Here is a 60,948-nt window from a genome sequence, read left to right as displayed (position 1 = left end):
TCTTCTGCTTTTTTCCCCCGTGGCACCTTATCCATTTCTTATTAAAACATCATTTCTCTTTTCAAATGCTTCAGGACCTGTTGCTCATTTCTGGGATATCGAGGTTTTATTTCAAATCTCCTGGGAACACTCTAACATACTGAATTCACATCATGGACTTTAGTGCATTCTCACATGGAAATAACCTTAAACTCTTTCTGTTTTATAAGAGAAAGTCTTATGTTTATACTATATTTTTCATGACCACAGGATTTCTCCAAGCATTTTGCAGTCATTGAGCGTGTCCTCAGGTTGCATTCCTGAAAGTCAAGACATTAAGTGAAAAGGCTTGAAGCAAAGCATGGTATCCCATAGGAGTCAAGGTTAAAGCCAGAGTTAAGTTCTGGAGGAAAATATTTGCTTGAATAAACCAATATGAAAGTTGAAATGATGTACTCTACATAAGTGAAACTGTGCAATCTCATCTGAAATAAAATTGCAAAACAAAAATAAAATTATTGAATATAACAGAAATATTGAATGAATTTAAATTTAACAACCTCACCAGTCTCTATTGGCAGTCCCTTTGACTCGAAGGATTGTTTGCCTCAGCTGATGGGTTCAGAGAAGGCTGATAAGTCCAATATCCAAGCTATAGAGGCTCAGCAGGTCTGGCAGCATCAGTGATGGAAAATAAAACAAAGTTAACGTTTCGGGTCCGGTGACCATTCCTCAGAACTGTTCAGTGTTAATGTCTTCACAAATTAACCTTTATCCATTCTGGTTGGTTACCATGAGTTGCTGGAGATGTTTGATTCTACAGAAACTCCCCAGGACATCCCTATAGCATCTCAGCAGAGGCGGCTTTGAATGACTTAGAGCCTTGATGTTGGGCTTTTTAACTTGAGAAAAGATTCTGCTGCTGCACCACCAGCTTGGCTCTAGATTTTGAGGACATTTTGAAATGAAGGTTTTGAATTAAAGGCAGAATGCAACAGTGAGGAACTGGTGGAGATAGCAAGGTGAATGAACAAGATCTCTAAAAGTCTTAGAAAATAAATCCAAGGACACTTAAACAGTTCTCTTTTGCTTTTCTCAATGCATCTCCTTGCAACAGTTAATAGCACTATTGATCCTTCTTTCTGCACTGACACTGTGCTCTCTCCGTGTTCATGTCATCCTCTTTGAGAGGTTTCATCGCCACCCGTGAGTTGGAAAACTCTGGCCAGTAGTTTCTTTGTTAAAGCCTGAGGGGATGGTTATGTCTCAGCACCAATTTCCTTTTCACCTCATTGCTTCTTGAGCTATATCAAACCTTTGTTGTGCAATTCATCTCGATGGGGATTCAAGCAATTTTACCACAGCAGCATCACCTACTTTATCAAAGCCACCCTACCTCACCAGAGTTAATATTTCACGCTGACTCTCAAGGACAATATCAAGAGATTCTTCTGGGCCCTTGATGCACTCAGTCCACAGTCTCCACCATTCAGACCCATCTGTGATTTTATGTCAGGTATCAGATACATTGGCAATGGCTTTGTGGGTGTTGTCGCCATGACAATATGCCCTGGCCAATAGCACATTCTCATTATCTGTTATTTTGATAAGTTGGGAGAATTCCTGGTGAATCATGACCAAGAATGTTACAATTGTTCCCTGATCCATGGGCTGCATCAATGAAGTTGTGTCAGCAGAAATAGCACCTCTATATTACCAATGGCTTCATCGAGTCTGATGGGATGTCCTGGGCAATTTTCCAACAGGAGCAATATTTTGAATATTTCTCGGGGGTATATGTTTTCCAAAAAGCCCAGTTTCAGTAACATTGAAAGCTTATTTTTATAACTAGTCGTCTTCTTTAATGAACCTCTTCAAATGGACAGGAAATTTATCACCTGGACCTATGTCACTAGTAGCTTCACTTTTCATCCAATCCATTCCTTTAACAAAACTGTAGTTACATCACATTAATCAGGTTACACATTTGGAATCAACATAGGAATTAAAGATCACTTAAATTTCAATTATTTCAAACTAACCTCATGTCAAGTTATTTGTTTGAACTCCACATTACAGATTCAACATATTCCACCAGCAAACTCTCCTCCCCCACAACTTATTTTTGCTTCTTTGTCTCAAGTCATTTGTGACTTAAGTACATCATTTCCCCCTTTCGCTATGTGTCATAGAGCTGACAGAAGCAGTAGGAGTGGCGTGGTAGGGGGTTTGGGTCGTGCACAATAGTTTTTAGCTCTCACCTTGCTTGTTCTGTAAGGTTCCAAACAGGCTTTGGCTTTTTCGTGGACTACTGTCAAATTTAAGAGGAACGTGCCGCCAGTTTGGTGTTCAATCTTGAAAGCCAAGAATATTTCCATGAACAACAAACACAGAGAGTGCTGGAGAAACTCAGCGGGTCTGGCAAACTGGAGAGAGAAAATATCGAGTTAACATTTTGAGTAAGGTATGAAGTCTCCTGTTCTGAAGAGCAGTTTCACCCACATTCTCTGTGTTTGTTTCAGATTTCTAGCATCCAAAGGATTTTGCATTCATTTGAATCTTTTTGTTTTCTCCATGGTGCTGCTCCTAGACACATCCCTCACTCAATCAATGGAGAGTGCAGGAGGCCATGCCGGCAGCAAAACCAGGCAAACCTAAAAATATGGTGTCAATCGGTGAAGCTACCAAACAGGGCCAAATAGCATTCCCAGCAAATGATAGGCAGACTTAAATGATCCCAAAACCAAGGGATCCTCTAAGTTCTGCAGTCCTGTAGCACCCAGTTGTGGATGGTGCTGGACAATTAAACAATGCTTTGGCTGTAAAACTATCCCCATACTCAAGGTTTGAAGAGCCCGGTGTATCAGTGCGAAAGATAAGGCTGAAGCATTCACAGCAATCTTCAGCCAGGAGTGTGTAGTGGATGATTCATGTTGCCTCCTCCATTGGTATCGAGAATCAGAGATACCAGTTCTCAGTCAATTCGATTCACTCCATCTGATATCAATAAGTGATTGGAGGCACTGGATACTACAAATGTTTTATACCCTGACAACCCTTCGAGTAATAGTACTGAAGGTTTGTGCTCCAGAACTTGTTGCTTCCCTAGCCAAGCTGTTTCAGTGCAGTTACATCACTGGCATTTATCCAATAATGTGTAAAATCGCCCAGGTATGTCCTGTACACAAAAAGCAGGAAAAATCCAACCTGGCTGATTACCACCCCACCAGCCCACCTCTGGTCATCAGTAAATTAATAGAAGGTGTCAGTAACTGTGCTATCAGGTTGCACCTGCTCAGCAATAACCTGCTCAGTGACGCCCAGTTTGGGTTCCGCGAGGGCCACTCAGCTCCTGACCTCATTACAGCCTTGGTTCAAACATGGACAAAACAGCTTAATTCCAGAGGTGAGGTGTGAGTGACAGGCCTTGACATCAAGGCTACATTCAACTGAACATGCCACCAATGAGCCCTAGCAAAACTAGACTTGATGGGTATAAAAGGCAAACTCTTTGCTGGTTGAAGTCATACCTAGCACCTAGGAAGAAAGTTGGGGTTGTTGGAGTTCAGTCATCTCAGCTCCTCACCTATATATAATAGAAACGTTTCATTAGCAAAACACTTCTTTATATTCTGTACTACACCTGTACAGCTTCTTTCTGTTGAAAACTCAATGTGATGCATGTACTACAGAAGAAGCAACTCAACAAGTCTTCAAATTCAAATTTTCAAACACAAATTTTCAAACTCAAATTCAAGTTATCAAATTTTCAGAGTCGAAATGACCTATGCACAATGTTCCCCAGATGTTGTCTTCCTTCAGTCCTATACAGCACTAGGTAGGTTTTTGCTGATGAAAATTATTATTTAGTACCTACGCTACAGAAGAACCAACTCAAGCAGTCTTTCTGTCTTTTTGGGGCTGTGGTCCTCCTGGAATGAGAGAGGGTTGGGTATTAAGAGAGACAAATGTGGTGGCACTTTTGTCAGTGTTGGCGTAGGTGGGAGATTTCCCCAGAGAGTACACAGGCAGCACAGAGGGCAGGGTGTTAGCGGTTATTGGAGTTTGTGATTAGGTGACAGTGAGTGAGGAAAGATGTTGCAGAAAATCGTGAGAGTGGTAGGGCATGAGCTCCATTGGAAGATGGGTGCAGTTGTAGAGATAGAGTGAGTGTGAGGCATTAGTGAAAAGATGGTGGCACTTACACTGGAAATCCTTCCACGTCGACGATATTGTGTTGGCGCAATGGCAACTGCACACCAGGCTGTCATGATCTGGTGCCATGGCTTCCTCTGCTGGCCTGGGATAGAGGAAATCCCACCAATACAGGACCCTGTTCACCAGAACCCTGCCCACACAGCAAGCACTGATTTCCCTCTGTCTACCATGACCAGAATAAATGCTGTGAACTGTGTGTACAGCTCGGGACTGACAGAACTTATTCGGGTCTACATGGGGCCTTTAAAGATGACGTGGGCACAAGGGATACAAGTGAATTCCAAGATATTTGCTGAGTGATGAGTTGTTCTGGGAACATTGCAAGGTATGATGGGCCTGGAATTGGATCTGAGAGACACCATGGGGACAAGATAGGTAGTTTGGTGGTGAGAAATCTCATTAAGCCTGAAGTGAGGAATCCCTCTAAAAACACTTGATGCAACTTACCCAAAAAGATATTTAAGATACAGCCCCCACTAAAGTAATAAGGAGGAGATTAAAGGAGCAGAAGTAAAGAGGTAAAGAATTTTATGGAGCAAATTGTGGAGTTTAGGGTTGGAGAGGCAATGCCTAATGGGATTATCACTTGACTATTAATCCAGAGACCCTAGTATAATTCTGGGGGCCTGGGTTCAATTCCTGCCACAGCATTTGTTGGAATTTGAGTTCATTAAATATCTGGAATTAAAGCTTTAATGATGTCCATTATTGATGGTCAGGGAAAAAAAAATCTGCCTGGCTCACTGATGTCCTTTAGGGAAGGAAACAGCTGTGCTTACCTGGTCAGGCTTACATAAGATTGCAGACCCATATCAATAGGATTAACACAAACCTGCCCTCTGGGCAATTAGGGAATGGTAATAAATACTAGCCTGGCCAGTGACACCCAAATCCCTGCAATGAATTTTGAAAAAGGCACATGAAAGCATGGTTGCCCACAGTTGAATGATGAAAACTGTGGATGAGCAAGGGATCAGAATTACAAAAATGGTAGAGATTTGGAAATGCTGTGGAGTCTGGAAAGGTTGCACTGATTGGGAGGGGTGATGGTAATGTAAGCATTTGAAAGTAGCACTGAGGATTTTAAAACAGAAGCATTGTTGGACTGGATCAGAATGTAAATCAATGAGCAAGGGGATAATGGTGCAAATTAGGAAAAGGGAGCAGAGTTTGGATTATTTTATGGAGGTAGAAAATATTTGGGTCTTTGGTACAAATCAACTCACTATAGCACTTAAACAAATCAGTCATTACACAATAACTACAATATAACCTCACTTACACCTGCTGCCTGACCTTCCTGCAAAAATGCCATCTCCCATTCCCAATTCCTTCGCCTCCACAGCATCAGGTCCCAGGATAAGGCATTCCACTTCCATACATCTCAGATGTCCTCGTTTTTCAAGGACTGCATTCTACGCTCCCCTCAGTGGTCGAGAACGCCCTCGACCGTGTCTCCCACATTTCCTGCAACTCATCCCTCACACCCCCTCCCTGCAATAACAGCCAAAAAAGAATCCCCCTCGTCCTCACATACCATCCCACCAAACTCCGGATCCAACGCATCATCCTCCGACACTTCCGCCATCTGCAGTCCGACCCCACCACCAAAGACATTTTTCTCCCCCCACCCTTATCTGTTTTCTGGAGAGACCACTCTCTCCAGGATTCCCTTGTCCGCCCCACACTCCCCTCCAGCCCCACCACACCCAGCACTTTTCCCTACAACCGCAGGAAGTGCTACACTTGCCCCCACACCTCCCACTCACCCCCAACGCAGGCCCCAAGAAGACTTTCCACATCGAGCAGATGTTCACCTGCACACCTGCTAATGTGGTATACTGCATCCGCTGTACCCGTTGTGGCCTCCTCTACATTGGGGAAACCAAGTGGAGGCTTGGGGACTGCTTTGCAGAACACCTACGCTCGGTTCGCACTAAATGACTGCACCCCCCAGTCGCGAACCATTTCAGCTCCCCCTTCCATTCCTCAGATGACATTTCCATCCTGGGCCTCCTGCAGTGCCACAACGATGCTGCCCGAAGGTTGCAGGAACAGCAACTCATATTCCACTTGGGAACCCTGCAGCCAAAGTATCAATGTGGACTTCACAAGCTTCAAAATCTCCCCTACCCCTACCACATCTGAAAAACCAGCCCAGCTCGTACCCGCCTCCCTAACCTGTCCTTCCTCCCACCTATCCCCTCCTCCCACCCCAAGCCATGCTTCCATTTCCTACCTAACCTCATCCCGCCCCCTTAACTTGTCCGTCCTCCCTGGACTGACCTATCTCCTCCCTACCGCCTCACCTACACTCGCCTTTACTGGCTCCATCCCGGCCTCTTTGATTGTCTGTCTCCTCTCCACCTATTTTCTTCTCTATCTGTCTTCTCTCCGCCTCCCCCCTCTCCCTATTTATTTCAGAACCCCCTTCCACTCCCCCATTTCTGAAGAAGGGTCTAGGCCCAAAACGTCAGTCTTCCTGCTCCTCTGATGCTGCTTGGCCTGCTGTGTTCATCCAGCTCTACACCTTGTTATCTCAGGATGTTGGGCAGTGCATTGAAAATGGCCATTTCACCAAAATCCAAGATTGTATGTATTAAACCAGCTACCTAGAGCCTGACATTACAGGATCAAAGTCCTGATGCCTCTAAAACTTTCATGTAGATTCCCGGAACCATTTAACCGAGGAAGGTTGCCACTGAGATGGCGATATTAAACTCATTGCTAAAAGATTGTGACTGACAGGTAGCAGCTTTATAATCTGTGTCATTACAACACCTTATTAAAGGGACCTGTATATTCAGTTCAGTGAGAAGGAAAATATAACAATAATGTGAGATTTTAACCTGAATATGGTTTGGGAGCAAAATAGCACGGCAAGTAAGAAAGCGATATACACACAGCAAGATCCAGCAAATATTGATGATACAATAGCCTTTCACCTTTAATTATGTTTGTTGAGGGATACACACTTATCGGGACCCCAGATACAACTAATTCGTGCTACCTTCAAAACCGTTAGTGTCCTTCCATCTATGTAAGATAACAAACATGCAGCAAATCCACTGGGGATAAGACAGTTTCATAGCTTCCTTGGATTAGTGTGTGGGATCTTTTGTGGGCATCTGAAAGAGTCTTGGCTAAATGACACATCTGAAAGGCATACTTCCCTCAGTACTGCTCTGAAAATGTCAGCCTGGACTGCCTCCTCAAGTCTCAGGAATGGGAGTTGCTGCTGTATTTTATGAACATGGTGGGCTGAAGTGAATCTTTCTGTGCTGTATAAACAATATTACTCTATGATTTTATTATACACAATGCTCCCCTTAAACATCTCCTCCTTTTCATCTCTCTCCTCAAATAAGTCACATGTTAAATCCTACCTGTCTGACAATGTCGTTGATCACATGGCCCTAAATCTCCTCTTGTGTCCTGATGTGAAAATTTGAATGATAACATGCCTATGAAGCACATTAGGCCATTCAATTACAATAAAGCTTCAACAGAAAAACAAGTTGTTGTTAGACAAAATCCCACCTCATTAACTTCAGAAGGGAATCAGTTCAGCTGTTTGAGGAGTTTGGGGTCTAGGTTCAAGGAGTTACAGTGGGCAATGATAGCATCAAAAGAAAGTGTAAACTGCAGAGAAGGCCAGAGTCTGACAGACAGAGAGTTGGAATTGATTGGAGGAATTGCTTTTATTGTACTTATAGAAACTCTCTTTTATACTATGCATATGGTTTTTATGTTGGTATTTGCTGAGGCTAATTTGAATAAAATTTTATATTGCTTGTCCATAAGCACAAAGTTCATTCAATATACAGGCAGCAGCTTTGTCTGTGTCTTTTATGTAAAAAGCGGGGAGGCAGTTTTTGTTTGTCAAAGGTGAACACAGCTCCATGGCTACACTTTGCAAATAGAACATTCTCGCTGTGCCTGACGGTAGCAATTCATTTTGTTGTTTATTATGTAATTGCTTCTTCAGGTCTTTAGAAGTTGCTATTTTCATGGGTCTCTGCAGAGATCAGATTAAATCGATCTGATCCAACAAGAACACGACGGGTTTTTAGGGCATCCTTCCTGTAGTGAAACTGTTTGAAGCTCCTCACAGAAGCATAAACAAAGAATATTTGATCTTGAGTTGCATGTGATTTTCTTTTATTCATTAACAGAATATGGTCAGCACTTATGGCCCCAGAATAACTGCAGAATCATTACTGGCTCTCACTGCCAGGAAATGAAAGGGAGTGGTGGTTATGAGACTTTTCATTCCAAACAGCAAGTGCTGGAGGTAAATAGAGTTAAGGAGAATCCAAAGAGATTCTGTGAGTATGTTCAAGGAAAAAAGTAACTAGAGAGAGAATAGGACCCCCTTAAAATCAATGTCGCCATTTATGTGGGGACCCATAGGAGATAGGTGAGATACTAAATGAATATTTCACATCAGCATTTACTGTGGGGCAGGACATGGAATAGGGTACTTGGGCAAATAAATAATGATGTCTTGAAAATAGTTCATTTGACAGAAGAGGAGGCGCTGGAGGCCTTAAAACATACATAGGCAGATAAATCCCAGGACCTGATCAGGTATTTCCTAGAACTCTGTGGGAAGATGAAGAAGAGATTGCTGGGCCCCTTGTATCACTGACAGCTATGGCTGAAAAGCCAGAAGACTGGAGGTTGGCTAATGCGGTGCCATTACTTAAGAGAGGCTGTATAGAAAAGCCAAGTAATAAAAGATGGGTGAACCTGACATCAGTGGTGTGTAAGTTGTTGGAGGGAATTCTGAGGGGCAGGATTTACAAGCATTTGGAAAGGCAAGGACTGATTAGGGATAGTCAATATGGCTTTGTGCATGGGAAATAGTGTCTTACTAACTTGATTGAGTTTTTTTGAAGAGGTGACAAAGAAGACTGATGAAGGCAGACCATTGGATGCTGTCTATATAGACTTCAGCTTTTGTTAACGTTCCCCTTGGTAGACTGTTTATTATGGTTAGATCACATGGGATTCAGAGGATCTAGCCAATTGGATACAAAATTTGGCTTGAAGATAGGTGACAGAGAATAGGGGTAGAGGGAGATAGTAGCAACTTTTCAGCCTGAAGGCCTGTGGCCAGTGGTGTGCCGCAAGGATCTGTGCTGGGTCCACTACTTTTCGTCATTTATATAAATGATTTGAATGTGGATATAAGAAGTATGGTTAGTAAGTTTGCAGATGACATCAAAATTGGTGGCGAAGAAGCTTATCTTAGAGTACAATGGGATCTTGATCAGATGGGCCAATCGGTCGAGGCGTGGCAGATGGAGTTTAATTGAGATAAATGTGAGGTGTTGCGTTTTGATAAGGCAGACCAGGGCAGTAATTACACAGAAATTGTGGCAAAGCTCAGCAGATCTGACAGCATCTGTGAAAGAAAAAAAATCTCAGGTCTGCTGACTTGCCCTCAGAACTGATGATAGCCTGGAAAATGTTGGTTTATATGCAGAAGGTAGGGAGGGGAGGGGGTAGGGAGTAAATAATTGGTGGGGATTGAGCCCAAAAAGAGAGAAGAGCAGTTGGATAGACAAAGCAGTGGATAATAATCTGGCTGGGAGGGTGAATAGCTGTTAATGTGGGCTGTTGGTGACTAACAACAGGTAATGGCAGGCTATGTGATTACAAAGCCTGGCATGTGAGGTAGGGCCTAGGACATGGGAGAGTTTATTGAATATTGAACGTTGAATATAGAATATTGTTTATTGAACTCGACACTGAGTCCGGAGGGCTGCAGGGTCCCCAAGCAGAAAATGAGGTGTTGTTCTTCCAGCTTGTGCTGGGCTTCACTGGAACACTGCAACAAGTCTGAGACGGAGATGTTGACCAGGGGAACAGGGTGGTGAGTTCAAGTGGCAGGCAACTGGAAGCTCAGGGTCTTTATTGCAAGCAGAACGTGGATGTTCTCCGAAGTGGTCAACTAGCCTATGCTTCGTTTCCCTGATGTCAGTGTGAATCAGGGAACACAGTAGCAATTGGTGAACACGTCTTGGTGTGAGTTTAGAAACAGGTAGCAGCTTTTTGGATGAGCTGAAGTTTACAGAGGCTGGAGAATGGGAAGCCAGCTTGAAGTGCATTGGAATATCAAAGTTTGGAGATAACAAAGTCACAGATGACAGATTCAGCAGCAGTTGAGGGATGGCAATGGCAGAGTTGTACAATGGTATAGAGGTGGAACTGGGCATTCTTGTAACAACAAACACAGGGAATGTTGGAGAAGCTCAGCAGCATCTGTGGAAGAGAAACTGAGATATTGTTTAGAATCCAATTTCTGTGGGAATTAGAGTCATAGAGCTGAACAGCATGGAAACGGATCCTTTGGCTCAACTCATCCATGCTGACCAGATATCCTATATAAATCTAGTCCCATTTGCCAAAATTTGGCCCATATCCCATCTAAACTCTTCCCATTCATATACTAATCTGAATGCTTTTTAAATTGTAATTATACCCTCCACCTGTCCCTCGGATTCCTTCTAACAACTTGCCCACATCTATATCAGACTCACCGGTCTATAGTCCCCCAGATTTTCCTTACCACCTTTTTTAAATAGCGGCGCCACATTAGACAACGGCTAGCGATGATACAACTATCTCAACAAGAGGCCCAACAATCATTTCCCTAGTTTTGACAGAGTTCTAGGGTACACCTGATTAGTTCCAGGAATTTATCCACCTTTATGCCTTTTAAAACATCCAGTACCTCTTACTCTGTAATATGGACATTTTTCAAGATGTTGTTATTTATTTCCCCACATTCTCTATCTTTCTGCACAATAATCATTGGTGCAAAGTACTCATTTAATATCTCAACTCACTCCTGCTGTTCCACACATAAGCTTGCTGATCTTTAAGGGGCCCTATTCTCTCCCTAGTTACTCTTTTGTCCTTGATTTATTTATAGAATCCTTTCAGATTCTCCTGAAAGGAGTACAGTGAAGGTTTACCAGGTTGATTCCAGGGATAGCGGGACTGATGTATGCGGAGAGATTGACCAGGTTAAGATTGTCTTCACTAGAGATCAGATGAATGAGGGGGGAATCTCACAGAGACGTCTAAAATTCTAACAGAACTAGGCAGGGTCGATGCATGGAGGATGTTCCTGATTGTGGGTGTGCCCAGAACCAGGGTCCACAATATGAGGATTCGGGACATGAGGAGGCATTTCTTTACCCAAAGAGTGGTGAGCCTGTGCAATTCATTACGACAGGAACAAGTTGATACCAAAACATTCAATGTATTCAAGAGGTGGCGAGATATAGCACTTGGGCAAATGGGATCAAAGGATATTGGGAGAAAATGGGATTAGGCTATTGAGTTGGATAATCAGCCATGATTGTGATGAATGGCAGAGCAAGCTCGAAGGGCCGAGTGGCCTCCTCCTGCTCCTATCCTCTGTGTTTCTATGTACTAAACAAAAGTTTGCAACAGCTGTTTGTGGGAGTTTTCTGTCCACAAATGATCTATTCTATTTATCCATGTTACAAGAGTAGGCAGTCTTCACCAGAAAACCTTTGGGGAATCAAGTGGCAGCAATCGGAGTTCTGCAGTGACCCATGCAAATATCAGTTTCTAAAGGGCTGCAGAAGCAACTACAAAGTAAATAACTGTGCTGGCATTGAATGTTCCATTCACTGGGTACTGTCACACAGCTGTGTTCATTTTCATCAAAAGGAAATTCCCTTCTTTGCATAAAGGATACAAATGGCCTGCTTATTTGTCAGATAAACATGGACTTATTGAGGAAAATATAAATTCTAAATAAATTGCTAACAATAATTGTCAACAAACTCATCAATATAAATTGTGCAATATCCAAACTTACCTCCTGACTAACCCCTGGCCCTTTCACTGCCTGTGATCATTCTCAATCAGTGTCACACAGTCTCCAGCCCTTCAACAACATTCTCCCATCTTTTGCTTCATCACTGCAGTTATGTTTTTGCCCTGCTTCAACCGTGCAGCTCCCAAATTAGAGGCTTCATTCTATGCCATGGTGATTAAACAACAACTTGTGTTTCTATTGCACCTTTAGCACAGATAAATGTCGTAAAGTTTTCACAAGAGTACAATCAAAAATAAGTTCATGCTGATCTACACGAGAAGATTTTAAAACAAGTGACCAAAATCATGATCAAACAGACTTAAGTTTTAAAAATTGCCCTAATGGTAGACAGAGAGAGATAGAGAAAGAGAGAGGCAGCTGGAGAGGTTAGGCAGACACTGCTCGTGTTTGAGGCCTAGACAACGGAAGCTTTGCGACCAGCTGCGTTTATTTTAAACACCGTCACTTGGCGGCCCAGTGACCACACGTGCAGAAACAAAGCGATGGAATGGCAGCTGCCAGGAGAAAAGATATTGCTGTTCATCATGCTGTTCACCAGACTCGAAACGCCAACTCTGCTTTCACCCCACAGAAGTGCCAGAACTGCTGAATTTCTCCAACAATTTCTGTTTCTGTTTGTGATTTAACGCAGTGACAGTCTGACAAAAGACTAAAAGAAAATATGGAAAGTCACACCTGAAATTCTGGCAAGAGAACTTCAAACAGGAACTCTTCAAAGGAAGAGACTTAATCCGAAGCAAAGCAGACTGTCACCCCTGTGGCTACAGAGATGTTGAGATGCTAACTACTCCTCTCAGCAGAAAGCCACCTCCTGCTGATATCATCCAACGATCATAACTTTCCACTATTTTTCTTCATGTAACCTAGAGGCCGATTTGTCTATCATTTTCATTATTATCTCGTTACTCAATTTACATTTCTAATGTGTGTGTCCTATTTGATTATCTTTTCTTATGCTTAGGAGCTAATTAAACTCACCATTCCTTCTGAAGCGTGTCTGGTTAATCTGGCTCCTTGTAAAACCTCAAAACAACTTTCCTTTCAAAATAATGTTGCTGTGGACAGTAAAGAAAGGGGTTGAATTAAGAAAGGGTGCCTGTTCATCCTCCCTCACCTCAGAGCATCATCACTTGGGGGTATCCAGACTGGGATTGAAACAGACTGGGGAGTTGCATAGGGGCAGGTCATAGCATGACTCTCTGAGAGAAAGAAAGTTCTCGTTATTACAGTATTAAATTGGAGATCACTGAAAATGACTCCTGTGATTCTGGATTCATAACAAAGGGAAAACTCTCAACATCATCCCAGTCAGAAGCTCTCAGTTTCAATTAGGTCACCTTTCAATCTTCTGAACTTCAAGGCTTACAGAGGCAGTCTGCTTCATGGCCTCCTCCTGTTCCCATGTCCCTTCCTTGTGATCGGCTGTGGCTGAAACTTTAATTACAAAGCTACTGCTCTTAGAATATATCAATGCCACTCTAACTGGGTAGCTACTGAGCCATGTTGTTAGGAATTTGTGCTATTAATGACTCATGTTCCAAACCTCCCCATGATAAACAGATTGAACTTACTACTTAAAATATTGTAGGATTGAAGAATGGAGAAGACCGCCAGGGCAATGTGAATAGGCTGAAGTCAATTACCTATTTTCCTGGGGATAGAAGGAAAAGATGAGCATAACAATGATCCTAACACGTGTGCACAGGCAAAATGAGCTTGGCGGTGGTGACTGACAGTTGGCTTCAGGTTGCTGAAAATGATTATGTCCTATTTGCATATTTATCCAACTGTTTGCACTTCACAGAAAATTTGCAAGTATTCCATGATTAAACAAGAGTAAGTTCTGTTGATGCCTCTCGTTAAGTATCTGTTATAGGAGGATGTGATTAGATGGTTTCTCCTGATTAACAATGCTGCTGTTTGTGTTAATTGTTGTGCCTGCATATGCATCGGAACATTCTGGAACCAAAGAAGGAGACATGGACTCTTCTTGGCCAAATTTCGAACTACCTGGAGATTACATTATAGGTGCCTTGTTTCAACTTCACAGTGATGCACGCTATAATTCAGACAGGCCTGAAGCCCCAAGATGCATAAAGTAAGAAGTTCCAATCTTCTATTTATTTGAATTCATTCTCAGGATATAGATGTCAATTGAAAAGCTGCCATTTATAGCCCATTGTTAACTGCTCTGTGGTGGTGACAGTAATTGGTTTGACAGTTTAGGACAACTGAATGGCTTGCGGTTCTGAGGAAGGATCGCTTGACCTGAAATGTTAACTCTGATTTTTTTTCCCAGATGCTGCCAGACCAGCAGAGTTTTTAACCGCAATCTATATTTTTGTTTCTGATTTACAGCAGTTCTTTCAATGTTATTGAATGGTTTGCTTGCTCATTTCAGAGTCAATTTTGTTGGTATGGGACTGGAGTCACAAATAGGCCAGACTAGAGAAGGACGGCAGATTTCCTTTCTTAGAGGACATTAATAAACCAGTTGATTTTACTGGAATAATCTAAATGTTTCATGACCACTCTTAATGATGCCAGACTTTCAGAATGTAATTGCAATTCTCAAACTGCCATGATGAAATTTGAACGCACATCCACCAGATTTAGTACTGTAAGTAAATAGCAACTAGACTCTGAGTCTGTGTAGTAGGTGTCAGTAGAATATTTTATCCTAAATATGAGTAAACCATTTTGGTTTTTAGAGCAATTTCAGTCTCTTTGTCTGATTCCAGCTTTGTTGTAATGTGACTCTGGACCCATAGCAATGTGGTTGACTCTTAGCTGCCCTCTGGACAATTAGGAATAGGCAATAAGTACTGGTCTGTCCAATCATGCCCACACCCTGTGAGTTATTATTTTTAAAAATTTGCTATGGAGAGCATATTTTCTGGATTAGTAATCAAATAAAATAGCTATAATGTCACCAAAATTTTTGAGAAAACCTCTTTGCTTTAGTAAATTATGTATGATTCAGATTACAATTTAATTCATAAACTTTGTTAAGGTTGAACATTGCAAATTCTTCCTCACAAATCCAAGAATTTTCTAAATAGTGAAAAGATAGGAGTTATATGTGTCTTATTTAGGGTCCAAAGACAGAAGTAATCAGTGAACAAGGTAAAGAATAAAAGGGAAATGATAAATGTTGGACTTTAGAGTCATAGAGCCATAGAGATGTACAGCATGGAAACAGACCCTTCAGCCCAATTTGTCCATGCCAGCCAGGTATCTAAATTAATCTAGTCCCATTTGGCAGCATTTGGTCCATATCTCTCTAAACCTTTCTTTCTTATTCATATATTCATCCAGATGCCTTTTAAATGTTGGAATTGTACTAGTCCCCAACACTTCCTCTGGCAGCTCAGTCCATACATGCACCACCCTCTGTGCGAAAAGTTGCACCTTAGACCCCTTTTAAATCTTTCCCCTCTCATCTTAAAGCTATGTTCTCTAGTTTTGGACTTCCCAACCTTGGGGAAAAGACATTGAATATTCACCCTGTTCATGCACCTCCTGATTATGTAAGCTTCTACAAGGTCATCCAAGAGCCTCCGATGCTCCAGAGAGAATAGCCCCAGTCTATTCAGCCTCTCCCTATAGCTCACACCTTCCAACCCTGGCAACATCCTTGTATATGTTTTCTCAACCTTGTCAAATTTAATGACATCTTTCCTGTAGCAGCAAGATCAGAACCTTTGCTCAATAGGGTCTGAAATAAAAGGGCGGGAGTTTTGTTGCAGTTGTTTAAAGATCGAGTTGGACCCCATTTTGAATTCTGCCTTCAGAATGTGGGTATTTCAACTCAGGACAGCAATGTTGCCTTTGGAGGGAGTGCAACAGGTTCTTTAGAGTCATACCAGGTTGGAAATCAATAAACTATGAAGAATTGTTAAATAGATTTAGCTTGAATTTCTTTGAGTATAACTAATTAATTTAGCTGTTTAAGCTGTTTAAATGTTCTGTAATGGTTGATAAACTATTTCCTTGAGCATAAAATACCGATCAACAGCATGTACCAACAATCAGGGCGATGCTGAGCGGGGTGATGTCAGTAACTCTTCCTGATACAAAATGAAGCAAACATTTAAAACTCTTTACTCCAGAAAGCTGTTAAGATTAGGGTTCAATTGAAAATTTCAGAAATGAGGTTGATAGATTTCTTTTCAACGAGCGGATTGAAAGAAATGAATTAAGGCAGACATGGTCTAATTGAATATTGGAACAGGATTGGTGGCTGATTGGTCTCTTCCTGTGCCTATACTCCCAAGGTTATGAGGGGAAGACTGGACGAAATTTGCCTATGATGCTCTAACACCTTGCTAATATTCACAATGGTTAAAGTTAGGTTGAACAAGGATTGTGTGACCATAGTTCCTGTATTCCTGTAAATGTGAACCACTCCAGGAGAAGAGGGGAGATAATAGGCGGACAAGAAATGAAAGTCACAAAAGGTGTAGGCCGGATTCAAGTCAAGTGTCCAAGGAAGGAAGGCTAAACTGTTTTGTGCACAGAATTGTCTTTGTGAAGAACAAACTGATGTTACCCACTTTTTTTCCCCACACACCACAGTAACTGATGGGGCTTTGAACTGGATATGAAATTGCAATATCTCTTTATGGGCAAGATTTTACACCACAGGAGAAGGGGACAAGGTGTTGTTTGATATGGAAACAACTCCTTGTACCATAATTTCCATCCCATGCCTAATGTTGACAATAGTTCCTGTATCATAAAAATCAATGTAGGCAATGGTCCCCACTATCCCTCTTCTCAGTGTAGCCACTGATCCCTCTATTTATCACAATCTCAACTCACTTGACTCCAGTGCAAGATCAAGCCCCTAAATCCCAAACAATTACCACCTCGAGAGTAGGTGTTAATCCCCATAGTCTCCTCAACCAGTTGAGACTTTCCAATTGACCATAGACAGCAAAGTGGGATTTGAGAGGACACAATGAACCTTGATGAACCTAATTAAGTTTTTTAAAGAGGTAGTTGAAGAGCTACACAGGGGAATACCTGCAGGTTTAATTTATATTGACCTCCAGAAAATATTTGATCCCTCATGTTACAACCAAGTGAGGCTTCCTGCTTTTTAACAATCTTTTGGTTAGACACAACAAATACTTTTATCTCATTTTTTTCAGCATGGAGTTATCATTTTTCATTTAAACATAAATGATTAAATTAAGATGAATAAACTAAATTGCAATGTTTTCTTGATCTTAAGAAAGTGAATTTCTATTACCTAATAGTACCCCAAAAAACGATATCAAGTACAAACACAAACATAGGTAAAGGGGAGCATTCCTAGGCCAGACAGGAAGCCAGAGGTAATTAGAATTTAAAGTTCTTAAAATCCTTGAATTGTGGGAATAACTTGAATCTTGACTGTTTCACTGTTGCCTCTATTCTCCAGCATTGACACAATTTGCAGGTTTCCTGAGTTCTTGATGAATGGTTGCATTTCCAAGTTGCTTTTAGACTGGGCCTAGGCTCTTCTTCAGAAATTTCTGAAGAAGGGTCTACGCTGAAACATCAGCCTCCCTGCTCGTCTGATGCTGCTTGGCCTGCTGTGTTCATTCAGCTCTGCACCTTGTTATCTCAGATTAACCGGCATCTTCAGTTCCTACTATCTCTAAGTCCTGAAGATGTCTGACGATGGAAGTTGAGAATTGATGGCCCATTTTAAGAATGATCACAACACTTGTATGAGACAGTTAGCTTATGGAATTGAAATTAAGGACTTGATTAAGAGAAGGGCTGAGCAGCAGGAGATGTAGAATATAAATAATGGACAGATGCTTCAACGAGCAAAGTGTGATGATTGGGGTCACAAAGATCTGTGTTAGACCTCAAATGAATTTATAAAAACATACTTTGGAGAAGGGATAGGAACCACATATCTAAGTTGGCTGATGTCCAGAGGGTAGTCAAAACAGAAGCATACAGAGATTTTTTTACACCTCTTGGGACTTGAGCCCAAACCTGTCAGGCCAAGGGCATGGACGCTACCACTGTACAACAGGAGGACACTGATGGAGTAAGTAAAAGGGGTTGAACTGTCGCAAGTGAATTTTAATGTGCACATTTAACATTTCTTACGAGGCTGGGGTAGGATTTTCTAAATGATGGAGGTGCAAGAGACTCAGGTGTTTGTGTATATGGATCATTGCAGTGTCAGGAATAGATCCAGGAATAATCAAAAATATCACAATTTTATGTCTCAAAGAATAGTTTAGAAGGGGATAGAAGTCATGGCCAGTAACTTGTCATGTCCTGAACGATGAGGGATACAGAGAGAGAGAGAGAGATCTGAGAATTGTGTGAGAAATCCCATGAGGCTTTTGTCAACATCAGGAGCAACAAGTCACACTTTCCACCAGACTCTGGTGGGAGATTCTTGCTAGTGAATGACAAGAAGCCTATTGATGTAATTATTGTTCATTATCACTCTCATTGCTGCCAAATCTTGCCTCATTAATATGTAAGCCCTATTCTATGACAATTGGGCATTTTTTTCTTAATTCATTCACGGGATGAGGGCATCGCTGAACAAGCGGCGTTTTTTGCCCGTCCTTAATTGCCCAGAGGGCAGCTCAGAGTCAACCACATTGCTGTGGGCCTGGAGTCACATGTAGGCCAGACCAGGTAAGGATGGCAGTTTCCTTCCCTAGAAGTCATTAACGAAACAGTTGGCTTTTTCCAACAATTGACAATGGAGTAACAATCATCATTAGACTCTCAATTCCAGATTTGGTATAAACTAGACACCAAGAATTCCCAGCAAGAAAGTGCAGGAACCTCCCCACTTGCTCTTCTGGATCTCCATCTTGGACAGCGAGCGATAATGTCACAGTCATGTTGGTGGGCAATAGATGCAGACACCTCCCATCACATGCTACTCCACATCCTCACGGTACATCTCTGATTCACCTCGAGTATGCTTCTGCACTTTAATGCTGCACTTTGCAGAACACCAGCAATTGACAGGCTGACGCAAAGGCACATTGTTTGCAGTCACAAGCATCTGATTCATTGATCATCATTAGATACATCTCAGAGCTGTTCACTGGCTCCCTTAGCACTGACTCACTATGAGTCTATATTGATGTTCACAGCATTCCTACCTTACCTTAGCTTGCCCTGCCCTTTTGCCCTCTGCACCCTCAGCTACAGTTTAAAGGCTCACAGTACTGCCGTGTTGCCTTGTCATTCGGTGAAGGTACAAAGCCAAATGGGTGAATGCCTTGCTGGATAGCACATTGCAACCTCAAACACTTGCGTCATGGTTCAGTAATGTAGCTTCACATAGCAAACAGGCTGTGGGTGGTTCAAGCAAATTCACACCTGCTCCATGTTCCAGTAAGTTCACAAAGCAAACACATGATCTTCAAACAAATAGCCATGATTCAAAGTCTAAGGGGAAAAGATCTTCATCAAGTCCAGGGAGACACCTTACAGTCAGGGGTTCCCTGCACAGTAATTCCAGAGCAGCCTCTGTTATCAGCCAAGGGCCTTGCTTACTTGGGGCAGTCAGGATCAGGACCTCTTCTCATAGGGAGTGAAGAGCCAAATGTCAGGCACCCTACCTTCTGTCCTGGCTCTCACTGTCCTAGGGTGGACACTCTGCTGGAATGGGAAAAGAGGAGAGAGTGGATGAGATGAAAATGGGTCACACAATTATAAGTGCTATTGCAGGTGGGGGACAAGTGTTGCGGTGACCTGAGTGAGTGAGTGGGTATGAAGAGGCCAAGCAGGTTAGTGGTGAGGGGAACTTGGGATGAGAGAGAGTGAGGGAAGAGGTTGCATGTAGCAGTGAGAGTGGTAAAGTATGAGGCTTGGTGGGAGATGTGTGCAGTAGCAGAGATGAAGTGAGTACATGCTAGCAGAGAGAAGATGGCGGAACTTATCCTAGCAGAGCACAGGAGGTGACTGACCATCTTCCTTTACTTTAGGGTGTTTTTCTGGACAGCTGAGACTGGACTGACCTGGAGGGGAGCCTCAGACAATGCTGGTACAGCTTGGTGCCATGGCCTTCACTAGTAATCCTGGGGGAAGAGGACATTCTTCTCTGCATTAGTCCATCCAGAAGGGCCTCTAGGCCCCTATTTGAAAATGAGGGGCCAATTTCCCTTCACCATGGCTGGAAAATGTCAGGAATCATGCAGGGCAACTCTGAACTGGCAGCACTTGACCAGGTGCACCATGGTTTTTTTTTAAAGATGGTGCTGACAACCCAAAATCCAAGTTTGTCAAAAGAGTATTGGATAATTACTTGGATGAAAATAATTAGCAAGAAGGAAAAAGAAAACAAGAGATTGGCATTAGGTAATTAGGCTCATTTGAAGTGCTGGACACAATCACAATGAGATGAATGGCCTCCTGCTACAGTGTAATACTTCTGTGATTTTGTAATAACAAGTAAACTCAATCTCTTTGCTGTGTGCAATTTGGTAACCATCTTCACTTAGATAACAAGAACAACCACGCTTCAGTAGCAAAGTATTCACTGTGAAACATTTTGGGACAATGCAACAATGCCATAAGCTCTGTAAAATTCTCCTGTTCCTCTTCTCTCTATCAGCATTTCAGTGAATGGCTACCGTCACTTGCAAGCAATGAGCTTTGCTGTGGAAGAGATCAACAACTCAACTGAACTCCTGCCAAATGTCACCCTGGGCTATCAGGCCTTTGACAGCTGTGCCACTTCCTTCAATATCAAGGCAGCACTCGAATTTATAATGGGCAAATCAACACAGGAATCTGAGCTGTGCCATGATTTCAAAGGTTGTCGGCCAGAGTTCTTAGCTGTGCTTGGTCCATGGTCATCTGACGACGCCATTGTTATTGCAAGCATTCTTCAGTTGTTTCATATTCCACAGGTAGGTTTTCAACAAAAGAATTCTTTCATTATTTGAGACTCTGTTTCAGGGTATGTCTATCTGCAGCAATTCCCTTTTATCACACTGGATTCCTGAAGTTGCTCGTGTTTCAGATGCATGTTCCCTTCAGTTTCTTTTGAAACTGAAACAGAAGTATTTGACCATGGACATTACTGAAATGCAGTGGTAGGGATGGAAGGTTGTGGTGCTATGATGGTTAAAACATGATTGGCCTGTGGATCACCCTCTGCCTGCCCACCCGTTCATCTGCCTCCTGTGTTCCACCTGTGGTATTTTCTGACCCCAGCTATTGTGGCATAGGGAGATATTGTTACATGGAAGAATAAATCAGCCAGGACCCCCATTCCTGACCTCTATTCACTGAACCCAAAGAATGATGTTTGTGAGTTATTGATATGTCCTTGTGCAATAAATAGCCCTGCAACTCCTACTGTTTAGTCATGAGGAATGGGATTAAGTGAATGCTCTTGCAAAGAGCTGGAGCAGGCACAGCAAGGTGAGTGGCCTCCTTCTGCGCTGTGACCATTCTCCAATTCTATGAAAAATTATGACTTGAATGAAAGAGCAGAAGACTCGTCTTGTTCAAGAAGCCATATTCCTTCAGGATGGTTGGCTTGCCGAGCTGGTTTCTTGTTTCACAGATGTTTCGTTACCATGCTTGGTAACATCCTCAGTGTAGCCTCCGATGAACCGCTCGGTGTGTTTTCCTGCCTAGTGTTTAAACTCTGGGGTCTGTTGTGATGGATTGCCTTACTTCCAGTTTTTCTACATAGTTGAATGTATATGGGGTTCAGTTCAATGTGCTTATTAATAGCATGCTTCATGGAGTGCCAGGCTCCTCAGAGTTCTCATACCTGTCTCTGCTGAGCTTGTCCCAGGATCTTGGTGTTGTCCTAGTTAAAGTCATGGTTCCCCTTGTCCATGTGGATTGAGATGAGTGAGTATTGGTTGTGTCTTTTTGTAGCCAGTTGGTGTTCATGTACTTCTGTTGTTATTTTCCTTCATGTTTGTCCGATGTAGTGTTTCTCACAGCCTCTGCAGGGGATCTTGTAGGTGACATTGGTCCTGTCCATGGTGGGGAGTGGGTCTTTCGTTCGGGTGAGCAGTTGGTGTAAGGTTGATGTGGTCTTGTGTGCCGCTCTGATGCCCAGCAGTTGTAGGAGTCTTGTGGTGAGTTCCAATGTGTTCCTGATGTAGGGTAGTGTGATGCGTGTGTCAGACTTGTAGTATCTTTCAGATGCCGTTCGTGTAGGCATCCTCTGACACAGGCTTTTGGATATCCATTATCCTTAAAAACTGGAAGAGGTATTCTTCTTCCTTTTGGCATAGTTCCTGCGGTGTGCTGTTGCTCTTTTAAATAGTGTTCACATGCAGCTTCATTTGTGTATCTTGGGATGGTTACTGTTGACGTTTAAACCTGGTCTGTGTGTGTGGTTTTTTGGTGTACTTTCGTTTGTAGTTTCCCACTTGTCTTGCGCTCCACCATGACTTCCAGCAATGGGAGCTGTTTGTTCTTCTCCTCTTGTCTGGTGAATTTTATTCTGGTGAGGGTGTTGTTTATAAGTTTGCGTGTCTCCTCTAATTTGGTCCATTTCACGACGACAAAGGTGTCATCCACATAGCGTATCCATAGTTTTGGTTGGATTTGCAGGAGGGCCATCCTTTCTACTCTTTGCATCACTGCTTCCGCTATGAATCCCGAGATAGATGATCCCATGGGTGACTTGTTGATTTGCTTATATGTTTGACTGTCAGCCAAAACTATGGATACACGACTGGGACAACACCAAAATCCTGGGACAAGCTAGGCAGAGACAAGCATGAGAATCCCTAGAAGTCTGGCACTCCACAAAACATGCTACTAATAAACATATTGAACTCAAACTCATGTACATTCCACTACAAGGAAATCCATCTCAACAGACACCAGAATTTCAAAACCAGGTGGAAAAACTCACCAAATACTTCAGCGGAGGCTGCACTGTGGATATTACCCAGCATGGTAACAAAACGTCTGCGAAACAAGAAACCAGCTCGGCGAGCCAACAAACCTCAACACCCACATCCCAATTGACAAATCTATGCCAAAATCTTAGAGTCATATTCCTATGTGTAACAAGTTGAGTTCCCAGCACCAGTCCCGGTGACATACCATTCATTACATCTTCCCAACCTAAAAAATGACCCATTTATTGTCTACTGAGATAACAAAATGTGGAGCTGGATGAACACAGCAGGCCAAGCAGCAGCTTAGGAGCACAAGATGCTGCTTGGCCTGCTCTGATCATCCAGCTTCACACTTTGTTATCTCGGATTCTCCAGCATCTGCAGTTCCCATTATCTCAGATACCATTTATTGTCTACTCTCTGCTTTCAACTGGTTAGTCAATCTTTAATCCATGCCAGTACTCTACCCCCTACACCAGAAGCTTTTATTTTCCAGAATAACCTATGGTGTGGCACCTTGTCAAACATCTTCTAGAAATCTAAGTTTGTAAATTTGCCTGTTTGCTTTTATGAACACCATATATCACATCCTCAAAGAATTCCAATAGATTGGTCAAACATGAATCCTCTTCCATAAATCCTGGTGGATTCTTCCTGCTTACTTTAAACTTATCTAAGTGACCCACTAAAATTTCTTTAATAAAGGCTTCTAATCATTTCCCTTTGACAGATGTTAAACTATGTGGCCTGTTTTTTTTTGCTTTTTCCATCTCTCCTTTCATTTTTGAGTAAAGGCATTACATTTACTTTTTTCCACTCTAATGGGACCAACCCGGCAGCAGAGTGTTTTGGGAAAATTAGAGCCAATACACTAACTATCATACTAGCCATTTCATTAAAGGTTCTAAGATGACATCCATCAGGATCTGAGCATTTGTCAACCCACATCTCCAACAATTTATTCAATCCCGCTTCTCTGGTAGTTGAGATTTTCATGAGTTCTTGTCTCCCTTGAATTTCCTGACTTGTTGCTATTTCTGGGATGTTACTTGAAGACGGATGCAAAATACCTGCTCAATTCAACTGCCTTTTACTTCCTTTCCATTATTATTTCTCCAGTCTCAATTTCTATAAAACCAATGCTCGTTTTTTAAAAAACTCTTATGATTTAAAAATATTCATAGAAACTCTTACTATCTAATTTTATATCATTGACAAGCTTTCTCTCATACTCTAGTATTTCCTTACTTTATGGATGATTTTTTTTAAAACCATTGTTTGGCCTTTTATATTCCTTGATCAATTTTCTGATCTGTCACTTGTCTTAGCTCAAATGCACCGTTTTTTTTAGTTTGATATTATCTAAGCTTTTCTTGTTAACCACAGATGATTAATCTGATCTGCTTCAATCCTTCATGATGTTGAACTACAGATCAAATATCAATTTAATCATCTCTTTGCTAAAGACAGCATTCTCAATTTCTTTAAACCATCCACATGAAAAGGACCCTTATCACTGAAACTATTCTCCTAAATGTTTTATGTGCCCTCTGTTACCTTCTCATTCCTCCTAAAGTGCAATGCTCAGAATTGCACAAAATTCACCAGTTGAGGCTCAACTACTGATTTAGAAAGCCTCACTATAACTTCCTTCCTGTTGTACTCTATGTGTCTGTGTGTTAACATTTTTACTGCTTTTTTAACCTACTGTGCCTTTCAACAATTTGTGCACATACGTCCCTCTTGGTCTCTCTGTTCTGGCATCCTTTTTTGGAATTGCACCCTTTATCTTATGTTTTCTCTCCTCACGCTGCATATCACAACATATTACTTTGAACTTCATTGCATTTTCATGAGCCACGTATCTGCACACATCTACACCTCCTTGAAGTCCGTCAGCCTCTTCCTCACAGACCACAATGCCTCCAATTTTTGAGTCACCTGCAAATGTTTCAGTTGTGCCTGGTACACAACAGCCTTTCTCATTAACATTTGTCAAGAAAATCAGTGAGTTCAACACAGAGCCATCAGGGGTTCCATTGTATATCTTCCTCCAGCCTGAAAAGTATTTGATTGGTGCCATTCTCTAGTTCTCATGATTCAGATAACTTTGTATTCATACTGCGACTGTTCCTTTTGTTCTATTTGTTTTGACATTGCTGGCAAGTCTAACACATGGAACTTTATTAAGGAAGTCAATGTACCTGATACCAGCCACATTACTGACATTAACTGTCTCAGTTAGCTCATCAGACTCTCACTCAAGTAAATTGAACATGAGATAACAAGGTGTAGAGCTGGATGAACACAGCAGGCCAAGCAGCATCTCAGGAGCACAAAAGCTGACGTTTCAGGCCTAGACCCTTCATCAGAAAAGGAGGAGGGGGAGATGGTTCTGACATAAATAGGGAGAGAGTGGGAGGTGGATCGAAGATGGATAGAGGAGGAGATAGTGGAGAGGAGACAGACAAATTAAAGATTCAGGGATGGAGCCAGTAAAGGTGAGTGTAGGTGGGGCGGTAGGGAGGGGATAGGTCAGTCCAGGGAGGGCAGACAGGTCAAGGGGCCGGGATGAGATTAGTAGCAAGGAAATGGAGATGCGGCTTGAGGTGGGAGGAGGGGATAGGTGAGAGGAAGAACAGGTTAGGGAGGCGGGGACGAGCTGGGCTGGTTTTGGGATGTGATAGGGGGAGGGGGAGATTTTGAAGCTTGTGAAATCCACATTGATACCATTGGGCTGCAGGGTTCCCAAGTGGAATATGAATTACTGTTCCTGCAACCTTTGGGTGGCATCGTTGTGGCACTGCAGGAGGCCCAGGATGGACATGTCGTCTAAGGAGTGGGAGGGTGAGTTGAAATGGTTTGCGACTGGGAGGTGCAGTTGTTTATTGCGAACTGAGTGTATGTGTTCTGCAAAGCGGTCCCCAAGCCTCTGTTTGGTTTCCCCAATGTAGAGGAGGCCACAACAGGAACAGTGGATACAGTATACCACATTAGCAGATGTGCAGGTGAACATCTACTAGATGTGGAAAGTCTTCTTGGGCCGTGGGATAGGGGTGAGGGAGGAGGCATGTGGGCAGGTGTAGCACTTCCTGCGGTTGCAGGGGTAAATACCGGGTGTGGTGGGGTTGGAGGGGAGTGTATCAATGTGGATTTCACAAGCTTCAAAATCTCCCCCTCCCCCTACTGCATCCCAAAACCAGCCCAGCTCGTCTTCGCCTCCCTAACCTGTTCTTCCTCTCACCCGCTCCATAAAAAATGGTTTAGGAGGGTCACTGGACTTGAAATGTTAACTCTTATTTCTCTTCACAGAGGCTGCTGAGCATTTCCAGCAACTTCTGTTTTTGTTAGAGATTCAGGAAGATCTTGTAGCGCACTGGTAGTTTCACTATCCTTGGACCAGTAAAACTGGGAGTTGAATCTCACCTGCTCTGAGGTGTGTAATAAGATCACTGAACAAGGTTGATCAGAAAAGCAATTTAAGTCAGAAAAAAGAGTTTACGAAATAAAACAAAAACCTGTTTTGGCTGAATAAGCCCACACCGTTGATTTTATCCCAGGTTATCATTTCTAAAAGCTTTTGCATCACCGAAGTTCAAATGAGTAGCCTGTAGCAGGGGAAAGGACAGAAATCAGAGCCCAGTCCTGCTCCTGGCCTGGACTTCCAGCCCTGAATGCTGGTCTTCAGAATCTGGAGTTATCCTAACATCTTTTTTGTAACAAGAATGCAATGTTTGCTGTTCTCCAGTCCTCTAACACCACCTACTGTATCTAAGGAGGAATAGAACATTATGGACCTTACGCCTAGCATTGTTACCTTAGTTTCCTCATTCCATCTGCTCCTTTGAATTTATAAACATTTTTTAATTCATCTCTTCAAGGGATCTTATGACACACTCCTGGAGCAGGTGGAACTTGAACCTAGACCTTCTGGTTCAGAGGTGAGGATGCTACCAGTGTGCCACAAACTGCCACCACCATCCTCCATCCCTGCTTTCTGACCTGGAGACTGTAACTACAAGCCAGCCTTCAGATATCTCATTTTTATCAATATCTAGCCCATTCGGCTTTCTACTCACCTTGATTCTGCAGTGGCTGGCCAACAAAATATTGTGCAGCCTCCTCAAAAAGCATTAACGGGTATTTTAATTATCAGTCAGTGACTTGCTGACAGTCCAGGCACCCTTAGCAATGTTTTAGCTCCTTTACTAACATAGAGATTTACATTACGTCAGTGCTTCTGCTCACATGTCTTTGAAGGATCTTTAATGCGACTGAAAAATCACCAATCTTGTACCTTTACATCTGAGGCACATCACCAAGAACCTATTGTTTGCCGATTGTTTTGTAGTGTAGTTATTTATGTGAGTCAATTTCAGTTATGTTAGACCTACCTAACAGGTGACCAGAGCAGCTATGAGAGGAATGAGCAGTTAACTTTGTGGTTTTGTGATGTTGGTTGAGGATACATTTCGACCAGGATGCGAGGAGAACTCTCTGCTTTTCCCATAGTGGTATGAAATATTTGGACACCAACTTCTGACCAACTGAATGCCAGGCAATCCTGGAGCAAGCTTGCTGCAATGCAACGCTCAGTTTCCATACTGCACTGGTTTTCTAGGTTAGGCAATATCTCATTCCAAATTGTGCAAGATTTTAATTTTACAAGTCTACACTCATAAGTCTACCAAGGGCCTATGGAGCCAGCTTGCTGCTGAGTTATGACAAGCTCTGCAATAAGCTAGGGATCACAGAATTGTTAAAGTGCAGAAGGAGACCATTTGTCCCATCTGTCTTCACCAGCTCTTCAAGTGAGCTTTATTATCTATTACTAGTCTCCTGCTTTCTCCCTATACCCCTGCACACCAAATCTCTCCAAATAATCATTCAATGTTGTCTTGACTACCTCGCCCGAACCTGCCCTCACCACATTTCCAAGCAATGCATTCCACATCCTAACTACTCACTGTGTGAAAAACTCTGTTCTCACATCATCCTTGCTTCTTTAGTACGTCTCTTAAAAGCTAAGCCCTCTTGTTCATGTGTTTTTTTTAATGAGCAAGAACAACTTCTGCCTATCTATTCTATACAGCTCACTAATGATTTTGGAAATATCTGTCAAATCTCCCCTGAGCCTTCTTCTCTCCAAGGAAAACAGTTTCAACTTCTTCAATTTATCCTCATCTGTTCTGGCTGAATAAGCCCACACTGTTGATTTTATCCCAGGTTATCATTCCTAAAAGCTTTTGCACCGTTTCAGGAACCATTCTTATAAATTGCTCTTGCACTCTGTCTAATGTATTCACGTCATTTGTATAATATGGAACCCTCAACTGTATGCAGTACTCCAGCTGAGATTGAACAAGTATGTTACAGTCACTGACCACTGAACATATTGCTTACAAAGACTGAGTACATTACTGATAATAGTCTTATTCCCAGACTTCAAAAGTTTAAATGCTATGGTTTTCTATTGCAGATCAGCTATGGCGCCTCAAGTGATGAGCTGAGTAACAAAATGCACTATTCAACATTTTTCCGGACCATTCCAAGTGATATGAAACAAGCGGAGGCAATGGTTTTATTGATCCAAAAGTTTGGCTGGAACTGGATCGCAGTAATCGCAAGCGATGATCAATATGGAAAAAATGGAAAGCGAAGGGTCGTAGAGTTAGCTTCTGAGAGACAGATCTGTGTAGCTTTCCAGGGCTTAATCCATGCTCCAGGATTAAATCGAGCAATCATCAGCATGATCAACCAAATGATCCTCATTAAAGCCAACGTGATCATCTTGTTTGCAGGTCAATTTTATGCTAGAGCGTTCTTTCAAGCAGCAGTTGAGGTAAATGTCACAGGGAAAGTCTGGATTTTAAGTGAGTCATCTTTTGGAGTCATAACTGCATCAGCTATACTGAATGCTAAAACAACTGGCACTTTCCTGAGCATTGGGGTCAAGCAGGGACAAATGCCAGGTTTTGGGCAATTTTTAATGCAATCTATGGCTACTCAGAGCCTGGCAAGCGATCAGAATCATTTAATCTCAGTGAACGAAACAGAAAGCAGTAAAGTGAGCAGGAAAGAGAACTGTGCCCAGCTATGCACTGAGTGTCAATATTTCACTCCGGCCAGTGTTCAGGCTGTGCTGGGATCTTTGGTATGGAGCATTTCCTTTAACATCTATGCTGCCGTGTATGCAGTGGCTCATGCGCTGCATCAGCTCCTGAGCTGCCACTCGGGATCCTGTGACAAGTCCAGGACATTCTTACAGTCTCAGGTTAGTGCTTTAAATATTAGTTTAATGAGATCACATTTGAAAAAAGGCCCCAGCTCTTTCTCTCTCTCAGTTTTCTCCCAGAAACCTCACATTCTGGTTAGCATTTTCATTCTGATGAACAGTCAACCTCTGTGGCTTTTTTAAAAAAAAGTCATCCTCAGGATCTGGGCATTCCTGGCAAGACTGGCATTTTATTGTCCATTTCTGATTGTCCTTGAGAAGCTGATGATGAGCCACCTCTTGAATCATTACAATGCGAACGGTGAAGGTATTCCCATTGTGCTGTTAGGAAGGAAAAGTGTGAACCAAGTGAGAACCTTTGCACACTATTTGAAAGTGTGGCTAAGAATCAATCATATGTTTGTGGGACTAGAATCATGTATAAACTCAGATCAGGTAAGAAAGGAAGATTTCCTTTTTAAAAGTAGATTAGTTGACCAGTTTATTATTTTTTTGGGCAGTCTGATAGTACCAGGGCCACTTTCACTAATATCAAAGGTTTACTTCCAGATTTTAAAGATGAATTGAAATTCACAAATTGATGGTGGGATTTAAACTATGAAAGAATAGCAAAAATTTGCAGATGCAGGAAATCTGAAACAAAACTGCTGAAGAAACTCAGCAGGTCTGGCAGTACTTATAGACAGTGAAAGAGAATTCAAGTCCAATAAATACTCTTCTGCAGAGTACCTGGGGTGTGGGATCTAAAATCATGCTCTCTGGGTTATTAGCTCAGGGGCATTGTCACTAGACTCTCACATGCCAGGCTGTGAGTCCAAAAAATGATTGTCAATAGGATGTCATCTAATGGAGCCCATTACAAAATTCGTAATCACTCCAACTAGAATCACTAGTCATTAATCACTTACTGGGCCCAGTTTGGATTAATGAACACACACTAGGTACCAACACTAGGATTTTGTCAGGAAAGTTACTATTTTCAAACTTAAATCACCAATTGTGTCAGGGATTTGGGCTCTAGACACACTAATGTGAATGGCTGGAGTTACAGAGATACATCAGCATATTTGAGTCTAGACATGACACACGGAGACACATACATGTGTGCCTTTAAGTGCACTCTGAGATATCTGGATATTCACATATGGACATAAAGACATTTTCACATATGTAGACAGGTCCTTGTGCACAAACATGTACAGAGGGCACCTATCATTTACACTGTGAGTGCATGTTTCTCTTCCTTATAATCACATTTTTTTCCTTTTCCTTTGCCTCTTCAAACAGATTAAATAACTGTAGACGAGTGGGTGGCAGGGTTGAAAGTGAAATGAACAATATAGCACTGGTGAGAGAATGAGTTTGGGGCAGAGCTTGATGGAATAATTGCTTGTTTCCTACCTATTCATTTTAATCTTTTGCATGTAAGTACTCACATTGACGCACAACATGTACATAGACACGTTAGCACGTGTATGGATTTACATTAAAAAGCCAGCTATTGATGTAGACACCAACACATGGATTCAGCACAGCCCTGGAGATAACCCTCTATTCATTGACTGGTGCCTGGCTGGTGGAAAGGATGAATTCTCTGTCATTCTAGTCAGGTTTGTCTCACTAACAATTCCTCTTTTCTTTCAGTTGCTGGAGGGTTTGAAAAGAGTAAATTTCACTCTTCACAATCACCTGATATATTTTGATGAAAATGGAAACCCTCCAATGGGCTATGAAATCATCTTGTGGGATACACAAAATGAAAGCAGCCCCATGAAAATGATTGGATCTTATAAACCAAACCCAGGCCGACTGATCATCAATGAATCTCTAATCAAATGGAATTCTCCACTAGATTCGGTAAAGTATTCCTTTAATCTTGGAGCTCTTAAACTACAGTGAGCATAGTCTCAGAGATAATGGGAACTGCAGATGCTGGAGATTCCAAGATAATAAAATGTGAGGCTGGATGAACACAGCAGGCCAAGCAGCATCTCAGGAGCACAAAAGCTGACGTTTCGGGCCTAGACCCTTCATCAGAGGGTCTAGGCCCGAAACGTCAGCTTTTGTGCTCCTGAGATGCTGCTTGGCCTGCTGTGTTCATCCAGCCTCACATTTTATTATCTTGGAATCTCCAGCATCTGCAGTTCCCATTATCATCTGATGAAGGGTCTAGGCCCGAAACGTCAGCTTTTGTGCTCCTGAGATGCTGCTTGGCCTGCTGTGTTCATCCAGCCTCACATTTTATTATCAGTGAGCATAGTCTTTCATCTCCAAGACCAAACTTCATGCATGGATTCTGCAGTTCACAATAATTAGTTTCAGTTTACATCGAGTCATACAGCACATAAACAGACCCTTCACACTTACCCGTTCATGCCAAACATAATCCCTAACTAAACCAGCCCCACGTACCTGCGCTTGGCCTGTATTATTCCAAAGCTTTCCTATTCATGTACTTATCCAAATGACTTTTACATGTTGTATTTGTACCCGCATTCACCACTTCCCCTGGAAGTTCATTCCACAAGCGAACCACCATCTGTGCAAAAAAATTACCCCATCATATCTTTTTAAAATCTCTCTCCTCTCACCTTAAAAATGAACCCGCTATTCTTGAAATTCCCCATCCGAGGGAAAAGAAAACAACTTTAACTCAATCTATACCCCTCGTTATTTTATAAACTTCTGTAAAGTCGCCTTTCAACCTCCAATGCTCCAGTGACAAAAGTCCTGGTCTATCCAACCTTTCTTTATAACTCAAATCTTCTATACTCAGCAGCATCTTCTGAAACCTCTCCAGCTTAATAATATCCTTCTTCTTCTTTTATTTGCAATGATCAGTTCAGTCTCCATACACGCAGGCACAGGTAGCTGTGAGTCTCAGACTACTCAGCTATCTATCTGTCAACGCTCATTTATGTATCAAAAAATTTCCAGCAACACGCACAGTGAATCATAAACAACAATCAGGAAATCGGAGAGCTGCTCCCCAAGGCCAGATAATGTTAAGCAAACTGTTGTAGCAGGCACCAAGCTATCAACAGTAAATGCAGAAGAGGCTGAGAGGCTGTCATAAACTCAGGCCAGAAGAGGGACTGGGGAGTTGCAGGGAAAGAGAGAACTGAAGGAGATGGTTGAGGTGATTAATGAGTTGCCAGGATTTGAAAGATCAATTTTCCAAGACTTTTCTGCAACCAACTCCTGAAGGAAAATCTTGGTAACAGAAAAAATAATGTGTAATTTGTTTTCATTGTCTTGGGCCATTTTTGCTAATTCATTACAGAAGCACTGGGGATGGCTAAAATGACTGACAGTTACGAATCTTTCTATTGTGTAACAAAGAGTGATTTTTTTAACTTTGCTCATTGGATGTGGGCACCGCTGCTAAGGTCATCATTTCTTGCCCATCTCTAAATGTCCATGACCCACCTTCTTGAACCACTGTGCTCTTTAAGGTGTAGGATTTTACTTCCCATAGTGAGGATGAACATATGGGATGGCCAATACTGTGAGTCCTGGGCCAGGGCTTTTGACAGCAAACAGATCTTGTGATGAAATCACCAGGAAAATGTCCAGCAAGAGGAGGCCAGACACCAAATAGGTAGCAGGCACAGTGCATTCTATGTCCTTCCTCTTCTGCTAGCGTTAAAAACAAATTGGCAGTGAATGAAGAGCTCAGTATTGAGCTAAATCCTACCTCTTGTAAGGTGATGCTGAAATAAGACAGATAAACTATATATATTATACATATATATCTCATATATTGATCTTCACCCAGGTTAGAGAATGACTACATGTTGATTTCTTTTACATAGGTCCCAGTGTCAAATTGCTCCAGGGAATGTGATCCAGGCCAGTGGAAAAAACGGGATACCTTTCACAGCTGCTGCTTTGTCTGTATTGACTGTCCTGCAGGAACCTTTGAAATGAATGATGGTGCGTCCAACTTCACAATTCTACTGAGACCTGAAGGAAGTTTTAGAGAAGGACTTTCCTTCAAGAAGTAACAGTGCAATGGTAAAATGTATTACAGGTGGAAAGCTAAAGGGAAGAAATGACAGCAGTCACTCATGGTAAATCAGTAGCACAGTGGCTCACTGGTTAGCACTGCTGCCTCACAGTGCCAGGGACCCAGGCTTGATACCACTCATGGGCAACTGTCTACTGGACTTTGCACATTCTCCCTTGGTGTGTGTGGGTTTCCTTTGGGTGTTCCAGTTTCCTCCAACAGCCCAAAGATGTGCAGGTTAGGTGGATTGGCCATGCTAAATTGACCTTAGTTTCCAGAGATGTGCAGGCTGAATAGGGCAGCCATGAGAAATGTAGTGTTACAGGGATGGGGTGAATCAGTGTGGACTTGATGGGCCAAATGGCCTGCTTCCGCGCACATTTCCATGAAATTGTGATGATTCTACAAAGTTGGATCAAGTCAGAATAGCAAAACTGACATACTCTTACCCGAGTCGGAAAATTGTCCACAGTAACATAGAAAGGATGAACAGCCAGAGCTCAGTAACTGTTTGAGGTAATTCTTTCTAATAAGGTGTTAAACTATGGCTCCATCCACTTAATCCTATTATTTGGTTGGCTGATAAAGACTCAAGGAACTATTTAAAGAAAAACCGAGTGTATTATGGCAACATATCAGGAAAAACCAAGGATTTAATCTCAAACTTTGCTGAGTTGGCTAATTTCAGCTATTTGATTAGATTAGATTCCCTACAGCGTGGAAACAGGCACTTTAGCCTTTGGCCCAACAAGTCCACACTGCCCCTTGAAAGATCTCACCCAGACCCATCCCCCTGAACACTACGGGAAATTGAGTATGGCCAATCCACCTAGTCTGCACATCTTTGGGCTGTGGGAGGAAACTGGAGCACCCGGAGGAAACCCACGCAAACACGGGGAGAATGGGCAAACTCCACACAGACAGTCGCCCAAGGCTGGAATCGAACCTGGGTACCTGGTAGCATGAGACTGCAGTGCTAACCACTGAGCCACCGTGCCACCATAAGCACTATTTGGCAGCACTGTTTCTTGTGGGTGAGTGTGAGGCTGTTTTGGGGAATATGTGTCCTAACTCCTGATTGCTGCCCTCTAACCTTCAATGGGAATATAACCTTATAGACACTGGTAAGAGTTGACTTTCTTTACCTAGTCTCAACATTATGCCCATGTCAAAGAATCACTATCTGCATTTGATACTGTATACTGTATCCCAACAGGAGTCAGAACTCTAGGGTACTACCTAAGCTTGACTTTGCTGCAGGGCTGCATTCCAACAGGAGTCAAAATGGTAAGCCGGTACCAGAAAAGAACTAAGGCTACATCCAAAAAGTCCTCATGCTTTAGGGCTGCATGCCAACACATGCCCAGGATGGACAATGTGGCCAGGCAGTGGGAAAACAGAAAGATGACAGAAACAATGAAAATGCACTGCCAATCAATTCCATACTTTCAGTCTTTTTGAAGAATCATTAGATTTTGGAAAAGTCCCAGAAGATTAAAAATCTGCCAGTCTAATAGCCTTGCTCAAAAAGTGAGAGAAACACAAAAAGGGGCAACTATGCGCTGGTTAGCTTAACATCTATCATTGAGAAAACATTCAAGTCTATTATATTCTACTCGTGTCTTTTTGTCTATCCTGTTTGTTACCTCCTTAAAGAATTTGGGCTTCACATCTCAGGAAGGATGTACTGGCACTGGAGTGTGTCCAGTGGAGATTCACACAGATGATCCCTGGAATGGCAGGTCTAACATACAATGCACGGCTGAGGATCCTGGGATAGTATTTTTTAGAGTTTAGAAGGTTGAGGGGAGATCTATTAGAAACTTACAAGATAATGTATGGCTTAGAAAGGGTGGATTCTGGGAAGTTGTTTCCGTTAGGCGGGGAGACTAGGACCCGTGGGTACAGCCTTAGAATTGGAGGGGGTAAATTTAAAATGGAAATGAGGAGACATTTCTTCAGCCAGAGAGTGGTGGGCCTGTGGAACTCATTGCCACGGAGCACAGTGGAGGCCGGGACGTTAAAATGTCTTCAAGGCAGAGATTGATAAATTCTTGATCTCACAAGGAATCAGGGTTACGGGGACAATGCAGGGAAGTGGAGTTGAAATGCCCATCAGCCATGATTAAATGGCAGAGTCGACTCGATGGGCCGAATGGCCTTACTTCCACTCCTATGTCTTATGGTCTTTGGTCTAATTCTAGTAAATTTATCAGGTGTGTTCTCCCCATCATGAAGCCATGTTGATTCTGCTTGATTATATTCTGCATTTTTAAATGCTTTGCTCTTACATCTGTTATAATAGACACTAACATTTTTCCAGTAACAGATATTAAGCTAACTGGCCTGTTTTTTTTGCCCCTTCCCTTTTTAAATAACTGTGTTACATTGGCTAAGACAGATTTTTAGTCACTGAAGGAATTGAGAGTTATGGATTAATGGCAGGAGCGTGGAGTAGAGAATCATAAAATCAGCCATGATTGAATGATGGAGCGTCTTAATTAACTGAATGGCGCACTTCAGCTTCTATGCCTCCTGGAACGTGCGGTCTTATCCGATGAAGGAGAACCTACGGAATTCTCTACCACAGAAGGCTGTGAAGGCAAAGTCACTGGATAGGTTTAAGAAAGAAATGGATAGATTTCCAGAAGCTACACGTGTCAAGGAATACAAGAAGACAAGGGCTACAGGAAGAATGTGGGAATATTGCGCTGCGATAGAGGGCCAACTACGTTGTTGTTGAAGTCCTGCTTTCTGTGCTGCATGCTGCTCATCGTGACAGCTCCCTGCTCTGCATAGCTCCCTCTGCTGGTTGATACCTGTGTTTGCGCCATAAATGAAATGCAATGCTTCCCAGTGTGGGCTTCGGGTCACAATATAACACCTTGGGATTATGGGCTCTAGAATAGCAATTGCCACAATGAAGCTTCAACAGAACCGTGTCCCTGCTCTAATAGTCCTCCACTTTCATTACTGCCCCCTCACAGACATTGAGGAGTTACTACAATTTTCAAGCCTTTAAATGGGGTCTCTGTAGGAAATGATTTTGGAGACACAGTGTATGCCATCTGGTACAATTTACCCGAAAGGTGTTGGTGTGTATGCTGTGGAAGATTAGAAAGTCTGAGGGTTCTTGTAGCACCCAAAGAAACAGGCTTAACAAATCACAGTTTCTCCCACTTCAGTGAAGTCAAAGGTGTTTAGGAATTCAGACATTTGCCCAGACTAATATTCCCAAGTGTAACATAAGGAAGTTAAGACTTGAAAGGGTTAACCAACATGATATTAATCTCTACCCATGAGCAGATAAAGACGTGTTCCTAACAGGAACTAACCACATCGTTCAGTTGTACAGCAGAATGCTTCAAAAGTAGTAGGGTATGTTCTCTTGGGTACAGCTTGGCATCTCAGAAAGGACTCTCGTGTTTCTCAGGCATAATGTAATTAGCTATTTAATACAATATAATTAACCTATTTTGTTCTGCTGAAGGTTGTTTTTACACATTCTCTCCCACTTGTTAATCCTTCGGATGTGAGTGTTGCTGGCTGGACCAGCATTTATTACCTGGTTCTAGTTGCCCTTGAGAAGGTGGTGGTGAGTTGCCCTCTCATACTGCTTGGCTTTAGCAATGTAGACAAATATGAAAAAGAAGGATTGGTGGCAGTGAATCTACTCAAGGTATCCCACATGGTTCCGATGGACATGAGTACAACATATTACATGCTGACAAAGGTGGTATCTGATAACATAGATCCTGGGGCTGTCGGTGAACAGCTTACCATTCACAGAATACTCAGGAATGTGATTTCCTGCAAGGAGTGTTTAAAATGAAATTATATCATTTGAAATAATAACTGTTATATGAAGAAAGTGATGAGACAGAACTGGAAGGTAACTAGCTGCTGACACATTGATGGCACTCATTCTTCTTTCGTAAAGCAACTTTTTGATAAACGTGACCCATTTCAGGGAGAGGGGGGCCACTACTGGATGCTCTAACCAGTTGTTGTTGTTTTACAGAATGTGTGAACTGTTCCTTGCAGCAGTGGTCACCACAGAAGAGCTTTACCTGCTACGATCGGGCTGTGATTTACCTGTGGTGGGACAGCAATATTTCCATTGCACTGTCAGTGATGGCCAGTGCTGGACTTTTAGTAACGGCTGGTATTACTCTGGTCTTTGTTGTTCACCTCAACACCCCAGTTGTTAAGGCAGCAGGAGGCAGACTGTGTTTCTTAATGTTGTTCACCTTGGCTTCTGGTTGCTGCAGTGTGTTCCTCTTCATTGGAGAGCCAAATGAAGTGACCTGCAGAGTGAGGTGGCCTCTCTTTACTGTAAGCTTCACAGTCTGTCTGGCGTGTATTTTTGTCAGATCCTTTCAAATAGTCTGTATATTTAAAATGGCTACCAAGTTGCCTAAAGCCTATGATTACTGGGTCAAATATAGCGGACAGTATGTGTTTGTGTTTGCAAGTACATCTATTTCGGCCATTGACTGTTCTGTGTGGATGGTCCAAGAACCAGAAGTGACAGTATCTAATTACAACCTTTCTCAAAAGGAAATTTTCCCACTCTGCACTACTGACAACAATATCTCAATTTTCCTGTCAGGCGTTCTGTACAATGGGCTACTTGGTTGTCTCTGCTTTGTCTTTGCTTTCTTGGGAAAAGACTTGCCAAAGAATTACAATGAAGCAAAGTGTATCTCTTTCAGCATGGTGCTGTACATTGCCTCCTGGTCTGGCTGCATTCTTGTCATCGTCTCAGGCTTCCAGCAGTACCTCCCTTTGGCCCAGGCTCTGGCTGCTCTGACCAGCTTGTTTGGAATCCTGGTTGCTTATTTCCTCCCTAAGTGTTACATTATTCTGTTCAAACCCCAGTGCAACACCACTGTATTCTTCCAAAGTTGTATCCAGGATTACACCAAAAACAGAGAGGTTTAGAGTGACGATGCTGTGGCTTTAAGGGGTGTGTTTTGTTCTGGTTCCTTTTAGAGAGAGACTGAGGGACAGGTAATGAGCAGCCTATGAAAAGGTAAACAACTTGTGAAGCCTTGGGGTTTTCTTAATGTTGGAACAATAGGGGCAGCCTGAATGGGTATGATCAAACTCTTACAAATCAAAGATTTTAGGTTAGCTTTCGGCAGTTGCTGTTGTGGGCTTGAAGAAGTGGAAGCTATTTTTCTCTCACTTGATTACAGCCAAAAGCTGGAGGTTCATTTCCTGGGCTGTTAGGTTATATGTGAGACAAAATCTGTTTTCTGAATTTGCCTTTTTGGCACAGGAATGTTACTATTTTGGGGCTAATAGCTACTGTGTCTATTATTCTTTAAGTTTTCCAATAGAGTTAAGTCATTCTAAGTTCTTCTTTCTTTTGTTGTATTTTAACTATTGTGTTAGAATAAACTGTGTTTTGCTTGAAGTCGAGTGGTTTGACCAGTCGAATTGCATCTGGAACACAGCACTTTATATTTGCCTTTGAAATAAGTAAATGTTGGGGAGAAGGCTAACTTCTTAAAATACATTCAAAGAGTCTGGTCTGGTCCATAACACTAGTAACCAAATAGTAGCATGGTCATAGTTGGTGAGTGGTGACCTGCTAAAGATTGGTGTGTGGGATAGCAACTTTTATTTCAATTAATGTTGAGGTGATTATTTTAACTTTCCAATATTTTTTCTTCTGCTTATAAAGATAAAATTCCAAGGGCCTTGGCTCTGACTAGGTTCTAGTTTTTCCAGTCTCTCTTTCTCACCACTTCTTTCCTTTCTCTCTTATCTCTCATTCCTCCTTTAAATTATTTCATTCTTTCATCTTCTTGGTTACTCTTTTTCTGGATAATGTTCCCCTTTTCTTTATATCCAGTGAACACAAGGCATGTGAATACATGTGAATAATCTCCCTTTTTCGGCACCAGGTACTTTCAGTCATTACTGGGGATGTTACAAAAAAACCATTCCACTGTTTCCTTGGCCCAGTCTCTGTCTACCCCAATTACTTTACTGACCTGAAACTGTCAGTGCCTATTGAATGAGCTATTTGGGAGCAAAACTGATGGCATCATTAGAAAATGATTCAGTAGCAGACTGGGTGACTCTGGAATCAGTTAAGCTGAATATATTTATTGACAGACTTAAAAGCATCAAGTAGTATCTTTGGGGGCTTTAGTTACACACCAGCTGATCTGTAGAACATTAAAGCATACTTTGTAGTTCTTTGTCATTTTGTTTCTGAGAAATTGTGAATAGCAGTTTTGTTTGTTTTGTATAGTTTGATCATTGGTTATCAGATTGAGTTTCCCATCGCCTTACATTCAGGTTTTGGTTGAATTTCTGTTATTCCACTTTTTGAATTGTAGATTAATCAGAATGCTTTAGTCTTAAATCAAAGTGTCCCAGTCAGTACTGCCTGAGAAACAGCCCTGCACAAACAGGGCAGCTTGCGGAAAGGTACATGATTATAGAAAGCCTCAGAGCTGTAATTAAGGCAATCAATTATGGTTCTGGAACCATGCTCTACAAGTCTTAATATTAAACCACTGTGAATATCAGAAAGTGACATAGTATCAGTGCACAATATGTTTTACTGAACACTGTTTGGATGTGACATACTGTCCTTTCACAAGGTGCTGCTGGACAGCAACAGTTCACTTTCTCTAGATTTATGGAGCTGATCTCCATTTTCTTTTGACCTGATTCTGCTTTTGGTTGGAATGTAATTCTCTGGCATTTGGAGACTCTCCAACACCTCCCCCAACCCAATGGATTTTCTTCACCCATCACCCCTAGACACTTGCTACTCGGCTGGAAGCAGCATCATAGCTGAGTGCAGTTTGTATTTTCAATATACGAAGATTGTCATTTTAACTCAGTGATTGCATAAAATGGGTTCTAGTGAACCAGTGATCTATTTCAGACCAATCTCCATTTGTATTTCTACTGACCTCTACTTCATTCATTCTGCAACAGGAATCATGGGTAATGTCTAAAGATTGGGAACAGTGGCTAATTTTCTGCTGCTCCAGTTCAGGCAAAATATTGCCTTATTTCCAGTTCACATTTAAACCATTGTACAAATCCTTAAGACACAGATGTGATAAAAACTTTTAATTTACAAAATTCATTCAATCTTAATAAATACAAAACTAATACAGTTAAAGCTTAATTATAAATTAATATGTAAATATACAGAATAGAGATCATAAACCCTCAGCTGATAAGATCCTGTATCAACTACATATCCACAATTGTGTTAAACATTAGTGTAAATGCACAGTGGATCCTGCCTTGGATTAATTGTTGTCTTCATTTTCTGATTCACTATCACTCTCCTGGTAAAATGAGATTGTTGCCTGCACTGGGAAATTCGCCAACAAATGAGCTGCATCTTCATATAAATAATCAAACTGTTTTGATTTTGGCCAGAGAAGTCTGTGAAAAAGGAGGAAGAATAGTGTTTCAATGTTCTGCACTGTCTGATCTGGCCACATTTTCATTTCTAATGATAGTCGCTGATAAACCAGAGGATGTTCCTCATTAGTGATAATGGGAACTGCAGATGCTGGAGAATCCAAGATAATAAAATGTGAGGCTGGATGAACACAGCAGGCCCAGCAGCATCTCAGGAGCACAAAAGCTGACGTTTCGGGCCTAGACCCATCAGAGGAAGCTCTGATGAAGGGTCTAGGCCCGAAACGTCAGCTTTTGTGCTCCTGAGATGCTGCTGGGCCTGCTGTGTTCATCCAGCCTCACATTTTATTATCTTCGATGTTCTTCATTAGTTATCCTGCATTCCATGCCCTCAGATATCTCGAAGTTTAAATGCACATCTTCATACATATTCTCCTTGCTGCTTCACAGCTGTACTGAAACTCTGCTTCTCTGATGCTGGCTCCTTGGACGTTTCTCCCTCACTTCCCCTTCCCTCCTGCTGTCTCCTTCCCTGTCCCTCCCTACCAGCTCCCATGTTCCTCCTCTGTCCTTCCCTCATCTCTACTTTCTCCCACTCTCCTTTCTTCCCTGTCACTTCTTCCCTCACCCTTTCTCACTGTTATATGTTCACACTATTTGTAAAGAAATAGGGACAAATTGCTATGAGTATGTACATTAAGGATGGCACATTCACTGTCAAACTGCAATCATGTGCCGAGTAACAACTGATCAGCATATTTACTTTTCTGGATGTAGCCGCTGTTGCTTTGGCAGAAACATAGCAACCTATTTGTCCATTGCAACATTCCATGAACAATGTAAGCGTGAGCATCGAATGCAGAAATAAAAACTCTCCTCTCCCCACACTCAAACTCAAACTGCCCATTATATACTGACTTGAGGACTGTTGGGATGATACTTACAAAAATGTGCTTCTTGATGAAACGTTGACCCTTCGTCACAAGTTTCTATTGAAATTGCTAATCAGTTCACTTGGGATGGAGCATCTTAAACATGCCTTATCCCTCTCCCACCAAAGCCATAAGACTGGTGGGTTTGCTCCTCACCATTGGTGGATCCTTGATGTGGTCAATCATGGAGGTCATGGCTGGATCTAACATCACAATTCTACCAGGATTGGCCACACCTAGTGGATACTCAAAGCTTTGGTATCTTAACTCAGGTAGGAAGGCTGACATGGGACAGAGGATCAGCATGTGTAGGTCTTGTGTCCCAGTGAGAGTCTTATTCTAGTGAGGAAGGAGAGAAAGTAGGGGTTTGGAGTAACAAGGTCATTGTTCACTGATGCCTATCATGTTTAGACTGGGCACCAAATACGTGCCCTCGACCACATCTCTCGTTTCCCGCAACTCAGCCCTCACACCCTCCCTGCAACAACAAAGACAGAATTCTCCTCGTCTTCAGGTGCCACCCCAGCAACCTTCGGATTCAAAGCATCTTCCTCTGCCACTTCTGCCACCCACAATCTGACCCCACTACCAAGCACAATTTTCCCTGCCCACACTTATCTGCCTTCTAGAGTGATTGCGCTCTGTGACTCCCTCGTCTGCTCCACACTCCCCCCACCATCTCTGGCACTTTCCCCTGCAACTGCAGGAAGTATTACACCTGTCCCTATACCTCCACCCTCTCACCCCCCCATCCCAGGCCCCAAGGAAACCTTCCACATTAAACAGATCTTCACCTGCACATCTGTTAATGTGGTATAATGTGTCCACTATTTCCGATGTGGCCTCCTCTACACGGGGAAACCAAGCAGAGTCTTGGAGACCACTTTGTGGAACACCTATATTCAGTTTGTGATAAAAGACTACACCTCCCAATCACAAACCATTTCAACTCCCCCTCCCATTCCTTGGGAGTCATGTCCATCTTGATGCAGCCTGAAGGCTGAAGGAAAAGCACCTCATATTCCGCTCAAGAACCCTGCAGACTGGTGGTCTTAATATGGACCTCAAGCTTCAAAATCTCCCCACCCCTGACCTCATCCCAAGACCAGCCCATCTCATCCCTGCCTCATTGACCAAGCCCCCACCCCAACTTCCTACCTACTAGCCTCATCCCCGCCTCCTTGACCTATCCATCTTTCCTCCCACCTACCTGCCCCTCGCTCCTCACTGACCAACCCCCATCCCAATTCCCTACCTCCACACCTGTACTGGATTCATCCCTGCCTCCTTGACCTGTCTGTCTTCTCTCCACTTATCTGCTCCTCTATCCACCTTCCATCATTGCCTCCCCCTCTAATTATTATTTCAGAGACCCCCTTCCCTTCCCCATTTCTGAAGAAGGGTCCAGACCCGAAACGTCAGCTTTCCTGCTCCTCTGATGCTGCCCAGCCTGCTGTGGTCATCCAGGTCTACACCGTGTTTCCCCACATGGCTAGTCAGCTATTTGTTCTCACAATTCTTTCCTCCTGAAAAGTGAGCAGCACAATTAAATTCCTGTGGAGTACTTACTTGACAGGGTGTCGGAATGTCGGGACTTTGTCAGCACTGGGTGTATGCCGAGTTCGCTCGCTCTCTGAGACAGTCAGCTGCAACAGAAAGGTTAGAACTTTGTGGCTGCAATAAATACCACATCCTTTATACTAAAAAACAAGTAGTGCTGGAAATACTCAGCATCTGTCAGGAAAGAAACAGTGACTGGTAAAGCTGAATCTGATTCTTTTTCAGAATCACATTCTTCATCTTTGCCTTATGGTCTTAGATGCACCTGAGGTTCTGACAATGTAGAGATATCCATCTGGGGCAAGACGTGGAGTATTGCACACATACCTGTACTGAGCACCACTCACCCATTCTCCCTGGGTTTATGAGCTGTGCTTTAAGGAGATGTACACAGTAGAGTTCCTGCGTGAACCCATGTGTTTGGAGTCTGGGGTGAGCTAGCAGTGGTATTGAAGGAGGAAAGAGAGAGTACCTTTCTCACAGCCACTCCCTACTGAGTAACAGCACAGCAGGTCTCCTGGTTAGTGCTGGTCTCTGAATTACAGTGTGAACTAGATGGGAATGCCCATTCCTTATCAACATCCAGTCAGGCCCATCAGCTGATGATAGCATTTGACTCAGCCATGAGCCTCACCATTGATGTTCACCATTCACAATGAAGGTGTATCATGGAAGGTGTGGTGTTAGAGGGCGGAAGATGAAGAAGAAGCAGAAAAAGAAAGTATTGGAAGATGTTGCAACACACTGGCTAAGTTGGGGGGGGCGGGGAGCGGGTGGAGGAAGAGAGAGAGAGAAACATTGTGGAACCAAACTTACTATTGTCATCTGTCTTTGCTGTTCCCTTGCAATATCTCTGGGCGTGATTAGCCATGGTCTCCAAATACTGACAGCACTGTCAATAGTAACATAACCAATAGGGTTAAGAAAGCATAGGACAGCAGATTTGAAGAGTTCAGTACAATCAGAAACTTGTAAACTCTACTTCAGCATGTATACAACAACAGCCAGAATTTGTACTACTTCAGCGTTGTTTTACTTATTTTCTTTTTATTCTTTCATGTGATGTAAGCTTCACTGGCAATACTGGCACGTATTTTCTGTCTGTAGATGTTCTTGAACTAAGGGGCTTGTTCAGCCATTTCAAAGGGCAGTTAAGAGTCAACCACATTTCTGTGGGTCTGAAGTCATTTATAAGGGAAAGGATGGCAGCATGCTTGCTCAAATGAACATTAGTGAACTGGGTGCTTTTTTTAAATCAACAAGCAACTAAAGTTGTCCTCATCACTATCACTGAGACAAGCTTTACAATTGCAGATTTATTAACTGAAATGAAATTCCACCAGCTGCTGTGGTTGCAACTGAAGCCTTGTGTTACTAGGCCACAAGTCAAAACCCTATGCCACCATTTTCCCCTTCAACCATCTATTTGATCATTTCCATGGTCTCCATGGCTGGGCTCCTGAATTATCACCATGTTCTGAGTCTGAGCTGCCCCAAAACTGTGTCTGTGGCTCAGTGGTTTGCACTGTGGCCTTTTACTTGAACTCATGGGTTCAAGTCTCATAACTCAGTCTGACTCATCAAGTGGAAGAATTGAGGGGGCACTGCACAGAGGTATCATCTTTTGGATGAGATGTTATCACTTTGGAAAGAAAATGACAGTTTTTACTGGTGTCCTGAATATTAACCAATATCACTGAGGCTGATTATCTGTTCAATCTCACATTCCTGTTTCTGGGGCTTTCTGTGCTCATATTAATTTCCTGCTTGCCAACATTACTTCTTTGGCTGTAAAGTGCTTTCAGCCACCCTGGGGTTGAGGAAACCTGTAGACTACACTATTTCCTTCATATTCATAGGGTACACATCAAAAGGACTGGTGTTACACTCCCAGGAAGCTCTAGTGGGGCTTTAACATGTCACCAGATTAGCAAACAATTGTCACATGATAAACTATTCTCTACCATATCACCAGAGTCAAACTGTTTGTAACTTAAACTCACTGATGGTTCAGTTGTTACGAACTGAGGTAACCAGAGCAGTTAATAGCAGCTTCATGGCTTTAATCCTTGTCCTGATTAGAATGACTTCCCATTCAAGACATCACTCAGAAGTACAAACAGTGGACTGAGAACTCAAGAGGGGATTCATCCAGCTTTCCTGTTGGTCATTGTTAATGGATTCTTGCGAACGTATCCCTGGCCGTACGTTGGGTCATGACAATTACAGAAACGGTTAAACATGAATAGGCCATGCGGCCCATCGAACCTACGATTAGATTCCCTACAGTGTGGAAACAGGCCCTTCGGCCCAACAAGTCCACACTGCCCCTTGAAGCATCTCACCCAGACCCATTCCCCTATAAGCCACACACCCCTGAACACTGCGGGCAGTTTAGCATGGCCGATCCACCTAGCCTGCACATCTTTGGACTGTGGGAGGAAACCGACGCAGGCACGGGGAGAATGTGCAAAAGACGAGGCTGCGATCGAGCCCGGGTCCCTGGTGCTGAGAGACAGCAGTGCGAGCCACTGAGCCACCGTGCCGCGCCTACGCTGCCACTCAATTTGTAACCATTCTGCACCTCAACTCCAATTGGCACCTCATGGTCCAATAGACTCATTTCCTAACTTTTTGAGAGAGGAGATTCCAGGTTTGTATCAGCCTGCGCACAGACGGTCCTTCTTGAGTTCACTCCTGAGTAACTCAACTCTGGTTTTAAGATTGTTCTGAACTCCAATCGCGGTTCCCATTATGTTAAATTCTTCAATCGGTTCACGCCTCAACCGTCTTAAGAGAAACAAACCAAGGCTAACAAACCTGACCTCTAAACCCTTGAAAGCCTGGTGTAATTCTGGTGGACTGGGACAATCCCCTTCAACGACAACTATACCCTTCCTGAGGTACTAACCCCAAACTGAAGTCATGACTCTAAATGTAAAACTGCAGCATCACTTGCCTCTTTGTATTTCATCCTCTACAGATAAGGGGCATCCTTGTGCTAGGCTTTTTATTACTTCTTGCACCTGTTCTGGAATTTACAGTGATGTGTAACCCCTAACTCTCGTTGCTCCTCTAAAGATCCCAAACTCTAGCTATTAAAGAAAATATCTGATTTGTTCTGCATCATATTTCTGTACATTGAACTCCGCCTGCCAGTTTTTCCTTTACTCTGCTCACTGTGTGTGTCTCTCTCTCTCCGGGCGCCTGTCAACTTGGCGTCATCAGAAACTTGGACATAAAACTCTCTGCACCTTCATCTGAGTGAATCACTGAGGGGAGGAGCGGGAATTCCTCGGACTGCCCCCTGTGGAGGGGAGCTGTAGCTTTCACATCATACTGAACAGACTAATACGTAAAATAGAGATAGAAATCTCCCTCAGCACTGCTCACAGACACCACCCACAGCTCAGAGAGAAGACAGAGGGTATTCGCTTCCAGAAGGCGTGTCCCCTTGGGTAACTTTGTTAAACTCAGCCTCAACTGCAGTCCGTTCGATGCCATCACACACGGACCACAGCAAACCAAGCGCTTTCGGGTTTCCCTGTCGGTGGCGCTGGGATTCCTACCTTGGTCCCCCCGGGTACTGACCACTGGGACAGTGCAGACAGGGACAGGGCTGGCTCCGGGCTCCTGACGCTCCATTCCCCTCCATCTGGGATGATACCTCGCTGGCTGCGGCGCTGATATTTCCCCAGCGGCGGCGGCGGCTGCTACTTCCTGGGGATCAGATGGGAATCGGATTGAACCTGTGTTGTTGCTCTGCCCTTTTATCCAGAGGCTACCCCCCACCCGCAGGCTCGCTGTGGAAGCGGATAGGCTGCTGGCTCGGGGTTTTCCCTTGCGATGAATTCAGTGGTTGACCTGCTTGTGTCAACAATGAGGGTAAGGGGGCCAAATGCTGGCCGCTGTGGGCCTCAGCTCCAGGCTTTCGACATCCCCTGCAGAAAGCAGGAGGGAGAGTGTCACGCAGCGGGGGGGGGGGGGGGGGGGGAGGGGGCTGGGGATGGCTCCAGACTGTCACCTCTTGACACACTTTCCCAGCCCGTCCATCATTAACGGGCAGCGATGAGAAACTGTCAATCCTCACACCTCACAGCGTGCCGGGCTGCTGCTTGCTCCCAGGCTCAGGGAGACCAGGCTGAACATTGAGCAATCTGAGGGTGAGCTCAGATTCCGAGCCCCAAAACGCTCCAAAGTCGCAAAGAGGAAATCTTCAAATGAACAGCGGAACATGTGATAGATTGCTGCTTTATTGGGTTAGAATGTATTCCCTGATGAATTTTAACCTGGTGAAGTTTTATTAACACAAGTGTGTTCCCTTCCACACCCCCAACCAGACACTTCATTTCAAAAATATACTTTATTCATAAAAATATCTTTATATACACAAACAGTCCCTAAAACAGTTCTGTTCATAGTAGCATACAAATAAAAGAAACATTGGAGGTTGACTCACCCCACAAACAAAACACATTTTAATAAAGGTGTCAAGTCCTCAGCCAATAGCCCAACTTCCAACCATATCCAACTATCTCCTCCTTTCAGTGGTGCGAACTGTGTCAGGACAAGAATATTTAACCCTTAACAAAAACAGAAACTGCTGGAAAAGCTCAGCAGGTCTGGCAGCATCTGTGGAGAGAAATCAGTTAGTGTTTCCGGTGCAGTGACGTTTCCTCAGATTGTTTAACCCTGTCTCCTCTCGCTGCCCAGTGTCGCTGTTACCCTGGTCAAAAATCACACAACACCAGGTTATATCTCCTCCCTACCTCCCCACCTATACTCTCCTCTCCACCTTTCTTCTCCTCTATCCATCTTCGATCCGCCTCCCCCTCTCTCCCTATTTATTCCAGAACCCTCACCCCATCCCCCTCTCTGATGAAGGGCCTGGGCCCGAAACATCAGCTTTTGTGCTCCTGAGATGCTGCTTGGCCTGCTGTGTTCATCCAGCTCCACACTTTGTTAACTTGGATTCTCCAGCATCTGCCGTTCCCATTATCTCTGACCAGGTTATAATCCACTGGGTTTATTTGAAGACACAGGTTTTCGGAGTCTCGCTACTGACACCTGAAGAAGGGGCGAGGCTCCGCAAGCATGTGTCTTCAAACAAACCTGTTGGACTATAATCTGGTGTTGTGTGATTTTTGACATTGACCACCCCAGTCCAACTCCGGCACCTCCACATCCTGTTACCCTGGGCACTGGACAGTTCTGAAGGAGGATCCTGATCAAGGAGTTTTGAATCTTGAACAAAGTTTAAAAAAGATGGCGAATCGTGACAATGGGTATGAGTTTTGTTTGAAATGTTTTGATTTTTTTAGGGGCTAGTTCAACCAATTCCATCTGGATTGCGCTAATACTCCCCGACAGTGAGCAGAACACCAAGACCTGAGCACGGGAGATGGGGAAGGGGTGAGGTCCGGCGCTTAGAGTTGTTTTAGGATTTGGAGGTTTCTAATGTTGCTGCCGCCGAAGGTGTTACCTCTCTGGGGAAGAAGCGGCCCCAGCTTGATGTGAATCACTACCTGTTCCAGCCCTCAGTGCCCAGCTTTCTGTCTCGGCCCAGTCACGTCACCCTGCTCCAAAGGCCATTTTCTGGTCATGGTCAGTGGGAGTCCCATACTGGGGGTCAACTGTTCATAGCAAATATTATCAATGGGAACCTGATAGATACCCGTCCTCCCAACTCTATCCAGACGAGAAGTGCACTCTCCCAGAATCCTGGAATTGTTATGGTGCAGAAGGAAACTGTTAGGGCATAGTGGCCTTGTCTATTCTATTCACCAGTCTCCAGTCTTTTCTCCACATCTTTGCACATCATTTCTATCCAAATACATATCCAATGTCCTCTTGAATGCCTCAGTTGAGCTTCCTACCATCACCTTTCCAGTGCATTCCATACCCTAACTACTCCCCGTGTGTAAAATATTTCTCTCACACATCACTTGTTTCATTTGCACATCATCTTAAATCTATGTTCTTCTGTTTCTGTTTCTTTTACAAGTGGAAACAGCTTCACCCCATCTACTCTGTCCAGTCTGAAAACTTCAATCAGATCTCCTCTCTTTAGTCCAGGGAGAACAATTCCAACTTCTTCAGTCTATCCTCATCCTGAAGCTTCTCATCCCTGGAAGCATCCTTGTAATTCACTCTCTCCAGTACATTCACACCTTTCCTATAATGTGGTGCCCACAACTGTACACAACACTCCAGCTGAGGCCTAACAAGTGTATTGTACGTGCTGGACATCATAGGTCTGCAAGGCTCCTGACGTAAAAAAAGGACAATCTTGCATTTGTAAACAAGTTACCGGGATGTCCCAAAACAGCCCATAGGCACTTTTCAAAGTGGAGTCCCTGTTACAATGTAGGAAATGTGACAGTCGATTTCTTCACAGCAGGATCCTGCAAGAAACAAAGCAATAAAAATCAGGTCATCTTATGTTGTGATCGTTGGTTGTGAAATAATAATATTATGTAAACTATTTGAATTACTTTATTCGGCTTCTTGACAAGATACAAAGTTGACAGATTTGTTCAACAAATCAAGGGGAGTTTTTAGTAACGGAATTTTGCTTAACAACCAGTTAATAGGTTATGAAGGACATGAAGTCTTTACTTCCTGGGGCCATTATTCTGGTCTGCCCTGATTCTTCCTTATTCTGTAAAACTGAATGAATGAAAGATGGTTTATTGTCACTTGTACTGTACAATCAGCAGCACAGTAAAATAAAGTGAAAAGCTTCAACTGTTGTCACAATCTGGCACTATTTGAACATTTTAAGAATAAAAAGAATGAAAAGATGAAGCTGAATAAGTCCATCTTCATTTCCGCTGCCCTCACGATGAATGCTGAGACCTCAACTGGCTAACGCTCCTCTGATGCCTGTGCCAGAGCCACCAATGTCAGAGTTGCAACGCTTGAGATGCCATCTCTTCATCATTGGGCCTATCTTGCTAATGGGCCGCCGATGCTGGGTGCCTTGCTGGACCCACACTCAACCCGCAACCAGGAACCCCTGGCTCCACTGCCGCTGCGGTCCTCCACCTCTCTGATAACCAGGAGAGCCTGGCTCCAGGCCGACCACAACCAGAAGCTGCCGACACTGCCTCACCGATAACCTGGTGTTCCTGCTACAGGCCCACCACAACCAAGAGACCCTGGCTCCATTGTCGTGCCAAGCTATTGCCCTGCCAAGAGCCCCATTCGGCCTGCTCTTTACGATGTCACCTTCTCCACCACCACCATCAGGGAGAAGGTGAAGAAAAATGAGAATAAAGTAGGTTAAAAGGGTAAGTGAAGAAGGGAGGAATCACCATCTGGATCAGACAGGCTGAATGCTGCCTTCCTTGCCAGCGCTGCCATCTGTCAACTGGACTTTTTAGAGAAATTTTTTGTAATCCACATTTTGCTCCAAGGTCCATGATTTCTCCTCCCATATTTAGTAAAGATAATTAATTTTGATTCTCACTTTTTATACCATAATTACTACAATCAGTACAACAAAGACCTCCATAACGAAACAAAAATTCTACGGTGCAGCGCAATTGTTCTTACCACAGTCCTGTACTGCAGCGGCACTTTGACTGTGCAAACCCTTCAACATTGAGAAATCCCACCAGTAATGCCTCCACCCCATCCTCCAGATTCAATGGCAGGATAACAAATGCTGCAATCCTTTTTGAAGCAAGGCCTGTAAGCAATCAGGCTAAATGCCTGCAAAGCCAATTAAAATGGACTGGATACTGTGTCCAGGTGGCATAAAGTATCTCCCCACCATTTCTTGTGTTCTCAACTCTCAAATGGCCAGGGAGGACGACAAAGACATTCTGAAGACAGATCTTGAAGTACAGCAGCATTAAAATTAATGACATTGAGGAGCTCAATTATGATTGATCAAAATGGCAACATCATATTCTGAGTACAAACGCCTTAATGTTGAGGCAGAGCAGCAGCAGCAGCAGAGAAAGAAAGAAAAGAGAACACATGTTGCACTCCAGATCGCATGCCCTGGTGGAATACCCTGCCCCTTGTGTCTCAAGGTCTGCAGGTAAGTATCAATCTATTTAGTAATATGAAAATTGATCAAAGAAGCTCACAATCCTGAGTAGAGGTCATTCCTTAAGGAAAGGGACAGTCAATGATGAAGACATTCAACATACTCAAGAAGAGAGACCATCACCCAGCAGTGTCCAAGGAATTCCTCCGGGATCACATGGCAGTAAAAAGGCATCACAGTTGTGATATTTACCAGGCACCAAAATCAAGAGAATTGCAAGGAATAGCACCAAGAAAGCTGGACATGGCCTTTGTTGAACTCACATGAAGGTTACTGAAGTATCCTGCTGAAAGTTGGCTGCCCTCAGAAAAGTCACCTGTGCCACAATGACATGCAAGATGTGATCCTCCCTATTGGAACTAACACAGACCCTACCTCAGTGAAAACTGAGGCTGAACAAGGCTTTGTAATTGCACCAACTCACTTCTTCATTTTCTTTGCTGCAAAACTGCACTTCACTTCCAGAAAATTACCCAGAGGAGCAGACAGACAGGGCTGTCATATATTACTATAAACTTGGGCACATTCACAGAGAGTAATCCAAAAGCCCAATCTGCAGAACAGATGGGAAACTGTTCAATCTACATTGCCTCCAATCCTTAACAAAAGCTCTCCACTTTCAGACCAATTTCTGTATTTTTAGGAGACACCTCTCAACAAAGGCAGACATGGTTAAGAAAATTCACCATTGGTTCCAACATGCCAGCTCAGCTTTTGAGCGACATCTCAAAGATTAAAGGGCTTGGTTTTCTGAGAAGCCATGGCCCCCAAGTTCCGAGCCGCTTTGGAGACTTGGGAAACCTACAGCAGCTTCTAAAATTACTGGTGGATTACCTACTGTGGTGCTTTTATAAGACCCTCCAAAACCAGTCCTTCCCAAGCCCACTTATCCAACGGCAAGAAACTAATCACTCAAAACCAGCCTTACTTGGTGAGCACATTGTTTGTATTACCTGGCGCCAGATTCCTGAGGCAACTGAAATATACACAGAAAATGTTGGAGAAATTCAGCTCCATTACTGAACAAGAGTCATTCCGGACTTGAATTATTAACTCTGTTACTTTGTCTAGATGTTACCAAACCTGATGAATTTCTCCAGCACTCTCTGCGCTTGTTTCAGATTTCCATAAGACCATAAGACCATAAGACATAGGAGTGGAAGTAAGGCCATTCGGCCCATCAATTCCACTCCACCATTTAAATCATGGCTGATGGGCATTTCAACTCCACTTCCCTGCACTCTCCTCGTAGCCTTTGATTCCTTCTGAGATCAAGGATTTGTCGATCTCTGCCTTGAAGGCATCCAATGTCCCGGCCTCCACTGCCCTCCATGGCAATGAATTCCACAAGCCCACCACTGTCTGGCTGAAGAAATGTCATCTCATTTCAGTTTTAAATTTACTCCCTCTAATTTTAAGGCTGTACCCACGGGTCCTAGTCCCCCCGCCTAACAGAAACAACTTCCTAGCGTCCACCCCTTCTAAACCATACATTATCTTGTAAGTTTCTATTAGATCTTCCCTCAACCTTCTAAACTCTAATGAGTACAATCCCAGGATTCTTTGCCATTCATCATATGTTAAACCTACCATTCCAGGGATCATCTGTGTGAATCTCCGCCGGACACGCCCCAGGGCTAGTATGTCTTTCCTGAGGTGTGGGATCCAAAATTGGACACAGCATTCTAAATGGGGCCTGACTGGAGCTTTATAAAGCCTCAGAAGCACATCACTGCTTTTATATTCCAACCATCTCGAGATAAACGACAACATTACATTCGCTTTCTTAATTACGGACTCTACCTGAAAGTTAACCTTTAGAGAATCCTGGACCAACACTCCCAGATCCCTTCGCACTTCTGATTTGCAAATTTTCTCACCATTTAGAAAATAGTCCATGCCTGTATTCTTTTTTCCAAAGTGCAAAACCTCACATTTACTCACATTGAATTTCATCAGCCATTTCCTGGACCACTCTCCTAAACTGTCTAAATCTTTCTGCAGCTTCCCCACCTCCTCAGTACTATCTGCCTGTCCACCTATATTCGTATCATCGGCAAACTTCGCCAGAATGTCCCTAGTCCCTTCATCCAGATTATTAATGTATAAGGTGAACAGCTGCTGCCCCAACACTGAACCCTGCGGGACACCACTTATCACCGGTTGCCATTCCAAAAAAGAGCCTTTTATCCCAACTCTCTGCCTTCTATCAGACAGACAATTCTCAATCCAAGCCAGTGGCTCGCCTCAAACACCATGGGCCCTCACCTTGCTCAGCAGCCTCCCGTGAGGCACCGTATCAAAGGCCTTTTGGAAGTCTAGATAGATAACATCTACTGGGTTTCCCTGGTCTAACATATTTGTTACCTCTTCAAAGAAGTCTAACAGGTTTGTCAGGCACGACCTCCCCTTACTAAATCCGTGCTAATAAAATGTGAGGCTGGATGAACACAGCAGGCCAAGCAGCATCTCAGGAGCACAAAAGCTGATGTTTCGGGCCTAGACCCTTCATCAGAGAGGGGGATGGGGTGAGGGTTCTGGAATAAATAGGGAGAGAGGGGGAGGCAGACCGAAGATGGAGAGAAAAGAAGATAGGTGGAGAGGAGAGTATAGGTGGGGAGCTAGGGAGGGGATAGGTCAGTCCAGGGAAGACGGACAGGTCAAGGAGGTGGGATGAGGTTAGTAGGTAGGAGATGGAGGTGCGGCTTGGGGTGGAAGGAAGGGATGGGCGAGAGGAAGAACAGATTAGGGAGGCAGAGACAGGTTGGACTGGTTTTGGAATGCAGTGGATGGAGGGGAAGAGCTGGGCTGGTTCTGTGGTGCAGTGGGGGGAGGGGACGAACTGGGCTGGTTTTGGGATGCGGTGGGGGAAGGGGAGATTTTGAAACTGGTGAAGTCCACCTTGATACCATTGGGCTGCAGGGTTCCCAAGCGGAATATGAGTTGCTGTTCCTGCAACCTTCGGATGGCATCATTGTGGCACTGCAGGAGGCCCATGATGGACATGTCATCTAAAGAATGGGAGGGGGAGTGGAAATGGTTTGCGACTGGAAGGTGCAGTTGTTTATTGTGAACTGAGTGGAGGTGTTCTGCAAAGCGGTCCCCAAGCCTCCGCTTGGTTTCCCCAATGTAGAGGAAGCCACACCGGGTACAATAGATGCAGTATATCACATTGGCAGATGTGCAGGTGAATCTCTGCTTAATATGGAAAGTCATCTTGGGGCCTGGGATAGGGGTGAGGGAGAAGGTGTGGGGGCAAGTGTAGCATTTCCTGCGGTTGCAGGGGAAGGTGCGGGGTGTGGTGGGGTTGGAGGCAGTGTGGAGCGAACAAGGGAGTCACAGAGAGAGTGGTCTCTCCGGAAAGCAGACAAGAGTGGGGATGGAAAAATGTCTTGGGTGGTGGGGTCGGATTGTAGATGGCGTAAGTGTCGGAGGATGATGTGTTGTATCCGGAGGTTGGTGGGGTGGTGTGTGAGAACCAGGGGGATCCTCTTTCGGCAGTTGTGGCGGGGGCAGGGTGTGAGGGATGTGTTGCGGGGAATGCGGGAGACGTGGTCAAGGGCGTTCTTGACCACTGTGGGGGGAAAGTTGCGGTCTTTGACATACTTGGACATCTGGGATGTGCGTGAGTGGAATGCCTCATTGTGGGAGCAGATGTGGCGGAGGCGGAGGAATTGGGAATAGGGGATGGAATTTTTGCAGGAGGGTGGGTGGGAGGAGGTGTATTCTAGGTAGCTGTGGGAGTCGGTGGGCTTGAAATGGACATCAGTTACAAGCTGGTTGCCTGAGATGGAGACTGAGAGGACCTGGAAGGTGAGGGATGTGCTGGAGATGGCCCAGGTGAACTTGAGGTTGGGGTGGAAGGTGTTGGTGAAGTGGATGAACTGTTCGAGCTCCTCTGGGGAGCAAGAGGCGGCGCCGATACAGTCATCAATGTAGTGGAGGAAGAGGTGGGGTTTGTGCCTGGCTAGGTGCGGAAGAGGGACTGTTCCACGTAACCTACAAAGAGGCAGGCATAGCTGGGGCCCATGCGGGTGCCCATGGCCACCCCCTTTGTCTGTAGGAAGTGGGAGGAATCGAAAGAGAAGTTGTTGAGGGTGAGGACGAGTTCGGCTAGGCGGATGAGGGTGTCGGTGGAGGGGGACTGGTCGGGCCTGTGGGACAAGAAGAAGCTGAGGGCCTTGAGGCCATCTGCATGTGGAATACAGGTGTATAGGTACTGGACGTCCATGGTGAAAATGAGGTATTGGGGTCCAGGGAATTGGAAGTCCTGGAGGAGGTGGAGGGTGTGGGTGGTGTCACGGACGTAGGTGGACCAAAGGGGAGAAAATGGAGTCCAGATAGGTGGAGATGAGTTTGGTGGGGCAGGAACAGGCTGAGACGATGGGTCGACCAGGGCAGGCAGGTTTGTGGATTTTGGGAAGGAGATAGAAACGGGCCGTGCGGGGTTGGGGAATAATGAGGTCCGTGCTGACCTCATTTAAATCCATGCTGACTTGTTTTAATCTGACCCTGCACTTCCAGGAACTTAGAAATCTCATCCTTGACAATGGATTCTAGAATTTTACCAACTACTGAGGTTAGGCTAATCAGCCTATAATTTTCCATCTTTTGCCTAGATCCTTTCTTAAACAAGGGGGTTACAACAGCAATTTTCCAATCATCTGGGACTTTCCCTGACGCCAGTGACTTTTGAAAGAGCACGGCCAAACCTCCGCTATTTCCTCAGCCACCTCCCTCAGAACTCCAGGATGTAGCCCATCGGAGTCAGGAGATTTATCAATTTTTAGACCTTTTAGCTTTTCTAGCACTTTCTCTTTTGTAATGCCTACCATACTCAACTCTGCCCCCTGACTCTCCCTAATTGTTGGCATACTACTCATGTCTTCCACTGTGAAGACTGACGCAAAGCACTTATTAAGTTCTTCAGCTATTTCCTTATCTCCCATCACTAACTTTCCAGCATCAATTTGGAGCTGCCCAATATCTACTTTTGCCTCTCGTTTGTTTCTTGTATTGAAAGTAGCTTTTACTATCATTTCTAATATTACTAGCTAGTCTACCTTCATATTTGATCCTCTCCTTCCTTATTGCTCTCTTTGTTATCCTCTGTCTGTTTTTGGAGCCTTCCCAATCTTCCAATTTCCCAGTGCTCTTGTCCACTTTATAGGCTGTCTCTTTTTCTTTGATATATTTCCTGACTTCCTTTGTCAGCCATGACTGTCTAATCCCACCCCGGATAATCTTTCTTTTCTTTGGGATGAGTCTCTGTATTGTGTCCTCAGTTACACCCAGAAACTCCTGCCATTGTTGCTCTACTGTCTTCCCCGCTAGGCTCTGCTTCCAGTCGATTTTCATCAATTCCTCTCTCATGCCCCTGTAATTACCTTTATTTAACTGTAACACCATCACATCCGATTTTGCCTTCTCTCTTTCAAACTGCAGACTGAACTCTACCATATTATGATCGCTGCCTCCTAAGTGTTCCCGTACTTTAAGGTCTTTTATAAAGTCTGGCTCATTACATAGCACTAAGTCCAGAATAGCCTGCTCCCTTGTGGGCTCCATCACAAGCTGTTCCAAAAAGCCATCCTGCAAACATTCCATGAATTCCTTTTCTTTGGATCCACCGGCAACATTATTCACCCAATCCACCTGCATATAGAAGTCCCCTATGATCACCGTGACCTTGCCTTTCTGACATGCCCTATTTATTTCCCAGTGCATCTTGCGCCCATGGTCCTGATCACTGTTAGGAGGTCTGTACATAACTCCCATTATAGTGTTCTTGCCTTTGTGGTTCCTCAATTAATTTCCAGGATCTGCAGTATTTTACTTTAGTTTCCCTGGAGTAGCTGGTCTACACAAAATTCAGTTGCAACAGGAAACTCTGACAGGTACAACAGAAACAATGTCCTTATAAGTATCTCTACAGAGGGCAGATATAACCATTGACTCATGAGTGACCCCAGTCTGTGACTGACCAAAAGGGAGGGATGTTCATTTCGGAAGACATTAAACACACTGACAGATTTCATTGGGGTCATGCAGATGTGTAGTTGAAGTGCAGCGGGATTGAACATCCTAATCTTCACAAACCCTTCAAGCTCCACCTGACACATGTGGCAGAATCTAGTTTGTCGATTACACGTTGGACTCAGAAACTACTGAACTGGAGTGAAAGCAAGTCACCTTCAACTCTGCGAGGCTGCCAAAGAAGAGAGGACAAGCATACAATCAATAACTCATTTACTGTTACTTCAGAGGACTATTATAATAATAGTGAACATATCCTTAACTGCAATATATAAAGTTAAATAATGGGAATGACTTAATAGGCCTACATTTTATTTTATGTTTAAAACTTTAAATCAACACAATTTGAAATATGTAAACAGTCCAACTGTCTTTTTTGTGAAATGTATGGTTAAACAATGAAAGACAGGGAAAGTACAATTCAAAGTGATAAGGTGGTTTATCTAATTTCATGTTTTTGATTGTACTGATAAATGCTGATCTTAGTTTGTTACCAAAAATGTAACCAAAGAACAATTTAATTTTCCAGTTGGTCTGCATACCTTAGACTTTGTTAATTATAGCTCTGACTGTAACTATTGATTGCGTATAGATGGTCAGTTGATGCAACTGAGACTGATATATGGAGAATCTATTGATGTAAGTGTGAATGGTGTATTGATCACATTGACTGTGTTGTGAATGGTGCAGATCAATTGCTTTTACCAAATATGGTAGAAGAAAGCCTGGGAATCAGAAAGATTGAGGAGTAAAAAGGGCTCTCTGGAAGTGACCAAAACACATTTGTACAGTTTCAGAGAAGAAAAGAGATGGAAGAAGGAAGTCAGACCAGTCCTTAATAACATTGACCTAAATCAAAGCCGCCATAGAGCGTAATGGCATGTGTGACATGAAACAATTGCTTGGTTATTGAGTATTGCTCTAGTATTGCATAAATCCTCTTAATTTTTTACACCAAAAGTACTACCTGCCAACTTTGTGGCTTGTCAAAAACCCAGTTAAAGGTGGAAGTAATTTACATGAAGTAGAAAAAGGGCAGGGGTTTAAGATGCAAAACATGAACTGGTCTTATCTCTGAAACAATTTTAACCCCTCCTTACCAAACAACAACTTACATTTGTGTAGCACCTTTAATGTATTGGAACATTCTAAGATGTTTCATAGGAGAATTAAAAATCAAAATGTGACACTGAGACATGATGGCCAAAAGCTTGGTCAATAAATTAGGTTTTATTGACTATCTTAAGGAGCTAGAGGGAGATAGAGAAATGGAGAAGGGCACGGAGGCAATTCCAGATGATGATGGGTATACTGGGCTTCCTCACAACTTTCCTTCTGGTTTTATCTGATGACTTTGAGATTCATAAGATCATATTTATTTAGACCATCAATAGTCCGTTCCACCATTCAATGAAATCATGGCTGATTTGATAATCCTCAACTTGACTTTTCTGCTTTTCCCCATAACCCTTGATCCCTTACTGATTAAAAATCTATCTTTCTGAATATTCATAGTGCCCCAGTCTTGACAGCTCTCTGTGGTAAAGAATTCCATAGATCCATTATCCTATCAGAGAAAAAGTTCCTGCTCATCTTGGTCTGAAATCAGTGACCCCTTTATCTACATCTTTACATCTGTCTGCATCTCTACATCTATCCTATACAACTACCCTAAGAATCATATATGTTTCAATAAAGTCACCTCTCGTTATTCTAAACTCCAATGAGTACAGGCCCAACTTGCTCAAGCTGTCATAACAGAATCCCTCCAGTCCCAGAATCAGCCATGTAAACCTTCGCCAGACCGCCTTCAGTGACAGCATATCTTTTGTTAAATAAGAGGACCAAACTGTTCCCATTATTCTTGGTGCCAATTGAATAATGTTATGTTGCATAGCTTTAGCAAGACTTCTATATTTTTGTATTCTGTTACCTTTTGAAATAAAGGTCAACTTTCCATTTATCTTCTTACAATTCACATAAGGCATTTAACAAGGTTCTTCATGGTAGACTGGTTAGCGAGTTTAGATCACATGGAATACAAGGAGAACTAGCCATTTAGATACAGAACTGACTTGAAGGTAGAAGGCAGAGGGTGGTGGTGGAGAGCTGCTTTGCAGACTGGAGCCTGTGACCAGTGGTGTGCCAATAGGATTAGTGCTGGGTCCACTGCTTTTCATCATATATATAAATGATTTGGATATGAACATAGGAGATATGGTTAGTAAGTTTGTAGATGACACTAAAATCAGAGGTGTGGTGGACAGCGAAGAAGATTACCTCAGTGTACAGTGGGATATTGATCAGATGAGCCAATCGGCCGATGAGTGGAAGATGGAGCTTAATTTAGATAAATTTGAGCTGCTGCATTTTGGAAAAGCAAATCAGGGCAGGACTTATACACTTAATGGTAAGGTCCTGGGGAGTGTTGCTGAACAATGAGACCTTGGACTGCAAGTTCATATTTTGTTGAAAGTGGAGTTGCAGGTAGATAGGATAATGAAGAAGGCATTTGGTATGCTTGTTTTTATTGGCCAGTGCATTGAGTATAGCAGTTAGGAGGTCATGTTGCAATTGTACAGGACATTAGTTCGGCCACTTTTGGAATAGTGCATGCAATTCTAGTCTCCCTGCTATAGGAAGGATGTTGTGAAACTTGAAATATTTCACAACAGATTTATAATGATGTTTCCAGGGTTGGAGAATTTGAGCCGCAGGGAGAAGCTGAATAGGCTGGGGCCATTTTCCCTGGAGTGTTAAAGGCTGATGGGTGACCTTATAGTGGTTGATAAAATCATGAGTGGCATGGAGAGGGTAAATAGGCAAGGTCTTTTCCCCAGGGTAGGGGAGTCCAAAACTAGAGGGCATAGGTTTAAGTTGAGAGGGGAAACATTTAAAAGGGACTTCAGGGGCAACTTCTTCACACTGAGGGTGGTGTGTGTATGCAATGAGCTGCCAGAGGAAATGGTGGAGGCTGGTACAACAGTTCAAAGGCATCTGGATGGGTATATGAATAGGAAGAGTATAGATGGATATGGGCTAAATGCTGGCAAATGGGTCTAATTTATTTCGGATATCTGGTCAGTTTGGATGAGTTGGACCAAAGGGTCTGTTTCTGTGCTGTACATCTTTATGACTCTATGACTGTAATTGGATGCTAGCTTTTTGTCATTTATGTATGAGGACTCTCAAATCCCTTGGTTCAGAAGTTTTCTGTAGCCTTCTCAATTTCAATAATATTCAGCTCCTTTATTCTTCCTGCCAAAGTACATAATCTCACATTTTTCTGGAGAGTGGATGGGGACTGAGAATTACACTGCCCAATAAACACTAGCCCTGAATAAAAGATTTCCTGATTGGCTTTTGTAACTGTGAAGATGACTCCCAAATTTCTGATTAAATGTAACAATGCCAAAACCAACTTACATTTACACCGTTTCGTTAAGATGGAAAATGTCCGAATCTATTTAATCGGGGTGTTAATCACAGAGCAATGGCATCAACCAAAGAAAGAAATATTAGATAGGTGATCTTCTGGTCCAGTAATGTTTCCATTTTAAACTTTTTAATCTTGTCTTCAAACCCTTCCATTGACTCCTTCCTCAGCTCTTGCAGCCCCACAACCCTCTCCTTCTCCAGTTCTGCACATGCTGCGTTTAATCAGCCAAATATTGTGACCTGTACCCTTAGCCACTCAATTTCCATGCTCTGAAATCTCCGTTAAAACCAACATCTTGGATAATGCTTAGAGACAATAAGAACTGCT

The 60,948-nt window shown here is 43.2% G+C and overlaps 2 protein-coding genes across 2 annotated transcripts in view; one reads left to right on the top strand and one right to left on the bottom strand.

Annotated features, from left to right (window-relative positions):
* The first annotated feature begins 13,992 nt into the window (after positions 1-13,992).
* On the top strand, positions 13,993-38,468 carry LOC125464889 (taste receptor type 1 member 1-like). The gene is made up of 6 exons (XM_059654431.1): positions 13,993-14,180; positions 20,679-20,976; positions 28,424-29,218; positions 30,824-31,036; positions 32,995-33,115; positions 37,210-38,468. The coding sequence occupies exons 1-6, from the start codon at positions 13,993-13,995 to the stop codon at positions 38,130-38,132; spliced, it is 2,538 nt and encodes an 845-aa protein (XP_059510414.1). The 3' UTR covers positions 38,133-38,468.
* A 2,009-nt stretch (positions 38,469-40,477) lies between these two features.
* LOC125464890 (protein ripply1-like) overlaps positions 40,478-60,948 on the bottom strand; it is a 24,039-nt gene continuing 3,568 nt past the window's right edge. The window contains exons 2-5 of the mRNA XM_059654430.1: positions 46,657-46,807; positions 43,904-43,979; positions 43,097-43,173; positions 40,478-40,616 (exon numbers count right to left, since the gene is read on the bottom strand). Coding sequence (XP_059510413.1) covers positions 40,478-40,616; positions 43,097-43,173; positions 43,904-43,979; positions 46,657-46,807 — 443 coding nt within the window. The remainder of the gene's footprint in view (positions 40,617-43,096; positions 43,174-43,903; positions 43,980-46,656; positions 46,808-60,948) is intronic.

This window comes from Stegostoma tigrinum, chromosome 24 (genome assembly GCF_030684315.1).
Source record: "Stegostoma tigrinum isolate sSteTig4 chromosome 24, sSteTig4.hap1, whole genome shotgun sequence".
NCBI lineage: Eukaryota > Metazoa > Chordata > Chondrichthyes > Orectolobiformes > Stegostomatidae > Stegostoma > Stegostoma tigrinum.
This window is presented reverse-complemented; position numbering and strand designations above follow the sequence as displayed.

Coding starts and splice junctions, on each gene's coding strand:
- LOC125464889 (XM_059654431.1), top strand. CDS start 13,993: ATGCTGCTGTTTGTGTTAATTGTTGTGCCTGCATATGCATCGGAACAT. Junction 14,181..20,678: donor GAAGCCCCAAGATGCATAAA/GTAAGAAGTTCC, acceptor TCTCTCTATCAG/CATTTCAGTGAATGGCTACC. Junction 31,037..32,994: donor GGAATTCTCCACTAGATTCG/GTAAAGTATTCC, acceptor TCTTTTACATAG/GTCCCAGTGTCAAATTGCTC.